Below are 72,089 nucleotides of genomic sequence, written 5' to 3'. Positions count from 1 at the left end.
ATCGTCGAGTTCATCAAGATTATTATTAAGTCAATTTTAGTTGGATATATTATGAAATGGCATGCATGTCGTCAACTTTAGATGTAATGAAAGTTTGTCTTTTAAAATCGAATGCAATGTTTGTAAAATTGTATCATATAGAGGTCAAGTACCTCGCGATGTAACCATCTATTGTGAATCATTTGTAATCGATATGGACTTCGTCCAGATGGATTAGGATGGGTCTCTACAGTTGTAGTGATGGTTTTAGCTTTCTTTGACAGTAGAAACAGATGCATATCAACAGAAGATGGGTTGCAGTAGCTGCAGTCTAACACCCATGTAGCAGCAAGTGTGTTTTTGAGTGGGTTTTGGATAGATAAAAGTTGGAATAACTCGAGCATTACTCCTTCGTTTTGGTCAGTCCTGGTTGTAGCATGTGTTTTGTGGTGACCGGTTATGATAGTAGTGTAATAGCAAGTCTTGATGATTCTTGGTGGTCATTCATAATAGAAACATAAATTAAAGCAGCAGTTAGTGGTGATCGTGAATGATTCCAATTGATGATGATGTTTGGTTGTCCGTAGGGTCTGGTGGTTGTGATCGGTGGAGATGGAGGTGATGGTTGTTTGATTTCGTTTAAGACAGAAGACACGGAATGAATAATTGAAAAAATTTGTTGAATTCACATATATGCATATGTATCCATTTAATTATAGAGATGGTGGGAAACACAAAAGCAAAAACAGTTTTATATCCGTGATTAATTATCTGTCTCTTTTCATCTTATGTGTCGACATATATCATTTATTATGATAGTGGATGGATTTAAAGTAAATTAACCTAACATTATTCAATCACGGGTAATTAACAAAAGCAACAGATTGTGATGTGAAACAAATTTGCATAATTATTTATTCTTATAATTTGTAGTTAATTAATATTAATACCTACTAAAATAATAATACTATTAATAATAAAAAAATAATGATAAAAGTAATATAAGTAATGATAACAATAATTTTAAATAAAAATGAAAATTTTTAGTGATAACAATTATAATAATCATAATAATAACTAAAATTAAGAATTTTACTAGCAACTATAATAAAAATGATATTAATAATGATAATAATAATATTAGTAATATTAATAATAATATAATAAATTAAATGTTTCAAATTATTATATATATATATATATATATATATATATATATATATATATATATATATATATATATATATATATATATATATATATATATATATATATATATATATATATATATATATAGTGGTAGGATCAAGAGGGAAGTAACCATTCGGGGGGAAGCGGGGGGAAGCAAAAACTTTTTTTTTTTTTTCATTTTTTGAAAAAACTTTGTTCACGAACATTATAGATGAGATGAAAATATGAACATTTAGTAGTGACACTTTGTGATAAATGTTTTTATTTTGGCGGGAAAACGCTCGAAGAAGTAATATATAACAATTATCGTGTTTTTCGAGCGTATTTTGAGGTTTTAGCTATTGGGGTTTAGATATTAGGGTTTAGAGGGTTTAGATATTAGGGTTTAGAAATTTAGAGTTTAGGGTTTAGATTTAGGGTTTAGATTTAGGATTTAGATTGAGTTTTTAACACGAACGGTTTAGAGTTTAGGGTTTAGGGTTTATGGTTTGGTGTTTTGGGTTTATGGAATAAACCCAAAAGACCAAACCCTAAACCCTAAACCCTAAACCCTAAACTCTAAATCGGGCTAAATTACCCAAAACACCAAACCCTAAACCCTAAACCCTAAACCCTAAACTCTAAATCGGGCTAAATTTTACTTCACAAAACATGAAAAAAACCTTCATATTCTTCACGAACAATATTATCTTGAATATTATTTTTGTCGATCGTTTTCCAGCCTAAATAATAACATTCATCACGAAGTGTCTCTTCTAAATGTTCATATTTTCGTGTGATCTTGATGCCGGAAAAAAAAAATTTCAAAAAAAACGAAAAAAAAGAAAATTTTGCTTCCCCCCGCTTCCCCCCGATTGGTTACTTCCCCATTGATCCTGCCCCTATATATATATATATATATATATATATATATATATATATATATATATATATATATATATATATATATATATATATATATATATATATATGCATCTATTTACAAATAATTGTTCGTGAATCGTCGAGAACAGCCGAAGGTCAGTTGAATATATGAAACAGTTCAAAATTTTTGAGAGTCAACCTAACAGACTTTGCTTATCGTGTCAAAAATAATAAATCGTATCGAGAGTTTGATTTAAAATTAGTCGAAATTTTACGGGTCGTCACAGTACCTACCCGTTAAAGAAATTTTATCCTAAAATTTAATCGAGATCGTCATGACTAATAATAAGAATGTTTTCCTGACGAATATGAGCTGATGAATAGAGTTTTATTACTGTTGGGTAATATGGATAAGATAAGTCGATTACTCGAAAAGTACGAGTGAAGCTATCACAAAATAGTGAAATGAGTGAAATTAAAGATTCGTCTTAACTTTTGACGTAGTCACGGTTGATTTACAGAATTCAAGGAATTTAAAGAAAATCTTTCGAAATCTATATAAGATTTGGTTATCTCGGTGAATAAGGAAATTAGGATCCTCTTTGATTAAATGCGATCATCTGCCTCGATTGCTATGCCTGATATTTTACTATAAATTCATCTCTTCCGTTCCATTAATTTTTCACCCCTTTCTTTATTTTCTTTCTCATTTCATACTTCTATAAGATCCGTTAATATGCTCAATCCTGTATTGATCTTTGCCCTCATTCTGACTATCGCAACAATCATCCTTCTTTTCCAACTCCCACCGGAGAAATCTATTAACTTCTACTATTACCTTGGGGTTATAGTATTTCTAATTCTCCCGTGTCTTTATCTTGCTTTTCGCATAGATATACACGGTTTATAATTTCTTGTTTGATGTCGCCCATATTCTTATTTATTTTTTCGAAGCTCCATGTTTTTGTTTTCTTCCCGACTTAAAGTAAAACGATTAAGACGTCTCAGATTTGTAGATATGAAGTTTCAAATGATCATAATATATTACGCAGAAAGGAAAGGTAATAGCAAGATTTGATTTGTTAAATTACCAGATTCACTAAGGATAGAACTATCAAGAATATATTTTCTTGATACGATTAGAGGTTAAGTAGAATAAAAGAGTTATGTAACATGACACATGATGATGATAAAGTCTGTGAATCATCATGTTTCATTAGAAACTCAACATGACTTACTGTAATATAATCACGTTGACCGGGCGTCATTATATTATACTAACTCATGCTTCAATTCCCAACACTTCTCTACGAATTCATTCATAGTTTAAACTCAAATTTTACAGAGGAATAGAAACTAAAACAGTTTCTTTTACGATGTAACATAGATAGGATGAGGAGATAACTAATTTCGAACAAAAAGAGTTATGAAAATATCCTCAGAAATATCAAAGATATTTATGATGATATTTTCAGAATTTCTATGATCGAAGGTTTATGAAGAAAGATTTTTCACAAGATTTAACATGGGTACGGAGCAAGATATTCTCTAAAGATTTCATTGAATACAGAATTATCTGGATTTTTGAATATAGGGTTTGGTCCTGGTATTTGTCCTCGGTCTCCTTCATGGTTTGCTCAATCCATTTTTCAGTTCCAAATCTGAGCCCTTTCAACACACCATTCTTTAGTATCAAGCTTTTGGCCATTAAGACCATCAACAGTTTTGCTGCTTCATCAGCATTCAAAGTTATCATAAATGAATCATTGATTATTAGTCAGAGGTGATTTCAAGAGAATTGTGTTTTTTTAGATGTTTAAACACTGATTGTAATCGTCAAGATACAAAGGATGTTTAAGATGAAATCAAGTGGCAACTTGAGGAAATATTTAACTGTAGTAGATGTAATTTATTAACGATATTTTAAGTCCAATTGTGTTGTAATTAATATTTCCTACTCTTTTAATACTTTTGAATTGTTCAAGGTAAGTAGTCCAATGTTAGTAGTCCAATAGTCCAATAGTCCAATATATAATCTTGGAATTTTAAATATTTAAGATTAGAAGATGATGAAGAAATTTTACATAATTAATTAATTGGTTACTAATCAATTTTATTTTATTCATTATTTTCTCCATTATGCCACTTGTCAAATCTTGACTTGGATTTTGATCGGTCAAAATCTGAATATGAAACTGAATTTGAATGAAAATAGTTATTCTTTGGTGAACGGATACGTATATATGTGGATTTGAGCAGTATTGTTAACGACTGCTGAATCTGATTTGAAGAATGTATAGTGTAACCTATTAATGTGAAAACTAAATATTCCTCTGGTATTACCTACCCGTTAAAATATTTTCACCATTAACAGTTTGTACAAAAGAATTTTTCATTACAATCTTTATGAAAATATATATACATATATATTTTCTTCAGATGTAATTCATGGATATAATGAGTTAATACAATATTAAACTCATTTGATTTACCGTTAAAACTAGAACACATAATCTCTAAAATATTAGAGATTACATAATCGTCATGAAGAACGAAGATAAATGATGTAGAATGATTTGTAGAACGAAGATAAAGTAGATAGAGCGATACGTAGAACGAACATTATGCTCGAGGTACAAAATAAGATGTAGAGGCATGGATTGTTGATGGTACTGGTGCCGTTACTGATGGTACTGTCGGTACCGGTGACGTTGCTGAAGCTGGTAAATTTTGCACCATATTCTCCAAATTTGTTACTCGAGTGCGAAGCTCGTTGACTTCTTCTATTACTCCTGGATGATTGTCGGTTGGAATGAGCGGATGAATAAGGTTTAGAATGGTAGATATTATGTAATCGTTGCGAGCTATTCGGGAAATGAGGGTGAAAATGGTGTTTCGGACTGGTTCGCCGGTAAGTGCTTCAGGTTTCTTGCCAATAGGGCAATATGGTTGGTGGAAGGGATCACCTTCTTCGCATCTTCATTGATTAAGTTTACTTCGAACCTATCCCCAATTCATCCAGAATTGATGATGGCTGTTTGGTTGATACATTCCGGTTACACTGCTTTCGGAGCTAGAGTGGAAATCTATATCGGAATAACTGTCAGAATCCGAGGAACTTGAACTGGTTGCAGAATTCATCTTGCATGATTAGATAAAGGATTTTAGACATGGAATGATTTTCGGATATCGGATGATATTCTAATTATATAGAATACCTAATACCTATATATAGTACAGAAGATCCCGTAGATTACGAAGGGAATTAAGGAAACGTGTCAAACAAGGTTTAATGTGATGGGATATAAATTTGTCTGTATACCATCTATGCAATAATTGCAATAAGATGTGTCGAGACTGAAATTGATAGGTAGATATTTTTCGACAAAGAATGGTAAGCAAAACTTTTGACATGCAGACCAGGTTCAAGTCCAGACTTATTAATGTATCCTAACAACTACTAGGTCGAAGTCCAGACTCATTAATGCATCCTATCAACTACTAGTTAGACACACTAATGCAAGACCTGGTTCGCTAAGACCACCGCTCTGATACCACATGTAGTGACCCGTCCTAATCCATAAGGACAAATACAATAACATATGGTTACATTGCATGGTATTTGACCTCTATATGATACATTTTACAAACATTGCATTCGTTTTTAAAGACAAACTTTCATTTCATCGAAAGTTGACAGGCATGCATACCACTTCATAATAACCAAACTATAAATGACCTAATCTGTCATTTACTTAGTAATAATCTTTATTGAACTCAACGACTTGAATGCAACGTATTTTGAAATATGCCATGAATGACTCCAAGTATCATCTCTAAAATGAGTAAATGCACAACGGAAGATTTCTTTCAAACCTGAGAATAAACATGCTTAAAAGTGTCAACCAAAAGGTTGGTGAGTTCATTAGTTTATCATAATCAATCATTTCCATAATTTTAATAGACCACAAGATTTCATATTTCCATTTCTCATAAACATCATGCATGCATAAAAATCATTCATGTGGATTGAACACCTGGTAACCGACATTAACAAGATGCATATAGAATATCCCCATGTAACGACCCGAAAATTTTCAAATAAATTTAAACTTGATCTTTATATGTTTCCGACACGATAAGCAAAGTCTGTAAAGTTGAGTCTCAAAAGTTTGGAACAGTTTACATGAAATCATTTGACCTCCGGCTATTTTCGACGATTCACGAACAATTAATTATAAATAGATGTGTGTGTGTGTATATATATATACAAATATATATATATATATATATATATATATATATATATATATATATATATATATATATATATATATATATATATATATATATATATATATATATATATATATATATATGCATAATTTACATTCATAGTTATTATTATATTAAAAGGTATAAATAATAAATATTCAATATATGTTAATATATAATTATTAATATTAAGTAATTAATAAATTGTAATATTAATATATGTAATTGCAGGTTAAAATTTAGTTATGTTATTAATATCACTTTCATTATCAATCTTAAAATAAATATTAATATTAATGTTAATATCATTATTATAAATATTATCATTTTAACATAATCGATAGATACAAAATTCGATACATTTAAGTTGTCATATTATTATTATTAATAATATTATTGTTATCATTATTAATATCATTATTATTATAATTAGTAGTAAAATTGTAATTTTAATTATTATTATATTTACTAAAAATTATCATTTTATTTAAGATTATTAATATCATTATTTGCATTTCTTTTTACTCTTATTATTTGGTATTACTTTGAGATTATGATTATTAATATTTTTATTATTATTTACAGTATTTTAGTATTAATATATTTATATTTACCAATTATTAATATTATTTATATATATAAAATCAAATGTATAATTGAATCTGTTATAGATCCCTTTCAACTTCATCTTCTTTACTATTCTGTACGATCGATCATATCATCACTTTCACAATCTTCTTTACTATTCTGTACGATCGATCATATCATCACTTTCACAATTTGGATTCGTGTCTGATCGAACATTCTGTCAACTTCAATTTCATTATAAAACAAATTTGGATAGAAATCAGTAACAGAAGAATTATACGAATCAGTTTCATGTATCGATCATACTGTGTTTAATTTGTTCTTGTTTCTAAAATCGTACAATTTAAAATTCAATAATAAGAAATTGAATTGAAGGTCTATTTTACTTTTCTATTTTTTTTTCTTCTGACAGAAGATATGTTGTCGAACGAATCAAAGCTACAAAACAAACTGAATCGAATCTTGTTACTGTATTACTCTCTTTTTACATTCTATAACTGATACAATTCAGGAAGAAACAAAAGAAGAAAAATCAATAAAAAAAATTAGGGAATATGTTTTACATCGATTCAATTGTCCTTCCTGTCTGATAATAGTAATTGAGTTGAATAACTTACATCTATAAGACAATTGATCAATCACATATCGTAACAAATTCAGTTGCACATCTTTATCTACTTTTCTTTTTCTTGTTTGTTCTTCCTGGCTCGAATATATCTGTCGAACTCTTCACTGCTATAAAACGGTCAATCACTCTACTCTTCTGGAAAAAACCAAACATCTTTCAATTCACCCCTCTTTCTTCGGAGTAGAAGTAGTCTACCTTTTTCCTTTTTCATAAATAAAAATAAGGAAGAAAGCAACATCTATGGCAACATGATATCTACCGATATTAAGGAACCAGAATTTGAACTGCAATCAGAATAGCAAGGTAAATACCTCACGAGTTTTCATTGATTACAACTCTTGAATTAAATTTCCTTGTTTCTATGTAAATCACTAACACGCCACCACTATGTCAACCACCACAAGCTACGACCATCAAACCCACTTCAATCCACCACCTTTTCATTTATTGTTCGAACCACAACCCAACCCATTTACCATCACCACCACAATCATCACAAGACCCACTACCATTACAAAATTCTTGCAGCCATTTATTCACGTAATTGTTTTGCTATAGACTGCTGTACGATTCTGTGATGATAATGATAATACTAGACGATCTTGGATGATGATAATGTTTTCTACAACACGTTTTCTGTTTCTTCTTATACTTCAAACACCACAAACCTCGATACCCATTTAATCACTCTATTAAACTGCTCCTACTACTTCGTTTTCTCCTACTGAGCAACTAACGAATTGAAAATTTTAAAATATGTTTACAGTTTAATGAGTTGTCAACTTAGATATAGGATACTAATTTATAGAGCACTATCTTTATCAAGTAGGACAAAATGGCAATATCATGGCCGATAAATTGGTCCTTCAATAAGGGACGTGCCAATTTCCTTTCCTTTTAGCTTAGTTACGTGGGTTTCCACTAAAAGTATATACACCGATTATGGCCAAGATCAGACAATGGACTGGACTTGTTTGTTTAATTGGGCTGTGAAGAATTATTGGGTCTTGGGCTTCCAAGAGTTCTCAAATGAATGATACACACATGCAGCACATTATTTCCCTTTTCTGTTTTAATTCATGCTGTTCGAGCAACTGCATAAGGTGCTGCAATGCTATTCTGTGTCTAATCCTATGGCAACGATATGATTACACAATAGGAATGCTGATAATGGTTGTTAAGATGATAATGATCGAAAATGTTAACGGTGAATAGGTTAGACGATGATGAAATGATTATGATCATGATGTTATGGCAATGTTAAATGATGACAAAGATGTCGTGTTATATGATGATTAGATGATTAGATTAAGATGATGATACTAGGAAGATGATAAACGATTAATATGGGTTAAATGATTAAGTGTGCGAAGTAATTCAAGAACGAAATAACCAGAGCAATGGTTTGTAGTGTGTTGGGGTAACAGGAGGTCGCGGGTTCGAGTCTAGGCTTTGGCATTATTTTTTTATGTTGTTTTAAAGGTAGTCCTCTTCTATTATTATTATTATTATTATTATTATTATTATTATTATTATTATTATTATTATTATTATTATTATTATTATTATTATTATTATTATTATTATTATTATTATTATTATTATTATTATTATTATTATTATTATTATTATTGTCAAGATTAGTATGATTATGAACATGTTAATAATATAACATAATTATTTTACGAAGTTAATAAAAGATGATATGGTTAGAATTATGGAAAAAGATTATAATTATATTAAAACATGTACGATTAAGATTATGATTATGAATTAGAATTGTGGAGTTCATAATTATAAGTTATGAATTAAACATGAAGATTATTATGACTATTAATATTATTATTAGTATTATTAAAAGTATCATTTTCATTATTATTATTATAATTAAAAACTACCATTATTATTATTAATATTATCATTATTATTTATTCATTCTTATTAAAATTATCATTTTTATTATTATTAGAATTATCATTAAAAATATTATTAATATTATTAGTATTACTATTATTATTATTTTCAAATCTAATTATTATTAGTATTATCATAATTTTATTATTATTATAATTATTATTTTTACAATATTTGTATAAAAATATATACATATCATAAGTATACTAATATTAGACTTTAATATATTAACTAATACAATTTATATTAATATAACATTTATTAAAGAATATATAACATATAAGTATTATAACAAATCATAAAGATGAATATAACTATATATAAGGATATTAATATTAATATATATATATATATATATATATATATATATATATATATATATATATATATATATATATATATATATATATATATATATATATATATATATATATATATATATATATATATATATATATATATATATATATATATATATATATATTATGAAATATATATAAGCTTAGTTGATAAATATTACAATGTGTTAATATATATATTTAATATAGGTTCATGAATCCGAGGCCAACCCTGCCTTGTTCAAAGTCGTCGTATGTATTTTCACTACAAAATACAGTATAGTGAGTTTCATTACTCCCTTTTTATATATATTTTTGGGACTGAGAATACATGCGCTGATTTTATTAATGTTTTACAAAATACACACAAGTGATCAAAAACTACATTCTACGGCTGGATTATGAATATTGAATATCACCCCTTTTTAGCTTGGTAACCTAATAATTAGGAAACGGGTATGGCCCCTAATTGACGCGAATTCTATAGATAGATCTATGGACCTCGACAAGTCCCATCCGGGGTACGGATGCTTTAGTACTTCGAGATTATTATTATACAGATGAGAGGTTCTGTTTGGGGATATTCTATGCATTAAACTTAAGTCAGTTATCAAGCGTTCACCATATGAATGATTTTAATTCGCGGGTTACGCGTGTTATTATGTACTCGGGTTACGTGTACAATTAAATATCTGAAATCTTGTGGTCTATTAAAATAATGGAAATGAATGTTTACGATAAACTAATGAACTCACTAACCTTTTGGTTGACACTTGAAAGCATGTTTATTCTCAGGTATTGAAGAAACCTTTCGTTGTGCATTTGCTCATTTTAGAGATATTATTTGGAGTCATTCATGACATATTTCAAAAGACATTGCATTCGAGTCGTTGAGTTCATCAAGATTATTATTAAGTCAAGTCAAATATAGTTGGATATATTATGAAATGGTATGCATGCCGTCAACTTTCGATGTAATGAAAGTTTGTCTTTTAAAAACGAATGCAATGTTTGTAAAATGTATCATTTAGAGGTCAAGTACCTCGCAATGAAATCAACTATTGTGAATCGTTTATAATCGGTATGAACGAGTCCTTTCACCCCATCATTCCGGGACTCCCTTCGGACATGATAAAATCGAAGTACTAAAGCAGTTCAAATTCTCTGACTGGGGCTTGTTACTGCCCATAGATCTATCTTTAGGATTCGCGTCAATTTAGGGCCAGTTCCCTAATTCTTAGGCTACCAAGCAAAAAGGGGCATATTCGATTTCGATCATTCAACCATAGAATGTAGTTTCGATTACTTGTGTCTATTTCGTCAAACATTTATAAAAGCGCATGTATTCTCAGTTCTAAAAATATATATTGCAAAATCATCTAAAAAGGGAGTAATGAAACTCACTATACGATATTTTGTAGTAAAAATATGCATACGACTGAACTGAACAATGCAGGGTTGGCCTCGGATTCACGAACCTATATCATTTATATATATATTAACACATATAATCGGAATCGAACAAAATGATATATTATATTTCCAGTTATATGTTATATATATTTATTTTGTAAACTTATTAATATTTATACGCATAGTTATATTAATCTATATATTTGTAATTGGTATTATATCAAAAATCTATAATTTGTTATATGTAATATTAATATAGTTATGTAATATGTATTTTTTAATGTACAAAATATTTATTTGTTAGAATGATAGTGTTGATAATATTGATTTACTAATAATAATAATAATAGTTTTATTAATAATGGTAATACTAATAACAAAAATAAAAGTGATAATTTTTAATAATAACGATTTTAATAATGTTATTAATACTAATAATGATAAAAAATAATAATAATACTGATACTAATATTAATATTAATACTAATACCAATGTTATTAATAATAATAACAAAAATTTTATTAATCATTTTAATACTAATGATAATAATATTAATGGTATGAATGATACTAATAATTATATTTTTAATATTTGTAATAACCTAATAGCAATAATAATTAGTAATAATAATAATAATAATAATAATAATAATAATAATAATAATAATAATAATAATAATAATAATAATAATAATAATAATAATAATAATAATAATAATAATAATAATCAAAATGAGTAATAAGTAATCTACCTCAAAGAAGTAGCCCTAAAAAACATGCCCAAGTCCGGGTTTCAACCCGCGACGTCCCGCTAACCCGATAACATCCTTAACCATTCCTTCTGTCATACATTTTTGATTTTATATGTATCCTAACTATTTTTAACCCACTTTAATTCAGTTTCAATTTCCTTCTTAAACTTAAAACCCAATCATCCTAAGTACTATCTTATACCGAATCATCAAACATCATGCATCACCATATCTTGATGCTACATCCCTCATCATCATCATCATGTCGATCATCATCATCTAACATCTCTATTCATCATCATCAATATCATGATCAATCTCATCATCATCAATATCATAATGATACTCATAATACAATTACTATCATCATCATCAACATCGTGTACATCATATCCTAACATCATATTCATCGTTTGTTAACATAACCTGATTTCATTATCATCATTTAAATCTTCACGATCACAAAAAGAATCATAATCATAATCATATCTATTCCTCATCTTTATCAACATCATCTTTATCATGATCATTCAACATCATCGTCATCTTTACTAACTATCATCCTTTACCTAATCATCTATATCGTATTACCTTAAATTGCCGAGTGGATCAGGTGTTAGAAATATTTAGCCCATTTCATATAGCTCAACCCATTAACAAAAGCCCAAAAGAGATAAAATAAACCCAATTCGTTAAAAAGACTGTCGGTGATCTAATATTGGTCATATGAACGGAATTAACAAGTTGCAGCTGTAAAGGTGCCTTTGGTTTGGTTTTTATCGAATAAATAAATAAGTAAGAAGTTGCAGGCGTTTTCAAGTTTGATTAAATAGGAGGGTTGGTATATTATAATACGGATCCACTATCACTTTCATTATTGATTAACACATCATTCCTCTTATCTACTATCATCATCAATCACTCGTGTTTTCTTTCCATCTTACACCAAATTCGACTTTCTTATCTTTTGTGAGGTCCACTTGAAAGGTATTCGGCCCAATGAATACTCTTAAACAGAAACACAACCCAAGTGGATTAACTAAGTCCCATTTGTGTTAGATTTAATATAACTTGTGAATTTTAAAAGTAGATGGAAGTTTAAAGTTCTTGTGGGGTTTGGTTTTGAAAAGGAACAACAAAATCATTCCTCATTCATAATCATCTCTTCTTTTTATCATTTTATGTACCCTTTCATTATCTTTTTCCTAATACAACATCATTATCATCGTTTCATGTTCGCCTTTATCACCATCTCCTTCATTTACATTTTATAAACGGAATATAGTAGCAGCGAGCAAAGCAGCAACAGTATGAACTGCAACAGTGGTGAGATGGTGGTTTGTGGATGGCGATGGTGGTGTTAGAAGATGGTTGTTCGTGGTGATCAAACAAGATAAGGGTGATGGGTGTTTTGTGGGTGTTCGTTCTTGGTGGTGACGGTTTTTAAGTGAAGGGTGGTTGTTGGAGATTGATCCGAAACAGAAAAGAAGTGGAAAACAATGTTGTGACAATAGTTGAAATGAATTAGATCATAATGCAAGGAAAAGAAACAAATAGATAGATAGTTCCATCATGGATTAAAACTGAAAACTGGCTGAATAAAGATGTACTTACACTGTATCATCGAGTTATTATCACTGTTATATCATCATGGTACATCATCGTTATCTTCGAGTGTTAAAAAGAAATCATGCGGTGGTTGTGTTCGGTTATAATCTGTAAAAAAGAAACAGGAAATAGATAGGAGAGATATGGAGGATGAGAGAGAGAAAGAAGGTGGCGGATATGGTGGGTTGTAGTGATGGTTTTAGCTTTCTTTGACAGTAGAAATAGATGCATATCAACAGAAGATGGGTTACAGTAGCTGCAGTCTAACACCCATGTAGCAGCAGGTGTGTTTTTGAGTGGGTTTTGGATAGATAAAAGTTGGAATAACTCGAGCAGTACTCCTTCGTTTTGGTCAGTCCTGGTAGTAGCATGTGTTTTGTGGTGACTGATTATGATAGTAGTGTAATAGCAAGTCTTGATGATTCTTGGTGGTCATTCATAATAGAAACAGAAATTAAAGCAGTAGTTAGTGGTGATCGTGAATGATTCCAATTGATGATGATGTTTAGTTTTCCGTAGGGTCTGGTGGTTGTGATCGGTGGAGATGGAGGTGATGGTTGTTTGATTTCGTTTGAGACAGAAGACACGTACTGAATGATTGAAAAAATTTGTTGAATTCACATATATGCATATGTATCTATTTAATTATAGAGATGGTGGGAAACACAAAAGCAAAAACAGTTTTATATCCGTGATTAATTATCTGTCTCTTTTCATCCTATGTGTCGACATATATCATTTATTATGATAGTGGATGGATTTAAAGTAAATTAATCCAACATTATTCAATCACGGGTAATTAACAAAAGCAACAGATTGCGATGTGAAACAAATTTGCATAATTATTTATTCTTATAATTTGTAGTTAACTAATAATAATAAAAAAATAATGATAAAAGTAATGATAACAATAATTTTAAATAAAAATGAAAATTTTTAGTGATAACAATTATAATAATCATAATAATAACTAAAATTAAGAATTTTACTAGCAACTATAATAAAAATGATATTAATAATGATAACAATAATATTAGTAATATTAATAATAATATTACAAATTAAATGTTTCAAATTATTTTATATATATATACATATATATACATAATATATACATAATATATATATATATATATATATATATATATATATATATATATATATATATATATATATATATATATATATATATATATATTATGTATATATATATTATGTATATATATGCATCTATTTACAAATAATTGTTCGTGAATCGTCGAGAACAGCCGAAGGTCAGTTGAATATATGAAACAGTTCAAAATTTTTGAGAGTCAACCTAACAGTCTTTGCTTATCGTGTCAAAAATAATAAATCGTATCGAGAGTTTGATTTAAAATTAGTCAAAATTTTACGGGTCGTCACATCTGTTAGGTTGAGTCTCAAAAATTTTGAACTGTTTCATATATTCAATTGACCTTCGATCATTCTCGATGATTCACGAACAACTATTTGTAAATAGATATGTACATATTTAATATATATATATATATATATATATATATATATATATATATATATATACATTAATTTGAAATGTTATATGATTCAATTATTAGAATTTAATAGGTAAATAAATAAAATATGATATTATAATAATTATTATTTAAAAACATAACTATGTATAAATAAAGTATATTAAAAATAAATATTAAATGATTGTAATTCTCGTTGAACGTTTCGATTATTATTTAGGGAAGTTTAATTCGAACTTATGTGATTTTAAAATAAACGGTGATCTGAAAATGAGTTATATAAATTATAGGCTTATTAAATATATGTTTAGGAGCTTTTTGTTAAATTTTAATACTAACTATAAATTGCTTGGGGTTGAGAGTGAATAGTAAGTTAATTTTTATTTAATAGTTAATGACCGAATTTTATACCATAATGACTGAAATAGTAAATATAATTAAGATAAAAATTTAGAATTTTTTTTATGGAAACTTTTATCCACCACTAATTATCAACGGAGCACAATATATTACCCGAATTAAAACGTCGGTAGTTTGAGACAAGGGGAGGCTGCTTTCTAATTTATATCACACATTTAAAATATCAATTATTATTATATTATAATTACTATTCCAATTACTGTGTTTGATTGATACTATTATTAATCACGGGACTTTAAATGATTGGTACTATCTTATTGTTTTTAAAATCTCATTCCATTCTCCCATGAAAGTTTCGTTATTAATTATAACTGTACGTGTTACTTTCTGTTTCATGTCTCTGTCTGACTTTCAACTCAACATCACCTATTGAAATGTCCCGTTCATATCGATTAGAAACGATTCATATTAATTGATTTCATTGGGTTTTGACCTCATATGAGACATTTTTCAAAGACTGCATTCGATTTTTAAAACAACAATAACCTTTATTTTATCTATAAAGGTTTTAAAAGCATTATGAAGATTATCAAATAATGATAATCTAAAATCTAGCGTTTACTCACGACCATTACATAATGGTTTACAATAATATTATACAACAATTTAAGTTCTTCGAATGCAGTTTTTAAACAATATAATACAAGCATGCTGACTCCATTTCTTGTCTTTAATTAGCATGCAACAGCGGAAGCTCTTAATAATCTCCTGAGAATAAACATGCTTTAAACGTCAACAAAAATGTTGGTGAGTTATAGGTTTAACATATATATCAAATTGTATTAATAGACCACAAGATTTCATTTCCATTTTTCATAAACATCATGCATGCATATAGTAATCTGCATAAAATCATTCATATGTTGAACACCTGGTAACCGACATTAACAAAATGCATATAGAATATCCCCAAAATAGAAATCCATCTGTACTAATTACTCGAAGTACTAAAGCATACCATTTTCCAGTATGGGGGAGTTAGTGCTCGTAGATCTACCTTTAGGATTCGCATCAATTAGGGTGTCTGTTCTCTAATTCTTAGGCCACCAAGCTAAAAGGGTGATATTCGGTATTCATAATCCAACATTGAATGTAATTTCAAGTACTTGTGTCTATTTTGTAAAACATTTACAAAACTGCATGTATTCTCATCCCAAAAATATTAGATAGTAAAAATGGGACTATAACTCACTTTTACAGATTTTCCCTTCGTCGAAAAATTAACACTTGGCCACTGGTCGATTCACGAACCTATAACAAATATATACATACATATCAAAGTATGATCGAAATATGTTCACAATATTTTTTTATTACGTTTTGATGATTTAAATTGTTAAGTTAGCAGTCCAACGTTAGTATTTCACAATTAATTGTCCATAGTTAGTAGTACAGAAATAAATCAATATAATTTCTCGAATCAATCCACGACCCAGTGTATACAAGTCTCAGACTCGATCACAACTCAAAGTATATATATTATTTTGGAATCAACCTCAACTCTGTATTGCTAACTCGATCATTACCGCATATAGAGTGTCTATGGTTGTTCCAAATAATATATATAGATGACGTCGATATGATATGTCAAAACATTGTATACGTGTCTATGGTCTATCAAGATTACATAATATATGTTAGAATACATGTATAATACAATATAAGTTAGTTAAGTTATGGTTAGTATAGATTTATTACAAATTTTACGTAACTACAACAAGCAAATTTATCCATTTTTGTTTTACCCATAACTTCTTCGTTTTAAATTCATTTTGAGTGAATCAAGTTGCTATGGTTTCATAACGAACTGAAATTTATGAAACTAAACAGAAAAGTATAGTTTTATAGTCAGAAATACAAGTTACAAGTCTTTTTTGTAAGAGGTAGTCATTTCAGTCGAAAGAACGACGTCTAGATGACCATTTTGAAAAACATACTTCCACTTTGAGTTTAACCATGATTTTTGGATATAGTTTCATGTTCATAAGAAAAATCAGTTTCCCAGAAGAACAACTTTTAAATCAAAGTTTATCATAGTTTTTAATTATCTAACCCAAAACAGCCCCGGTTTCACTACGACGGCGTATGTCAGGTTTTACGATGTCCTTCGTGTTTCCAGGTTTTAAATCATTAAGTTAGCATATCATATAGATATAGAACATGTGTTTAGTTGATTTTAAAAGTTAAGTTAGAAGGATTAACTTTGTTTGTGAACAAGTTTAGAATTAACTAAACTATGTTCTAGTGATTATAAGTTTAAATCTTCGAATAAGATAGTTATATATATATGAATTGAATGATGTTATGAACATTATTACTACCTCAAGTTTAGTAAGTAAACCTACTGGAAGTAACAAGAAATGATCTAGCTTCAAAGGATCTTGGATGGCTTGAAAGTTCTTGAAGTAGAATCATGACACGAAAACAAGTTCAAGTAAGATTACTACTTGAATTAAGATAGTTATGTTTATAGAAATTGAACCAACACTTGAATATGATTCTTACCTTTGATTTAGAATGAAAATCTACTGAGATTAACAAAAGTTTCTTGATCTTGGATGATTACTTGGAATGGATTTGAAAGCTTGGAAGTAATCTAGCAAGTTTGAAAGATTTCTTGAAGTGTTTTTGAATGGTTGTTTTTATGATGATTAAAGCTTGTAATTGTAGTGACCCGTCCTAATCCATCTGGATGAAGTCTTCAACAGCTGGTCCATTACGAGGTACAGAACTCTATATGCCATGAATGACTCCAAGTAATATCTCTAAAATGAGCAAATGCACAGCGGAAGATTTCTTTTAGACCTGAGAATAAACATGCTTAAAAGTGTCAACCAAAAGGTTGGTGAGTTCATAGGTTTATCATAAATAATAAAATTCATCATTTTGATAGACCACAAGATTTAAATACAGAACACCTATCTCGTGTACAAAACCATTTATCATAATGCTTAGCAGAGTAGGTTCGTATCCTTGTCTCCCCCGTAGGTTGCCTCGCTATTTTTAAATAATCGTACACATATCTCGTGCACAAAAATAATACACATAACCTGTGTATAAAAATCATTCTCTCGATACATAACATTCAATTTTATTTCATTGCTCAACATGGTAACCGACCTTAATATATAATGCGCATCAATAATATCCCCAAAACAGAACATCTCGTCTGTATAATATATAAACTTCAAAGTACTAAACACCACGCCCACTAGCTCTCCCGTCTAGTGAACATTCTGGGTGGGGGTGTTAAACCCAGTAGCTACCTTTAGGATTCACGTGAATTAGGGACATACCCATTTTCTAATTCTTAGGTTACCAAGCAATAATAATCAAGGGGAAATATTCACAACAATTAGTGGCAATTATCACGTCCAACTAATTTAATAATAATCCACAGAACTTCTATCTACATAATAATTCATTCGAGGAATGTTTTGCTTGTGTCTATCTCATCAAACATTTATAAAAGCATCTCATGTATTCCAAAAATATAGATTGTAAAAGCATTGAATAAAACAGTTGTAAATCAGTTATAAAGCAGAGCATGTATTCTCAGTCCCAAAAATGTAAAGAGTAAAAGGGAGCAAATGAACTCACGATACGATATTTTGTAGTAAAAATATGCATACGATGGAACTGAACAATGCAAGGTTGGCCTCGGATTCACGAACCTATATCATTTATATATATGTTAACACATATAATCGTAATCGAACAAGTTTAGATATTATTATTAATTGTTATTTTAGTAATTTGTATGTTTCATTGGTAATTATATTAACTATATTTATTTTATTTACTTTGAATATATAATCAGTATTTATTATGAAAATATTAAGGTTGGTATGCGATATGTTTTAAATATATTCTTATATAGCTATTTATCTGGTATAATAATATCAATAATAATAAATAAAATTTTGTATCTTTTAATGATGATGATGATGATGATGATGATGATGATAATAATAATAATAATAATAATAATAATAATAATAATAATAATAATAATAATAATAATAATAATACTAAAAGTAATTAGATTTAATAATGATACTGCTATTAATAGTTTTGATAATAATACTTATAATAAAAGTAATGTTAGTAATAATAATAATTTTTAATAAAAAGATGATAATGATAAGATAAAAAATTAGTTTTCATAAAAATGATATTTTAAATAATAATGGTACTTTTAATAAAAATTATGATCCTAATAGAAATTTTAATAGTCATATTAATAATAATACTATATATTTGATATTTCAATAATAATAATGATAATAATATTAATTATACTAATAATCTTATTTCTAATATTGGTAACAATAATAATTACATAATAACAGTCAATAATAAATAATAATAATAATAATAATAATAATAATAATAATAATAACAATAAAAAAATAATAATAAAAATAATAAGAGTATTAGTAATAACTACCTCAAAGGAGTAGCCCTAAAAAAAAATGCCTGAGCCCAGGCTCGAACTCAAGACCTCACGCTAAACACCCAACACCTAAACCATCTGCTCTGCCCACTTCTTTTTCTAATATTAAGGATTGAAATACTTTTAACCCGTTTTCTGTTTTCCCCTTCTTCTTCAAATGAAACCGGGCTTGCTCCGGCCCAATAGAAGATTAGCAACCCAGTTTAAAAAAATGAATAAGCAGTCCAATAAGAGCCCATCAAATTAAATGTTGGATTTTTAGGTTTCGGTTGTTAAGGGAAACCATAACCGATAGTTTTTGTTATTCAAATAGCAACACACACCGCAGTCAGGAGCGAATTAAACGTGTAGCAATAGCAGTTCCTCGATCGTTCTCTCTTTTCTTTTCCTTAGAACAACATTTATCAGTTAAAGGGTTTGTCGATGGTGATGATGTAGGGTGAAGGTGATGGTGTGATTAGTGAAGATGATGATAACGATGGATCAAAAGAAAGAAAAATTAAAAGATGATGATAGTGTTGGATTGGCTTTCCAACATAAATAGGAAACATGAATGAAAATAGTAAGTGATGGTAGTTTTTGTGACTCGTTCTAGCAGTAAACAGGCAATACATTTCAGTGAAACAGAAACACTAATAATAGCCATCTTTTGGGTTGAGGATCGAACAGAAACATAAAAATTTGCAGGTGGTTCAATTGAAACAAGACTGTTCATCATCATCCTTCTTTTTCATCATTTAAATCACGTTTCATCGTCTTCACGTTTTCTCCATAATAATTTATCGAAAGTATTTTTAGCTGTGAACATGACTGCTTGGTTTGTATCGTTGTGCATCACAGTTGGTGCAGCTCCAGCCCTAAGATCAAGTAGACCTTCTTCACGGATAATTAAACGAGCACAATGGATTGGACCCTTGTAAGCACCCATTCGATCCAGTTGTAAATGGGTCTTCATGACATCGATGGGTTGGAGACAAGGCGCTTCTATAATTCCCCCAAGTGAGCCCAATATCACGTTTACATAAGCGGGGATTACTTTGAGTATTCGAATGTGAAATAGAGAGTAAAGAAACAGGAAAAGAACCGAAGATGGCGGTTTAAGTGGGTTTGGTTTTAACATAAACGGAATAGCGACAGTTACAGTTTTGATTATGGTTTGATGATGGTAACGTTGGTTTGTTGATTTTCCTTCTTTGCTACTCGTACAGCTAGATACATATACATATATGTATAATTGTAAAGATCAAGAGAGGTTTGTTGTGTTTACGGGGAAAGAGAGGGAAGAAGAGAGAGATATATAAAAATACCATTTGTTCTCCGAATTCATATTGCAAGTCGTTTACTGTTTCTTCATTGGAATACTAAATGCCAACGTAGCCAAATCCTTACAAGATAGTCGTGTACTTGAATCTTGTAACGGATCAAATGCGAAGGTGGTTTAGGGTGGTGAGGGTAACCGGTGTTTATGAGGTTGTAGTTTAATCGAGCAAGGTGATCCGTTATATAACTAATCATATATGTATATATGTAAATAAAGAAATGGGTGTGTTGATGTTTGTTTATCAAACAACATAGAAATAATTGGAGCAAATGTTATAGGTAGGGTATAGTAGAATAGAAAATAGAAAGAAAGATGGTTGTTTTCGTAATGGTGAAGAGGGTTGATGGGTTACATGTTTTTCTATGCATTTGTTGCATTTGTAGGTGTGTATGTATATAGATATATAGACTATATTAGATAGTGGAGAAAATAGGAAGACAAACATAGTACACAAGTTGATATATATGTATCTATATAATATTATTGTTAGTAAACAAGTGAATCAAAAATTAAAACGTGCAAGTGGATTGAAAAAGAAACAGAAATCATTATTTAATTAAAAGGAAATAATATAGCAGCCTTCATTTTGTTTCTTGCTACCGACAGTTTTAATAGGAATAGGATTTCGTACTCCGTTGTTGATCAGTGGCGGATAAAAGTGTTCAGAAAAACCCCAAATTTTTACATTAATTATATTTAATTATTCTAGTCATTATGGTATAAGATTTGGTTATTAACTACTAAATAAAAATTACATCACTGTCCGCGCTCGATCCCAAGTAAAATATTAAAAGTGTTAAAATTTATAATTTAGCTTCTAAATATATTGTTAATAGACCTATGATTCATATAACTTATTTTCGGATCACCGTTTATTTTAAAATTATATAAGTTTGAATTTAGACTTGTCTAATATCAATCGGAACATCAAACGAGTATTACAATTATTTAATATTTATTTTTAATATACTTTTATGTATATATAGATATGTTTTAAATAATAATTATTATAATATCATATTTTATTACAACAACATTTAATATTTCAAATTATACTTCCAATTGTTATTTATATATATACACACATATTTATTTACAAATAGTTGTTCGTGAATCGTCAGGAATGGTCGAAAGTCAAATGAATATATGAAACAGTTTGAAATTTTTCAGACTCAACCTAACGGACTTTTTTTATCGTGTCAAAAATACAAAATCGTATCTAGAGTTTGATTTAAAATTAGTCAAAATTTTCTGGGTCGCTACAGTACCTACCCGTTAAAGAAATTTTGTCCCGAAATTTGATCGAGGTCGTCATGGCTAATACTAAAAATGTTTTCATGACGAATATGAGTTGATAAATAGAGTTTTATCACCATTGAGTAATATGGATAAAACAATTCGATTACTTGAAGAGTATGAGTGAAGCTATCGCATAATAGTGAAATGAGTGAAACAAAGGTTCGCCGTAACCTTTGACGTAGTCACGTTTGAATTCCGGAATTCAAGGGATTTTAAAGAAAATCTTTGAAATCTATAAGATATGATTCTTCGGGATTTAAGGAAATTAATATCTCTTTAATTAAATGCGATGATTTGCCTCGATTGCTCTGTTTGATAATTTCATTATAAATTGACCTTTTTCGGTTCATTATTCTCACCATTCCTATACTTTCTTCTTTAATCAATACTTCTAAAGATTGTAAAAATGCTTAATCCAGTTCTGATCCTTGTCCTTTTCTGACAATCGCAACAATCATCCTTCTATTCCAACTCCTGCCAGAGGAATCTGTTTACTTCTACTTCGCTCTTGGGACTGTTGTATTTATAATTATCCCGTGTCTTTATATTGCTATACACATTGATATACACGGTTTGTAATTTCTGTGTTGTTGTTGGGCTTTATATTTTCTCTTATATTTTGGAGTTCCGTGATTTTGTTTTCTCTTCCCAACTTCAAGTCAAGCGAATAATTATCTAGATTTAGTAGGTGTGACGTTTCGAATGAATCATAATATATAATGATACGCATAATGATCCGTCTCAAAATAGGCAAGCATCTTGGAAAAACTACGCCCGGCACTACGCATCTCGGAATGCCAACTCCTTTTCTCATCATCTGACGTCTTCCCAGATATTCCATCATGACGGACAAATGGCAAAGCTAAGAACCTGGATGACATACATGCAAGCGGTATCATACAGCCGGTCATTACAATCATAATCAAGCGTCGCGAAACCAGTCATCATAATCAAGCGTCCACCCGGCTAGACTGAGAGCACCGTGATGCCCTAACTGGAATCAACATGCCGTCAGTACCGTCACGGCATTCCAACCAGACACGAAGATATTCTCCCGGGACAAGCACTCTGTCCCGGAGAAAGTTCACTATCCTGGAGAAGGTGCACTACCCCGGAAAAGACGCTATGTCTCGGAATGATCACCTGATAACGGAACAAGCATGCAAGCAAGTTGCATGCCACGTCAGCCCGCAAATCTAGGGAAGTTTGTTAGGATCTGTTATTCCCCATGAAAGGGACAGGTGCACGTCACCCCTCGGGATCGACCAAGTTTGTTATAACCATGAAAGGGACATGTGCCACGTCATCATTCCCTCCATAACATCTATAATACACAAGTGAAATCCTTCATTTGGGGAACACTGGATGCATAAACGTTACTATGCCAAAATCAATGGCGACAACGTCACTCCAGTCGTCAACTTAATTCCGATCGGTGCTCCGACCACCATCCGAGTTAATCCATGCTAAGATATTAACTTATTTGATTCCGATCAAATAAGGTTAATTCAATTGGTTGTTTTACGCCCTTGGAATCCAGATTTCAAATCAGGGTTTACACAATTATTGGAGTTAAAACAATCAACCTACTCTTTTTCCCAAATTAAGCAATCAAACCCGAAATCCATTAACACATAACGATTTTGGTTTGATCAAATGGCGCCACCTAAAGGTACAAACAACACACTGAAACCAAGTAGCGAAACGGCAAGCAAGAAAGGTACGAACGACGATGTTCAGCCACCTTTGAACAAGGGAAGCTCACCACTGGTGGAACCTCCTCAACCTCAAAAGCAGTCAATCGCTCACATTCATTCTGGAGACGCGTTTGGAGACGAGATGAATGTATCGAATGACGATAAGGATACACACGAGGGATCACCGCTCGGTGGAGATAGAATGAAACTCGGCACGCTTGGTCTCAAAACTGGTAGATCAAGTGGCATCGGATCATCCCAAAACGACACCGACATGATCACCAAAATGATCTCAGCTGACGTCGAGAAACAAGTAATCGAGAAGCTAAAATCCATGCTGAGTGACAACAGTCTAGCAGAGAAGCAACAATCGCAATCTCTAGACGTTCTGAAGACCAGCCCATTGCTAAAAATCGACGCATGTATATATATATATATATATATATATATATATATATATATATATATATATATATATATATATATATATATATATATATATATATATATATATATATATTCTTATTAAAAATATAATTTTGTACATCTTATATATAATTAAAATATCTATTTAATAATATAACGTTTAGTTTTTTTCAAAGTTCATTTTAAAAATCGTTTAAGTAATCGAAAATATTATGTCGTATCACGCTTACGTTTTCGAAACAATATATATATATATATATATATATATATATATATATATATATATATATATATATATATATATATGTGTATAAAATTTATAATTCAAATCTTTAATTAAGTTCTTTAAAACTTATGAGCAAATTATCTTATAAAACGTTTTAATAATAAAGTTCTTTTTAAACAAAAAAAAAATGTTTTTGTACGTCTAAAACAATATTAAATAAATATAAAAACTTTGTTTACCAAAACTAAATATATTTAAGAATCATTTTACTAAAAAGGTTATAATAGTAGAAGTTGTTATATCGTAAAACGTTTTAGAAAAATAAGATTAAATATACTCTTAATAGGTTTCAAGTTTTTAAATTACCGTTTGATGACGAGGCGTGGGATAAAGTCTAAAGGTTAGATAAACATATGAAATCATCTTAATGTAAAATGACGATATTCGACGTCTAAGTTATTTACATTACACGTTCCATCTTTAAGATGAAAGTTAAAATAGTTATCTTATAAAAATCACGAGGAAAATGTTGTAAAGCATGAATTGAAAATTAAATAGGAATCTCCACTAACTTTTATCTAATTCTTGTTAAGTGACACTTTGTTCTTACTTGTAATCACTTTACCATTTATTCCGAATACCGTTAAAAGAAAATGTTTCCTAATTCAAAGTGGACCTCTCAATAGAGACATGTAAATCGTATCATAATGAATCTTGATAACTCAATCATTTGATATTATCTTATAATTCCATCGATAAACATATTGAAGCAGATACGTTCATTGTAAAGTATTATACGTTTAAATACCTTGTTAATATTCTCAAGTTATAATATATATATATATATATATATATATATATATATATATATATATATATATATATATATATATATATATATATATATATATATATATATATATATATATAGTGGTTCGTGAATCGTCGGAATTTGGTCGAGGTTAAAAGAATGTATGAACATAGTTTAAAATCCTTGAGATTCAATTTAACAAGCTTTGCTTGTCGTGTCAGAATAAGGTAAAGATAAAGTTTAAATTTGGTCGGAAATTTTCGGGTTGTCACGATCTAATCATGCACGAGGCCAACAAAGGCGCCTTCCAAATGGCACCGCCACGTACACACAATGCATCCATTAAGTGACACTCCCCACATCCCAACGCACTGTGTGACCGCCGAAGAGTGAATAACACTCGCCACACAACACACATGAAAAAGTGGCCGACAAAAGCGAATCCTTACGGATAACACTTGTCACTTTGCACCAAGTGGCCAACAAAGAGTGAACCTTCACAACCGAATGTCACTCACCACATATCATGTATCCAATGAAGAGTGAATTATTTCGCCTAGTGTCACTCGCCACTTCACCTATAAGAAAACAACTGATATACATGCACATGTAAATACTTCACTCACCTTGGATCCCACGCGAATCACATATATGTGCAAACACCACCATCACGACCAATCAAGAAACCACCTATATTACACATAGGCACAATATACACATAAATATCAATTCTCTAAAATAGAATCTGACACACATCCTTTAGCAGAGGGATCACACCTTGCTCGTCAAACCCGCCCATTTAAAACCTTATGAGCATAAGCCAATTATCACTTCGTGTGGTAATTCGACCCACACCACACAGTACAATTTAGCCCAAGTTGTACACGACTTCAAAATCGACCAAACCTAGGTCCCGACTCATATTCACTAACTTAGCCAAAACAAGCACAACCCATTATCACTATGAGTGATAATTTAACCCAAACTAGCAAGCACACTAGTTGGACACCAAGACACCCCAAATAACCCTTAAGTGCAAAAGCGACCCATTTGCACCTAATGACGCAAAATCGAGCCAAAACAACCCATAATCACTAATGACTAGTGATTAGGCACCAATTTACCAATTTACAACATAAACCAAGTACTTAAGTACTTAATCCACCAACAATGTGTTAAACACTAGTTTTGACCCAAATCAAAGTCAACACCAAATTTTGACTCACAAACATGTTGTTATGAACATCCCAAACATTCACCAACAAGTTAACTAGTGATTACTTCCCAAAATCATGACTAATTCTCCCAAAATTCATCATCCAAACCCTAGGTAACAACACTAGGGTTTACACACCCAGACTTACGCCAAAACCCCCAAATTCAAAAGGAATTAGGGTTTATAAGTCATTACTAACACAATCTCAACACCAACCCTAAATTAAACAATAAATTTGAAATAAGGCTTACCACAAGAACCAAAGAGAAGTCTAGTGTCTAGACACACCAAGATGATCTCCAATTTGAGCATGCATCACCATCTTCTTCACTATTTTGAGCTTTCTCTCTCTAGCTCTTCTTCTTATCTCTCTCTCTAAGTGAGTTGCGCGGGTGAGGATGAGGATGAATCTGCCCAAAAATCAGTCTTGGGTGTTAAAAACCCATCATGTGCATAATTGCATATAAGTCCCCGAAATAAAATAATTTGTAGAACAACACAGTTCTGCCCGCGCTATGGTCGTGACACGACAAGCACTCGTCGCGACGCAACGCTTGCCAAATTCAGAATTCGGGGTGTTATAATTTCCCCTGTTTTTGAGTTTATTTGTTCGTTGACATTTTTGTAATTGCGCATTTCTAACAATATTTACCTGGTGAACACCTTTAAAAAAAAAAAAAAAAAAAAAAGACAAATAAAAACTCAATTTTTAAATAGTCCATGAATGGACTCCCTTTTTGAGGCATATACACAAAGTAAAGGCGAGCATAATATTAAAAAGGAAAGGGGCCAAATGAGTCATGGTGACAAACGGTTCAAACAGTTACTGCGGGTCAAAATACACAATAACTATAATCAAAAGGAAATAGACCACGTAAGTGTAAAACTTTTCACGTGATTAGTTACATGTATTACAAATTTGATTATTCATTTGCAAATACTTGTAGGTTATTGCATATAAATTAGATCTGAACAAACTATTGAGAAAATGTTCTATCTAATTCCCAACACACGACTAATGAAAAGCAGTAAAGAAATAAATACACAAGAATTTAACGTGGAAAATTCCAAAATCGAAGAAATAGCACGGGCTCTCAAAGAGAAGTTCACGATATCACAAATAGTTACAATGACACATACGACTCTCTTAAGCCAACTACATTCTCCAAAATATTTGACTAATTCAACTCTCAAACAAGTGTAAGAAAGAAATAAATAATCAAATATTTACGAGTATTAATTGGTGCAAGTTGGAAGTATGTCCATGACATCCTCTTATAACCAGGAGGTGATATTTCCACTTCCCATTTTATTTCATCCACCATTATTTTCATTATTTCATGTCTTTTCCCAATAATATCCTTCAATAAATTATGATAAGAAATTTAACTAATACATCATATAAGGATAACTTAAGTAATTTAGATGGAACTATCATAAATGTTGTTGGATATATCAATTCCCTTTATAATCAAGTAAGTCACCCACACTTTCTTCCTTCTACCAATGTGGGATAAACTCATTTTATACCCAAAGAGTTGATGTAACAACCCTACTTATTCCTTTATATTTTCCGTTAATTATTTGACGATCGATAGTTATTGGTTTATTCTGCTAAACACCGTTACATATATATATACATACACATATATATATACATATATATATATTCTTCCGACGATTATAAATAACATTCTTATGTATTTATCAATAAATGATATTTGTAATATTTACGTGATAACCTTGGTGGTAAGAAATTCTATTCTTAATTTTACAATGAAACTTAATGAACGTTAACCAACTTTTGAGTCATGCTTGGAGGTAATAACATTCCTATGTTACTGTTCATTACTAAATATTATTTTTCATATTTATTTTAGCTTATGTTATTTTAAAAATTCCTATTCCTAATATGTTCGATTAGAACCTGACGGTCGTTAAAGACCGTTAGATACTACCGAGTGTGAACCGTTTAGTTGCTAGACTTGTAGGGACTTAGTCCATACAATTTAACTAGCCAAATTAAAAGTCCAAAACTCCTTTTTCCTTGATAAAATCAGCCTAGCCCATCTCTAAACCCCTTGGCCCAAGTTTCAAGCCAAATTAGCCTTAATTGCAGCATATGATGAGGCGCATGAGTACTATAACACCCTACCAAATTCCCATTTGATGGCGTGTTAATTATAGGTCCCACAGTAACAGTTACGCACTCTAAATGAGACGTTTCAAAAGCATTCGCATTTAATTTTATTAAAAACAGATGACTTTAAAACATAAGTCATTAACCAAAATGAAATACTTATGTGATCGTAACCACAAGCCAACAGTATTTAACAAGTGTAAAAGTTTAAATGTGAAAATAATTACTGTCTTTAAATAAATCATGCTGACTCCACAGCCAGACCATGCACCAAGAAAACAACGGAAGCTAGTACCTCTTATGGACCTGAGAACAAACACGCAAAAACAGGTCAACAAATATGTTGGTGAATCTACAGGTTTAAGTAATATAAAATAGTATTTGAAAAATAGTATTCAGAAAATAGTTCATTTGCATTTGACCACGAGATTTCAATAAGCACAACCCAAGCGTTGCAAAAATGTACATACATCTGTGAGAACTTGAGTACTAGCTAAAGACCTGCGTATAGTATGTTACTACACTTATCCTTTACCCCGTATATCGTATACACTTGTTCGAGTGTACATAAAGTTCAAAGTAAATGCACCACAATTATAGTAGGGTGAGGTTTGTCTAACCTAACGGATCCGTCCATCTAAATTGTGCTTACCCGAAGGTAATTAAAGTATTTAAGCTAGGAGCTTCATGAACAATAACTCAACATGTATAATAGTACTCGTGTCAAAAGTAAAAGCATTTGTAAAGATGTAAATGTAACCAGCATTTATTCTCATCCCAGAAAATATGTAAAAAGCGGGACTGTACACTCACCTTTGAAAATCTCTGTAAAAAAAGTAAGCAAAACCAGCTTGTATGGTTTATGGCCGAGTAATGCAACCTAGATATATGTATTTAGGTTGGTCAATAGTTGTATCTTATACAATAGTTATTTCATAGAGTAAGTTGTCCTATTGCTCAGACCGACGCATTTCAATGTAAAAGTCAACACATAATCAACTAGTTCATGCAAGTCAAACAAAGTCAACCAAGGTCAAACAAAAGTCAAACTTGGTCAAAGTGGTCAACCAAAGTCAACACACAAGTAGTTTCATGTCAATGTTGGTCAAATAGTCAAACTTGGTTCATATCGTTCATTTCAGTTTCAGTTTCAAGTTTTATCGATTTCTGATTTCGTTGTCATACCGCATGTTAAGTAGTGTGCAACTAAGACACAAATGAGCATATGACAATCAAGTTTCACTTATGACATGTTAATGATCAGTATACAACCTACATCCATTCACAAGTTCAAAGTTATGTCCTTAGCACGAAGCACATAATCGCATTAACAATACACATTGCACGAAATCCGTTTTAAAATGAGTATAACTGGAGCTAGGAGCATGCAAATTGTTGGTACGATTTTCAGTATAGTGGCTGTAAGGTACCAGTACAAGACAATAGCTGCTCAGCGTGTGGCGTATACTGTTGATTGTTGTTTGCCCTCGAGAAATAATCTCTGCAGACCCGGAACACAGATGTAATATCTGTGGGGTGGCCTCAATCAATCTGTAATGATCCGTCAAGCGTACTTATGCTAAGCGGCTAATGTTATTTTAGAGTGAGAAAGAACTGTGTGAGAGAGAAAGTGTACTTCTCTCTGACTAAAGTTCAGATCAGAATGAATGATCAAATGTGGTGACTCAAGGGGTCTATTTATAGGCACAGAATGTTCAAAATTCACGGGATACACCTGTCAATCACTGAATGGTTCTGTTACGTGAAGTATCCGGAATATCGGTGGCGTGTGCTGACGTGGCTGCGTGCCGTTCACGCGCTGAGTTAAAGTGCTTATGCATAGAAGCTGCCTGCAGGGCTTACGCTTGGCGCTGGGTGGCCTGCTGTACGCTGGGCGGTAAATACTGAACACCGCTAAATTTAATTATCTTTTGTGCTATATGATCAATTTTTCTGTATGAAAATGGTGTTTTATGCGTGTATCCCCTAGGATACACCATTAAGTCCCCTCAGTTTAATGTCTTTATTTTTGTAAAAAATAAAGTCATTAAACTAAAAATAAGTAATGCCTTTTTCCTCGGGAACAAGAACCTGCTGCAGCCGAACTTTTTCTGCCATGTCAATAATTTTTTAATCATTGTCTGCAAATAGTTCCGCTTTTTTTACTTTGAATTTCATTTTCCAATGTTTTTTTCTTTTCCCGCATATTTACTCAATGAACACGTGGCATCATATCATCCATACGATTAACCTCCAACTATTCATCTTCCACTTTGCTATTTAAAACCCGAATTTTTCTGCTTTGCATTTACTTCATCTCGAATTTACTTCTCTTCATGTACCTTAAAATATTTATTAAGAATTCTGTTTTTAACGAACCATCAACGGCTATCCATAATGTTGAAGATATTCCAAGCAGAATCTCCTCAATCTATCTTGATCGCGTCAGAATTGCATTCCCCAAATTTTTTGAGGCCGATGCTGTTATTCCAGGTCCACATGATCGTGCCTCTCGTCCTCCTTCTGGAAAGGTTGCCATTTATATTCGATCTCTATATTTTTCTCATCTGCGAATTCCTTTTACAAAATTCTTCTTAGACGTCTGTTGCTTCTATGGTGTTAGTGTTGGGCAATTTGAGCCTATGTCCATTCGTAAAATCATGCTGTTTGAGATGTACTGCAGGGCTCGAGATATTACCCCTTCTGTGCGTCTTTTTTCTAATTTTGCAACCATAAAACCTTTTGATAAAGGATGGTTTTGTCTTACTTTGGATGGATTTTTGCTTAATTCTGGTGATACCAATGAAAATTGGCAGAGTACTTTTTTCTTTGTTAACAGCGAAGTTATTCCCAATGATTGCTTGAAAGCTCGTTATTGGCGTACCGCACTTGATCCTCCTAAAGTTATGCATCCGAGGATAACTCCTGATGAACGAAAATTGTTAAATACCATTAAAAAAGAGAAGATTTCAAATCGTCAATATCCAGAACATATGCTCTCTTTATGTTCCCTCAACGCTGAATGGGATGCAGAAACACGTGGCTGTGCCATTGTTATGATGAAAAACAAAGGTATAATATGATTAGAATTTGGTTATCTATTGTTATTATATGTATAATAATTACTGTATACTTATACTTTTTAGTGATTACTCCGCTCGCCGCCCTGTGTTACACCAGATTTAATGAACTGCAATTTAGATCTGAAAAATTGGTTGATGAGATGGTCGAGAATAGTTTGTGTGAAAATGAGCTTGAGGATGATGATGATGTTCCTTTAAATCGATCAAATTCGAGGAAACGTCGTGTTGCTGGTAACCTCTCTTTTGAATCAATAGCAGAAGAAAAACTTTATTGCTTTTTGCATATGCCCAGCAATGGTGGCTATTATAATGTTGATCCTGATAAATATGCAATATTGAATTGTGAATCTTCTTTTCTGGATTGGAAAAACTTCTTAAATAACAACTGTTATTTTAATTCAACCTTGGCAGTGAAGGAAGAAGCACAGAAGAAACTTACTCTTCCGCCTCCCGCTCAGCGTAACAGAATAGGGGAGAGCAGTTCTCAAATTAGTATTCCTAATTTAGATACTGCTGGGTTGACATCCCTATTAGCTGGTCCCCCTAGTAGCTATGAGGAATTTATGAAGTATCTCGAAGCCATGCTGTCTCCTTCACTTATTAACTTTTTTGAGGGTTTATCTGATGGTGACGCCCGAAAATGTAAAGCACAAGGCATTATCTGGAATATTGCATCTGAATTCAATAATCTGAGGCGTTTAGAGCGTTCTGACCAAGTGCATTGTGAGAAGTCTAAAAAAATTTAGAAAAACACAGAGGCCCTGAAAGCTACAGAGCTTGAGTTAGATGCTGCTATTGCTGCAAAGAATGTTGCTGAGGCTCGGTATGTTGAATTGGCCACAAAAGAAAAATGGTATCTTCACAAGCTTGGAACATTAACTCAATCTGAATCATCATTAAGAGAACAATTGGGATCAAGCCAGAATGAAACTAGGCATCTGATTGAAGGTGTTCCGAAAATTGTGAAGAGTGCCTTTACTTCTGAGAAGTTAACTAAGCCGTTCAATGAATTTATAACTGTTGCGCTGGACGCTGACCGGATACGGTTTCTTGAGAGGTTTAAAAATGATATAGCTGACTTTCCAAAGTCTTTGCCAGAGTCTCTTATATCTCAGTTGAAGCCAGATGCAGAAGATAGACTTAAAGTGCTTGGTGATGAAATAGAACATCTGTCTTTTCCTGAATGAGAGAATTTGTGTAGTAATGCTGCTACATCGGTAGACGATGTTTTAAATTTGAAGTTGTAATCTGTATTGCTTGTGTTATCTGTTAATTATGTAATGTATATAAAGTTTTTTACTTTGCTGATGATTTTTTCAAAGCTTTATATGTTTGATTTGAACAATCAAAATTATGACTAGTCATATACTATGTGATGCCCCGTACAAAACCATCATGTACGAATCATCAACAACAGGATCATTACAAGGTTAAGTACTATATGCTGTAATTAAAGAAGTTGCATTCATGATAAAAAGGTGATGTCATAACCGACATCAAATGTACATTTCAAAAGCATGCTTCACTAAGTAGAAGCAAATGATAGGTGTATGTGACCACAATGGTCGTTACAAGTCATAGTTCAAAAGTACGAATGTTTGAATGCAAAATAAAGTAGTTCATGCGATGACAACTCTAAGCAGCGGGTGTCTACATCACGACTAGTACACAGCGGAAGCTAACCTCAAGCACCTGAGAAAAACATGCTTAAAAACGTCAACACAAAGGTTGGTAAGCTATAGTTTAAGTATAACAGTATGTAAGGTAGGCCACGAGATTTCAGTGCTACAAAGAGCGTTTCAAAACAGTATGATAAAGTATATGTTAACCGTGGGCACTTGGTAACTAACTTAACGTTTATACCCCCTGAAAGTACACTTGGCAAGTGCGTATGTTTACGAAGTATTAAACACTCGTTAAATGCTAGTGCTACTAGCCCGAGTGGGGATGTCAAACCCTATGGATCCATATCTAAGATTCGCGTTCACGGTTCAAAAACCAATGATTAAACGTTACCGAGCTAAAGGGAATGTTTATGCCATTGTATAACCCACACATATATAAGTTTAAGTACTCGTGCCTAGTATGTAAAACATAAAATCCGCATGTATTCTCAGTTCCCAAAATAAGTTAAAGTAAAAAGGGAATGCTATAACTCACAATGATAATGTAGTCGTAAAGTCCGTTCGGAAAAGGTGTGCTAGTAATCGGTCCGAAGGTCCCCAACCTAAGGCAAATAGTACTAAGTCAGTAAATCGTCTTAATAGGTTTAAAAGTATGTAATTAAGGTCTTAAGGGTCATCATCATTCATCATTAAACAAAAGGCGTAAAGTAAGTTTCGTTTATGAAAGTAGTTTACAACAAAGTCTGACTTCAGTCAGTCACCACGGCCTCTACCCTTACTGAATTAAGGTGAGGCCAGTGGCCATGGCTCCGTCTATGAGTCCCTTATGTGTGGTAAAAATTCCAGAGGCAAAATCGTCTTCGTTTGACCGTGGCGATGGTCTAAGTGCGAGTATGTCAGAAATTTCTGCACAACGTTAAAGGACATAGTGACGATCGGAGGGCCATAAATCCTAAACCGTAACTCGGATGAAGACGAGTCTTATATGAAAAATTATCTAATCGAAAAGTTCTATCTAAAAATAAAGGTTAGAACAGCCCAGGTCTACTGGTATGTTCCAGAAGCATCAGGTCAGAAAGTTTTGGACAGAAACAGTAAGTTTAAAAGGGTTCCGGTGGTCTTGGTGTTTGATGTTCATCATGGTTCTTATCCTTGATGCATATAGCTTCAAGTGTACAACTCATGGGTGTGTTTACATCATCTTAACCAAGTCTTGACCATCATAACACTAGTGCAAGTCTAAGATATGAAGCACAACTCACTTAAGAGTTGCATGTAGTTTGATGAACCAAAGTTACATCAAAGTCTTAGGTTTGACACTTACATGAACTATAATAGAAATATTGAACTCTAAACTTGAAAATAAACTAACTAATCAAGATCTTAAGATGTAGAACATAGTTCTTTAGTTAGAGCTTGAAGATCCAAGACCCAAAAGTCTAGATCAAGCATAAGTATACAAAGTTGTTTTTAAAGAAAACTTATTTGTGTGTTCTTGAACTTTCAAAGTTAACTTTTAGTTCAAGATTAATGAGATCAAAGTTAACTAGTAACATTTGACCAATAATAACATAAATCATGAAATTAAAGTGCAAGTAAATGAAGTAAATAGCTAAGTAAACAAGTAATTAAGTTCATGGTTTGCATACTTTAAAGATTTAGAAAGTAAACCTTAAGTTCACTTCATGTACTTCAAGCATGAGTTACTACACAAGAACTTTAAATCTTTTGACATAATGTATGTAGAACATAACTAGGTAGTTAGTTCTTGTATGTTCTTGAAAATACAAGATTAATATGAAGAATCAAACTAGAAAGTTTATTCTTGTAACATGAAAGTAAGTAACAACAATTACTAGTAACTACAAGTAATCAAACATTAAACAAGAATAAGTAATAACAAGTAAATGATGATGATTGAAGGGTGCTTTGGTTCGTTTTAACAAGAAAAAGAAGGGAGAAAGAAGCTTGAAAGGAACTCACACTTGAGAGAAAAGTTGAAAGGAAAGTTTGAGAGAAAAGTGTAGTAAGTTGTGAGTGTTTGAATGAGAGAAAACAAGTGAAAGATGTAACACAAAAATGAAACCAAAAACTCTCCTTGTGCACTAGTAGGCCGACGGCCAAAATGGGGTCAAGGGGGAGTCAATTGTCGACTAGATTATTACATGTAAAGCCTTAAAAGTGTGGTTAATGGATGGTCATGCATGGGGATAACAAGCTAACTAGATTCTTTCAAGTATTAACTAACAAGTTCCATTCAAATTAATACTTACAAGTGTAACATAGGCTAGTTTATCCATTAACATAAGTAGGGTGGGCTTGGAAGCCCAAGTTCAAGAGTCCATAACACTAATAAAGCCCAAGTACAATTAATAACAAGTTAAGCCAATTAAAGCCCAAGTAACTAACTAATAGTCTTAGTTAATTAAAATGATTAATAAATTTAATCATGAATGTAAATAATACTTGAAAATATTATTCGTGAAAGTTCCGGGTGTCACAAAGACGTTTCGGGCACTTAAAAGTCAAGTACAGGCAATCATGGTAACATGTAAATGTAATAACATACATTCGTTTAATCACACGTATTAATAATAATAATTATTAATAAATTAACGTTGGAAATTCCAGGGTCGTTACATTACCCACCTGTTAAAGAAAATTTCGTCCCGAAATTTAAGCTGAGGTAGATGGAGGAGTCGGGAAAAGGTGAGCATACTTTCGCATCATTTGCTCCTCTCGCTCCCAGGTAAACTCAGGTCCTCGTTTGGCATTCCATTGTACTCGGACGATTGGAATCTTGTTGCGTTTCAAAGTTTTGATCTCACAATCCATAATTTCAACAGGTTCCTCCACAAAGTGGAGTTTGTCATCAATTGTAAGTTCTTCCAGTGGTATGATAAGTTCAGGTGCAGCAAGACACTTATTCAAGTTTGACACATGGAAGGTAGGATGAACTGAGCTCAATTGTGCTGGTAGATCCAAACGGTAAGCAACGGGTCCAACACGTTCCAAGATTTCGAAAGGACCAATGTATCGTGGGTTTAACTTTCCACGTTTTCCAAAATGGATCACACCCTTCCAAGGTGCAACCTTCAACATAACACGGTCTCCAACGTTGAATTCAAAGTCCTTATGTTTAAGATCGGCATAACTCTTTTGGCGATTACGGGCAGTCTTAAGTCTAGCTTGAATCTGAGCAATCTTCTCCGTGGTTTCGTGGACTACCTCGGGTCTGGTGATTTGCTTTTCGCCTACTTCGGCCCAACAAATAGGAGATTGGCACTTACGGCCATACAATTCTTCAAAAGGTGCAGCATTAATGCTAGAGTGATAACTGTTGTTGTACGAGAATTCGGCGAGTGGCAAATGTCTTTCCCAGGCCTTTCCAAAATCAATGACACATGCACGCAGCATGTCCTCCAAGGTCTGAATCGTTCGTTCACTTTGCCCGTCAGTCTGAGGATGATAAGCGGTACTCATGTCGAGACGAGTTCCCATGGATTCTTGCAAAGAACGCCAAAATCTAGAAGCAAAACGGGGATCGTGATCGGAGATGATCGATAAAGGTACACCATGACGAGATACAACCTCCTTAATGTATAATTGAGCAAGTCTTTCCATTGTATCAGTTTCCTTCATCGCTAGGAAGTGTGCAGATTTGGTGAGGCGGTCAACAATAACCCAAATGGTATCGTATCCGCCCATCGTCTTTGGCAGCTTGGTGATAAAATCCATTGTGATCCTTTCCCACTTCCATTGTGGGATCTCCGGTTGCTGAAGTAATCCAGAAGGTCTCTGATGTTCGGCCTTAGCTTTCGAACAAGTCAAACACTTCCCAACATAAGTTGCAACGTCCTTCTTGAGATTCGGCCACCAATACTGTTCTTTAAGGTCGTGGTACATCTTGCCCGCACCGGGGTGAATCGAATATCTCGATTTGTGTGCTTCATCAAGTATCAGGTTTCGTAGATCTCCATAATAAGGTACCCAAATTCTTCCGGCATAACATCGGAGTCTAGACTCCCTAACCTCGAATCGAGAGACAAGTATGTTCAAATGTTCATGGGATATATTCTCCTCCTTGAGAGCCTCAACTTGGGCTACTCTGATCTGGCTGTTGAGGTTCGAATGGATGGTGATGTTCAGAGCCCTAACACGAAGAGGTGTCGTCCTCTCCTTTCGGCTTAAAGCGTCAGCTACAACATTGGCCTTGCCAGGGTGATAACGGAGTTCACAATCGTAGTCGTTGAGCGTCTCGATCCATCGACGCTATCTCATATTCAGTTGCTTTTGATCGAAGATGTGCTGGAGACTCTTGTGATCGGTGAATATAGTGCTCTTAGTTCCATACAAATAATGTCTCCACAATTTGAGCGCAAAGACAACGGCTCCAAGTTCAAGATCATGCGTAGTGTAGTTCAGCTCGTGAATCTTCAATTGGCGGGAGGCATAGGCAATAACCTTTGATCGTTGCATCAGTACACAACCAAAACCACTCTTCGATGCATCACAATAAACAACGAAATCGTCACTACCTTCGGGAAGCGATAGAATAGGTGCGGAGGTTAACTTCTTCAAAGTTTGAAATGCTGATTCGTGTGTGGGTTCCCAAATGAACTTCTTGCCCTCGTGAGTTAGCGCGGTCAAAGGACGCGCAATCAGAGTGAAACCTTCGATAAACCTTCGGTAATAACCGGCGAGACCTAGGAATTGGCGAATATGCGTTGGAGTAGTGGGGGTCTCCCACTTGCTGTTGGCTTCAATCTTGGCGGGATCAACTTTGATACCCTGGTCGCTTACAACATGACCCAAAAATTGTACTTCCTTCAACCAAAATTCACACTTGGAGAATTTGGCATAAAGTTGATCTTGTCTTAAGAGTTCAAGTACTAATCGGAGGTGTTGCTCATGTTCTTCTTCGCTCTTAGAGTAGATGAGGATATCATCTATGAAGACGATAACAAACTTGTCCAAGTAAGGCTTGCAGACATGATTCATGAGGTCCATGAACATGGCAGGTGCATTTGTCAAACCGAATGGCATCACGAGAAACTCATAATGACCATAACGGGTCCTGAATGCAGTTTTCATCACGTCACTTTCCTTCACCCTCAGCTGGTGATATCCGGATCGCAAATCGATCTTTGAATAAACGCTCGATCCTTGTATTTGATCAAAAAGATCGTCAATTCGTGGAAGAGGATACCGATTCTTGATTGTCAATTTGTTGAGTTCACGGTAGTCGATACACATACGGAAGGATCCATCCTTCTTCTTCACAAACAACACAGGTGCGCCCCAAGGCGAGAAACTTGGTTGGATAAATCCTCGGTCAAGTAGCTCTTGTAGTTGACTCTGTAATTCTTGCATCTCGGAAGGTGCGAGTCTATAAGGTGCGCGAGCTACAGGTGCAGCTCCTGGCACTAAGTCAATCTAAAACTCTACTGCTCTCTGCAGCGGTAATCCAGGCAATTCCTCTGGGAAGACATCGGAAAATTCGTTCACAATTCGAACGTCGTTCACGCTCTTCACCTCAGTTTCTACCGCTTTCACATGCGCTAGGACAGCAAAGCGTCCCTTCTTCATAATCTTTTGCGCTTTCACGCAACTAATGAGGTTCAACTTCGAGGTACATCTCTCTCCATAGATAACCAGTGGTTCACCATCTCCCTGTGGTATGCGAAGTGCTTTATCTCCACAGATAATATCGGCCTTTATCTTGCTCAACCAATCCATACCGACGATCACGTCAAAACTTCCCAGTTTGATAGGTATCAAGTCAATTTCGAAATCTGCACCAGCTATGTTAATAACAACTCCACGACTAATATGGTCAACCTTTTCAAGTTTTCCATTTGCGACCTCGACAAGCATACTTTCCTTTAACGGGACTAATGACCAATTAATCTTATTGCAAAAATGTCTACATACATAACTTCTATCCGCACTAGTATCAAACAAGACAGAAGCTAAAAGATTGTTGATTGTGAATATACCTGTCACCAAGTCGGGGTTATCGCGTGCATCCCTTGCATTAACATTAAAAGCTCTACCTCGCGGTGGTCCTCCGTCTTTTCGCTTGTTTGGGCACGCATTTCTGAAATGGCCCATCTGCCCGCATTCGTAGCACTTCTTTGGTCCATTGGTGTTCGGTTTCCCATTCAAAGTGGTGACCTTGCAGTCCTTCCCGATGTGCCCAGCCCGTTGGCACTTCTCACAGACAACATTGCAATACCCAGTGTGGTGTTTGTAGCATCGCTTGCATTGTGGTAAGGTTCCTTTGTAGTTCGGGTTGGTGTTGGTGTTGTTGTTGGGATTAGGGTTTCCACCATTGTTGTGCCTCTTGGCGGGGGTTTGATCGTAGTTTCTCCCCCTGTTGTTGTTGTTATTGTGGTTGTTGTGGTTGTTGTCCCATTTTCTCTTTTCGCTACTACCAGCTTCAAACTTAGCTTTCTACGGCTCATCAATAAGAATCTGATTCATGAGAGTATGCGCCATGCGCATTGCTTCGGGAACATTCGGTGGTTTAGATGAGGTGACATTTCCTTTGATGGACTTAGGGAGTCCCGAGAAGTATTTCTCCATGCGCTTGAATTCGGAGGTAACCATGGTCGGACACATTAGTGCTAACTCCAAAAACCTACGATTGTAACTGTTAAGGTCGTTCCCTACGGCCTTCAACTGCATGAATTCAATTTCCATCTTCTGAATTTTGGTTCTCGGACAATACTCATCAATCATAGCCGCCTTGAATTCCTCCCATGGCATAGCATACACCTCATCGATACCTTTCGCTTGAGCTAATGTGTTCCACCACGTTAGCGCGCCGTCAGATAGCGTGCAAGATGCAAACTTGGTCTTATTGTCCTCCGAATAGTTGCTAACTCGGAATACTGATTTAAGTTTCTCGAACCATCTGGTGAGACCAACTGGTCCCTCGGTGCCGCTGAAGTTATGCGGTTTGCAGCTCTGGAATTCCTTGTATGTACACCCATTTCGAACGGGTGGAATAACCGGTGGTGGTGGCGGTGGAGCTTCAAGATTTCTTTCTGCTAGGGCTGCAGTGACCCGTTCGTTGATCATGTCCTCAATCTGGGCGGCGGTAGGTGTGGATCTTCCGTTAGCCATGGTATTCTAAACAAAATTTTTGACTGAAGTCAAAATCCAGTATGCAAGTAGTAATAATACAGTATATAGTGACCAACATTGAATCAAAACATCACATGTTACTAAATAATGCATCTAGGTACAAATACCACAGAATCATCGTACAGCAATGTAAATAGAACATCGTGCAAGAATTAAATAACGCAAAGTTCCATTCATTAATAATAATAAGTTTCATACATCTGAATAAGTTCGTACAATACATATGAAATACATGAAACTATATCTAGATTACATCATGAAATCTAAATACAAAGTCCTACGGTGAAGGCGGGTGAACTGCTCCTCGAGCTAAATGCTCCTTGAGCTCAGTGACTCGAGCTCGGAGGATCTCAACCTCCCTCATCAGCTCCTCGTTAGAGGGAGCTGGTGGGGCAGGCGGTGCAGGTGGGGCGGGTGGTACCGGTGGTGCTGATGTAGATGGTCCGGCTCCGGATGTAGACGGTACGTCCCTAGATGTAAGTGGTCCGTATCTAAATCTAGGTGGTACGGTTCCAGGAATAGTCAATACGTAACGGGGAACGTTACGTATCTGTGGGTCGGCAGGGTATGGCACAAATCGTTTACGAGCAGTAACCCTACGACGATGGCCAAAAGCGTTAGTAAAAGCACGACCTCCATTCACCCCTGGAATGACGGTGCCGTCGAAACGATACCGCTTCTTCGGTGGGGTGGAGGGTGCCTGAATAGGTCTATCAGCAGGATCCTCATCATCGCTGGAGTCGTCTGATGATGAAGAATCGGCGGATGATGAGTCATCCGAATCGTGTGGTGGTGACACTGGTGGCTGAGCTGGTAATCCGAAGCGTCCGAAGGCGGCCAACATCTGTATGTGTCTGCCTGGCGGAATCACGACTAAACATCCGTCGGGAGTGCGTCGGCAAGGTGTGCGCATGTGGTTACGAAACGGCCCTTCCCCGAACTCCGCGGGGATCTCAATACCACCAATGTGGGGCTGTGACCTCGAGGGTCCGGGAGCAGACACTGGGGCAGGTGCACTAGTACCAGCTCCGGAAGTAGAAGCGCCGGGATCACTAGTGGGTGTCGGGGCCGGTGTATCGGCAGTAGCAGCAGCAGGTGTAGCAGTAGGTAGGGCGACGGGGTCTGAGTCTGTACTGCCCGAAATGCCAACAGGTGGAACATCCGACATCTGAACAAGGAAAAATAAATTTTCCATGTCAGTATGTCATAAAGCAAGCAAATAATAGGCCAACAGTTTAAATCATGTATAACGGTAACTAGCATGGCAATAACAGTAATTCGTATGAAAGTAGCATGCAATTGAAAGCAAGTAGCATCATGCAGTAGTGAAATCATGTAGTAGCATACGGCATATAGCGGAAAAAGTAAGCAGTAGCATGCAGTAAATTCAGCGGAAACAAGTAAACTAGCAAGTTGTAGATTAGTCCTATTAGTGAATCCTACTCGGGTCGGTCTTAGACTCACTAATGCAACCTAATTCCCTACAACCAATGCTCTGATACCAAATGTGATGCCCCGTACAAAACCATCGTGTACGAATCATCAACAACAGGATCATTACAAGGTTAAGTACTATATGCTGTAATTAAAGAAGTTGCATTCACGATAAAAAGGTGATGTCATAACCGACATCAAATGTTTTACATTTCAAAAGTATGCTTCACTAAGTAGAAGCAAATAATAGGTGTATGTGACCACAATGGTCGTTACAAGTCATAGTTCAAAAGTACAAATGTTTGAATGCAACATAAAGTAGTTCGTGCGATGACAACTCTAAGCAGCGGGTGTCTACAGCACGACTAGTACACAACGGAAGCTAACCTCAAGCACCTGAGAAAAACATGCTTAAAAATGTCAACACAAAGGTTGGTGAGCTATAGTTTAAGTATAACAGTATGTAAGGTAGGCCACGAGATTTCAGTGCTACAAAGAGCGTTTCAAAACAGTATGATAAAGTATATGTTAACCGTGGGCACTTGGTAACTAACTTAACGTTTATACCCCCTGAAAGTACACTTGGCAAGTGCAAATGTTTACGAAGTATTAAACACTCGTTAAATGCTAGCGCTACTAGCCCGAGTGGGGATGTCAAACCCTATGGATCCATATCTAAGATTCGCGTTCACGGTTCAAAAACCAATGATTAAACGTTACCGAGCTAAAGGGAATGTTTATGCCGTTGTATAACCCACACATATATAAGTTTAAGTAATCGTGCCTAGTATGTAAAACATAAAATCCGCATGTATTCTCAGTTCCCAAAATAAGTTAAAGTAAAAAGGGAATGCTATAACTCACAATGATAATGTAGTCGTAAAGTCGGTTCAGAAAAGGTGTGCAAGTAATCGGTCCGAAGGTCCTCAACCTAAGGCAAATAGTACTAAGTCAGTAAATCGTCTTAATAGGTTTAAAAGTATGTAATTAAGGTCTTAAGGGTCATCATCATTCATCATTAAACAAAAGGCGTAAAGTAAGTTTCGTTTATGAAAGTAGTTTACAACAAAGTCTGAATTCAGTCAGTCACCACGGCCTCTACCCTTACTGAATTAAGGTGAGGCCAGTGGCCATGGCTCCGTATATGAGTCCCTTAATGTGGTAAAAATTCTAGAAGCAAACTCGTCTTCGTTTGACCGTGGCGACGGTCTAAGTGCGAGTAGGTCAGAAATTTCTGCACAACGTTAAAGGACATAGTGACGATCGGAGGGCCATAAATCCTAAACCGTAACTCGGATGAAGACGAGTCTTATATGAAAAATTATCTAATCGAAAAGTTCTATCTAAAAATCAAGGTTAGAACAGCCCAGGTCTACGGGTCTGTTCCAGAAGAATCAGGTCAGAAAGTTTTGGACAGAAACAGTAAGTTTAAAAGGGTTCCGGTGGTCTTGGTGTTTGATGTTCATCATGGTTCTCATCCTTGATGCATATAGCTTCAAGTGTATAACTCATGGGTGTGTTTACGTCATCTTAACCAAGTCTTGACCATCATAACACTAGTTCAAGTCTAAGACATGAAGCACAACTCACTTAAGAGTTGCATGTAGTTTGATGAACAAAAGTTACATCAAAGTCTTAGGTTTGACACGTACATGAACTATAATAGAAATATTGAACTCTAAAATTGAAAATAAACTAACTAATCAAGAACTTAAGATGTAGAACATAGTTCTTTAGTTAGTTCTTGAAGATCCAAGACCCAAAAGTCTAGATCAAGCATAAGTATACAAAGTTGTTTTTAAAGAAAACTTATTTGTTTGTTCTTGAACTTTCAAAGTTAACTTTTAGTTCAAGATTAATGAGATCAAAGTTAACTAGTAACATTTGACCAATAATAACATAAATCATGAAATTAAGGTGCAAGTAAATGAAGTAAATAGCTAAGTAAACAAGTAATTAAGTTCATGGTTTTGCATACTTTAAAGATTTAGAAAGTAAACCTTAAGTTCACTTCATGTACTTCAAGCATGAGTTACAACACAAGAACTTTAAATCTTTTGACATAATGTATGTAGAACATAACTAGGTAGTTAGTTCTTGTATGTTCTTGAAAATACAAGATTAATATGAAGAATCAAACTAGAAAGTTTATTCTTGTAACATGAAAGTAAGTAACAACAATTACTAGTAACTACAAGTAATCAAACATTAAACAAGAATAAGTAATAACAAGTAAATGATGATGATCGAAGGGTGCTTTGGTTCGGTTTTAATAAGAAAAAGAAGGGAGAAAGAAGCTTGAAAGGAACTCACACTTGAGAGAAAAGTTGAAAGGAAAGTTTGAGAGAAAAGTGTAGTAAGTTGTGAGTGTTTGAATGAGAGAAAACAAGTGAAAGATGTAACACAAAAATGAAACCAAAAACTCTCCTTGTGCACTAGTAGGCTGACGGCCAAAATGGGGTCAAGGGGGAGTCAATTGTCTACTAGATTATTACATGTAAAGCCTTAAAAGTGTGGTTAATGGATGGTCATGCATGGGGATAACAAGCTAACTAGATTCTTTCAAGTATTAACTAACAAGTTCCATTCAAATTAATACTTACAAGTGTAACATGGGCTAGTTTATCCATTAACATAAGTAGGGTGGGCTTGGAAGCCCAAGTTCAAGAGTCCATAACACTAATAAAGCCCAAGTACAAATAATAACAAGTTAAGCCAATTAAATCCCAAGTAACTAACTAATAGTCTTAGTTAATTAAAATGATTAATAAATTTAATCATGAATGTAAATAATACTTGAAAATATTATTCGTGAAAGTTCCGGGTGTCACAAAGACGTTTCGGGCACTTAAAAGTCAAGTACGGGCAATCATGGTAACATGTAAATGTAATAACATACATTCGTTTAATCACACGTATTAATAATAATAATTATTAATAAATTAACGTTGGAAATTCCAGGGTCGTTACATACTATTTGTATAATTTTTACGTCATGACGGTCGTAGATACATTCTATTGCCTGGATGTTCAGCGGATTTCTACGTTACCCGCTGCCATTCCAATCTTTTGTTTATGATTGAACTTCTGCCACCGAGGAAAAAACTTCTCTTTTGTGGGCAGGGATGACACACAGCTTTGTGACATCTGATTAAAATCATTGGCCGGATAAAAATTATGAATAATATGCCATAAGAAATTTTTTTGAATTCTTATTTCTTTAAAGAAATTTTTACATTTATGATTGCATCTCATGCTCTAAATAGTTGATCAATCTAATTGAACATGCAATACTACGCATAAAATTTCTTTAAACTCATTGCATTCCATGGTCCTAATTTCCCATGTTTTTCCTGCCTACTTGCCTTATTATCTGTTAACACTAAATCCCCTTCCTTGAATTGCACATATCTGACTCGTTTATTATAATATTTTGCCATTTTCTGTTTTGCATCCACTTGACGGATGGTAGTCATGATTCGCATTTCTTCTAACAAATTCAAGTTTTCACGTAAGATGGATGAATTATTTTCTGTATCAAATGCCAAAATCCTTTGTGTTGGAACACGAATTTCAGCTGGTATCCCTGCCTCGGTGCCATATACCAAACTGAATGGTGTTTCACCCGTGCTCTGTTTTGGCATTGTGCGGTGAGCCCACAATACATATGGCACTTCATCTACCCACTTAGTCTGACTCAAACCCAACTTAGCCTTTATGCTGGCTACAATTTCTTTGTTTGTTACCTCAACTTGGCCATTGGCTTGTGGGTGAGCAACTGAGGTAAATGTTTGCTTGATGTTTAGCTCTTCACACCAACTTCTGAAGGGGTTATCTGCAAACTGTTTACCGTTGTTACTGACAATTTCATTTGGTAATCCATATCTGCACACAATATCGTTCCACACGAATTTCTTTATATTCTCACTAGTTATTTTTGCCAATACTTTCGCTTCAACCCACTTACTGAAGAAATCAATTGCAACAACCAAGAATTTTGCATTTCCTACACTTCTTGGGAATGGGCCCACTATGTCAATTTCCCATTTACAAAATGGACATGCCGATGATATTGAAATTAAATCATACTTGGGTAAGCGTTGTACGGTTCCATGCCGCTGGCAGGCATCACATGTCTTAATTACATCTGCTGTATCTTTGTTAATTGACTGTCAATAATACCCTTGTCACATAATCCGTCCAACCACAGTTCTATAACCAGAATGATGTGCACATAATCCTTCATGCATTTCCTTGACTACATCAATTGCTTGTTGTGGTGTTAAACACCTTAAATTTGGTCCACTGAAGGATTTTCTATAAAGTATTCCATTTTCCAAAACGTAAAGTGGGGCACTAACTCTTATCCATCTTGCTTCCATGGCATCTGTTGGCAGTGTTCCGTCCTGCAAATATTTCACATAGGGGGTTATCCAACATGGTTCCCTTTCTTCAACCGTTGCAACCACTACCTTTTCATCAACCGATTTATCTTTTAAGACCTCCACCAAAACTTTCTTATGCAAATGATCAAATGCTAATGTTGCTAATTTGCTCAAAACATCTGCCTTCTTGTTTTTATTTCTTGATATTTGCACAACCTCTAAGGACTCAAAATTTTTTGAGATTTTCTCAACTAATTGCAAATACTGTTTCATAGAGACATCTTTTGCTTCAAACCCTCCATTAACCTATTGTGCTATAATTTGAGAATCAACATATGCACGCAAATGTTTTATTCCCATTTCTGACGCTATGTGGAGGCCGGAAAGTAATGCTTCATATTCTGCTTCATTGTTAGATGCATAGAAACAAAACCCCAATGCATACGTATGCTCTTCACCTTCTGGACTAGTAAGTACTAACCCTGCACCAACACCTTCCTCACTTGATGCACCATCAGTGTGTAATTCCCAAACATGATTGCTAGCTTTAACGTTTTGCGGATGATCGACCTTTTCTATTGTTTCTAATAAAAAATTTGCCAAAATTTGACCTTTAACTGCATGTCGAGGCGAAAAATTTATTTCATATTCTTCCAATTCAATTGCCCATTTTGTTAGTCATCCTGATGACTCTGGATTTCTCAAAATATGTTTTATCGGCTGGTCTGTCATTACCAGGATTGAATGTGCTTGAAAATAACGTCTGAGTCGTCTAGCTGTGTGTGTTAAAGCATACACCAATTTTTCAATTGGTGGATAGTTAACTTCACTTTGCTGCAATATTTTACTAACGAAATATATAGGCATTTGTACTCCCTTCCGTTCTGTGATTAAAACTGAACTGATGGCCTCTGCGGAAGCAGCCAAATACAAAATTAATGTTTCTCCTTATATTGGTGCAGTTAAAGTAGGTAAATTTTTTAAGAGCTGCTTAATATCCTGAAAAGCTTTTTCTGCTTCTTCTGTCCATTTAAAATCTTTTTTGTTCAAACAACTCTTTTAAACCTTCATAAATGATAGTGATCGATATGCTGCTCTTGATAAAAACCTTGTCAAAGCTGCCAATATTCCATTCAAGCTTTGAACTTCTTTCTTTGTTTTAGGAGATACCATATCTTCAATTGCTTGAATCTTTTTCGGATTAGCCTTAATTCCTCTTTCTGTAACAATATATCCTAAAAATTTTCCTTCTTCTACACCGAAAGTGCATTTTTTAGGATTTAGCTTCATGTTAACTCTTCTTAATGATTCGAATGTTTCAAGAGTATCCCTGAGCATGTTGTCTTCTGTATGACTCTTGATAACAATATCATCAACATAGGCCTCTACATTTCTGCCTATTTGATTCTTAAATGCTTTATCAATCACACGTTGATAAGTTGCTCCTGCATTCTTTAACCCAAAAGGCATCATGATGTAGCAAAAAATTCCATCTGGTGTATGAAATGCTATTTTATCCTGATCTCGAATTGCCATGGGGATTTGATGGTATCCCTTGAATGCATCCAAAAAAGATTTAAACTGATACCCACTTATAGACTCCACTTTCCAATCAATTTCTAGTAAAGGATAATTGTCTTTTGGACATGCTTTATTTAAATCTGTGAAGTCTACACACATCCTCCATGAATTATCTGGCTTTTTTACCATAACCGGGTTTGCTACCCATGTCTGGTATTTTACTTCCCTCAATATTCCAGCATCCACCAAATTTTTAACTTCTTCTCTGAGAAATTTTGTTCGATCTGGAGCCATGCCTCTTTTCTTTTGACACACTGGTGGGATATTAGGATTCACACCAAGCTTATGTTCAGCTACATGACGTGGTACTTGTGACGACCCGTCCTAATCTATAAGGACGAATACAATAACATATGATTACATCGCGAGGTATTTGACCTCTATATGATACATTTTACAAACATTGCATTCGTTTTCAAAAGACATCCTTTCATTACATCGAAAGTTGACAGGTATGCATACCATTTCATAATATATCCAAACTATAGATGACTTAATCTGTCATTTACTTAATAATGATCTTTATTGAACTCAAGGACTTGAATGCAATGTCTTTTGAAATATGTCATGAATGACTCCAAATAATATCTTTAAAATGAGCTAATGTACATCAGAAGATTTCTTTAATACCTGAGAATATACATGCTTTCAAGTGTCAACCAAAAGGTTGGTGAGTTCATTAGTTTATCATAAACAATCATTTCCATTAATTTAATAGACCACAAGATTTTCATTTTCATTTTTCATAAACATCATCTCATATCCGTAATTTCGCACAAACTACATAGAGATAAAAATCATTCATATGGTGAACACCTGGTAATCGACATTAACAAAACGTGTCTAGAATATCCCCATCATTCCGGGACTCTCATCGGACATGATAAAATCGAAGTACTAAAGCATCCGTAACCCGGATGGGGTTTGTTAGGCCCAATAGATCTATCTTTAGGATTCGCGTCAATTAGGGTGTCTGTTCCCTAATTCTTAGATTACCAGACTAAAAAGGGTGATATTCGATTCGATAATCCAACCATAGAATGTAGTTTCGATTACTTGTGTCTATTTCGTAAAATATTTATAAAAGCAGCGCATGTATTCTCAGTCCCAAAAATATATATTGCAAAAGCATTTAGAAATGGAGTAAATGAAACTCACGATACTGCATTTTGTAGTAAAAAAAACATATGACAACATTGAACAAGTGTAGGTTTGGCCTCGGATTCACGAACCTATATCATTCATATATATATATTAAAACATATACTTAAAATTGAATAAATATATATTTTATTATTAGTGATATAATTTTTATATCAATAACTTATATATATCATTATTTGATTAACTATATTTATTTTATATATTTTAATAAATAAGGTATTAATATAGTTTAATTACATGTATTAAATATATTTTTATATAAAATGATAATTTTAATAATACTTATAAATATTAATAATAATGATACTACTAATATTATTATTAATGATTATACTAATTTTTAATAAATTGATATATTTAATAGTAATGATACTTTTAGTGTTACTAATAACAATAATAATACTAATACTTAATAATAATAATAGTTATAACAATCTTATTACTAATGGTAATCTTAATAATAATACTCTTGTTAATAATAATAATAATAATAATAATAATAATAATAATAATAATAATAATAATAATAATAATAATAATAATAAGTCTAAAATGATATTAATACTTAATGATGTTACTTAATAACAAAATGATAATAATATTAATCATAGTATTTATGTTTACATAATAATAATAATAATAATAATAATAATAATAATAATAATAATAATAATAATAATAATAATAATAATAATAATAATAATACATATATTAGTCGTTAATTAATATGATAATAATAATAATTATAATTCTAACAATATTCTTAATTGTAACTGTAATCATAATAATAATAATAATAATAATGATAACTAATACTTAAATGACAAAATTTATAATAATAATTACATTAATAATGTTAATAATAATAATAATAATAATAATAATAATAATAATAATAATAATAATAATAATAATAATAATAATAATAATAATAATAATAATAATAATAATAATAATAATAATAATGGTTATGTTACTTTTAATCATGGTAATAATAATAATAATTATAATACTAATAACAATTAGTAACAATAACATTTAACATTAATAAATAATAACAACAATAATAATAACAATATTAATAATAATAAGAATTTTTAGTTTCAAAAACTACCTCCCAAAAGCCTTTCTAAAAAAAATGCCCCGAACCGGGCTTGAACCCGAGACCTCTCGTATAACCACAAACACCCTCAACAACGCTTATGTCCCAGCTTTTCTGATTTATACCATAATTATATTTATTTAACCTATAACGAATCTGTGTTATCTTCATCATCCAACTCAACTTGCCCAGATCACTTAATTAAACAATATTATAAATTACAAATTCGAATTAAGTCTTAAAATTAAATTATAAATGACTTGTTGTGGGGTTTTTTAAATTAGCAGCTAATAAAAAAAATAGCTGTCGTGAAGAACACAACACAACTCAACTCATACTTTGATTTTAAATTTAAGGATGTTTCAGACAATGATTACAACATGAAATAGGTTTGAAATCGTTCACACAAACTTCTTGAATCATCAATTGTTCCAGAAACATCAACAGAAACTCGAATTTTATAAGAACAAATTAGTTGACTTTTTGAATTTGAACTTTGACCTCAAAATTCGTACTCAACATGAAGAATTGGACCTTGAAACTTTGTATACAGCTAAAATGAAAGATTTTGCATTGATATATTTTTAAATAAAACTCGAATTCGAAGTTTGACAAAAAAAATGAAGAACAGAGGTTATCGTGACTGTTTTCTTGAATTACAATTTGATTTTTCTGATTTTGATCGAATTGTAATTGCAGAGTATTATATAGAAGTTAATAGATGCAATCACAGTAAAATGGACTCAATTAACGTTTGTTTGGTAGTTTGATTGGTACAACTAAAATTAATTAATCAGAAGAAAATAAAAGAAAACAATTGACCCTAACAGAATTTGTCTGTTAATATGACTAATTGGAATGATTCGTACCAGGTTGTAGTTATAAAAACAATTTACAAAATAGATTGATAAAGATGGGAAACTAAATTCGTAAATTTCTATATATATATATATATATATATATATATATATATATATATATACATATATATGTATATATATATATATATATGTATATAATCGAAATTTTATGTATTTATGTATATAGTTGTATGTATTTATATATATATCAGTATTTTATACAGGTATATGTATCTGATTATAATTTGTATATATACATATACTAATAATAATATTAATACTAGTAATAATTACATAAATAATAATAAGATTTATAATATTGATAATAATATCAATAATACTAATATAAATAATGATAATTATAATAATTATAAAAATGATAATGATCATATTATTAATGATAAAAATAAAAATAATGATTTTTAATGTCAATACTTAATATTACTACTAATCATAACAAATTACATGTTTCATTTTTTCACATTTATATAGTATATATTATAATAATATTAATAATTCAAATAATAATATAAATTTTAATATTATTAATAATAATGAGAGTAATAATATTAATTTTGATATATCACTATATCTAAACTTGTAATTATATTTAATATATTAATATTACATATGTCATTTAATATATATATATATATATACATATATATATATATATATATATATATATATATATATATATATATATATATATATATATATATATATATATATATATATATATATATAATCACATATTCAGAATATCTAATATTTATACATTTTATATATATGATAATATACATACAACATTAATTATGTATAAAACCATAAATATATATATATATATATATATATATATATATATATATATATTTTAATAGTAACTCTATTATTTTTTATACTACTTTACATATTCAAATCAAATAACTAAATTGTATTTTATTGTTTCAAAATATTATATATACCTATATTTATATTTATAATTATATATATTTTACATATTTATGTATACACAATTGTTCGTGAATCGTCGGGTAAGGTTCAATGGATAGTTAAGTGTATGAAATTATTTTAATATAAAACGTCGATTTACTTAACTTGTCGATATCCATCTTTTAAGTTATCTACATTTCATAATTTCACCTTTACATTAAATAATATGAAAGTTAAATAGTTACCTTATCAAAAGTAACGAGTAAATTATTGTAAAGCATATATCAAAAATCAAACAAGAATCTCCAATAACATTTGTCTAGTTATCGTTAATTGATACTTTTGTTCTTACATGTAGATTTCATTACCATTTATTCCGAATGCTGTTAAAAAGGAAAAATTTCTCAAATCAATGTGGACCTCACAACAGAGACTTATAATAATATCACAATACCTATGGGATTGATAATTGCTAACAAAAATATCTGTTAATTAAATCATTTAATATTATCTTTTCATTTTGTCGATAAATATATTAAACATATATTGAAACAAATATGTTTATATAAAGTATTATTCATCAAATACTTTGCTAACATTTTCAATTAATATGAATATATATTATATATACATATTTAAATACACATAAATGTTCGTGAATCGTTGAGCACAATCAAAGGGTAATTGATTACATGAATATAGTTCTAAAACTTTCGAGACTCAACATTACAGACTTTGCTTATCGTGTTGGAAACATATAAAGATCAAGTTTAAGTTTGGTCAGAAATTTCCGAGTTGTCACAGTACCTACCCGTTAAAGAAATTTCGTCCCGAAATTTGATTGGAATAATCATGGCTGACAATAAGTATGTTTTCATGACGTATACGATCTGAAAATTAGAGTTTTATCATCAGCGAGTAATTTGGGTAAAACAACTCGATTAGGTCAAGAGTACGAGTGAAGCTATCACAAAAAATGAAATGAGAAAAGTAAGTTTCGTCATATCTTTTAACGTAGATAGGATTGATTTCCAGAGTTCAAGGGATTTGGAGAAAATCTTCATAATAAGATTATTCTTCGGTAATCAAGGAAATTTGGATTCGCTTTAAATGCGATCATCTGTTTTTATTGCTCTGTCGGATATTTTACTATAAATCCACCCCCTTCATTTTCTTATTTCCACAACTTACACCTTCTATTCTTTCTCCCTCAATTCATACTTTAATGCATTCATCAATATGCTTAATCCAGTTCTACTTCTTGATATATTCCTAACTTTCATATCTGTCATTCTTCTTTTTCAACTACCGCCGGAGGATTTTATTTATTTTTACTATTACCTCGGGGTTATAGTGTTTTTAATTCTCTCGTGTCTTTACGCGGCAACACGTATTGATATACACGGTTTGTAATTTATGTGTTGCTGTCGAGCTTTCTATCTTTCCTTATTTTTCAGAGTTCCTGCTTCTGTCTTCTATAATCCTTGTCATCCACAGTTAATGCTCTCTCCTTATTTGCTGTGATTTATACTCCAATTTCTATTTCGGAGCTTCATTCTTTTGTTTTCTCTTCTTACCATTAAGCACCACATGTAATGGTCCAGGATTCGTAGATATGAATTTCAGAATGAACATAGTTAATGTTCTAAGAAGAAAATTGTAATGGCACGATCTTTATTTGTCAAATTACCAGAATATCCCGGAAAAGACCGAATCATCAAGAAAATATTTTCTTGATATTTTTAGAGATTAAATAGAATACAAGAGTCATGTAACATGACACATGATGATGGTATGGTCTGTGAATCGTCATGTCTTATTAGAAACTCAGCATGACTTACTGTAATATAATCACGTTGATCAAGTGTCATTATATTATACTAACTCATGCTTCAGTTCCCAACATTACTTCAAAAACATTTATATTTTAAACTCGAAGGTTTCAGAATTTAGAAACTAAAATGGTTTCTTTTATAATGTAACACAGATAGCACGAAGAGATAAAAGATTTCAGATAAGAATAGTTATGAAAATATCTTCAGAAATATGGAGGATATTTATAATGAAAGATACGATGATATCTTATAATATTTAAGATCAGAGGATGATGAAGAATATTGTCCTCAAGGGTTTAGAGTAAGGAGCAAGGTATTTGCTAAGGATTTCAGTAGACCCTGAATCATTTGGATTCTTTAAAGGTAGATTTAGTCTTTGTGATTTTTCCACAGCCTCCTTCATGGTTTGCTCAATCCGTTTTCCAGTTCCAAATCTTCTCTTTTTCCGAGCTTTGTCAACGCACTATTCTTTATCATCAAACTTTTAGCTGTTAAGGTCGTTTACAGTTTTTGCTGCTTCATCAGCATTTTTCAAAATTTGGAGAACTAGTTCGCAGTTTAGGGTGTTTTTCAGGAACTTCACATTCAAAGTATGTAAGTCTGGGAGATAAACGTTATATGTATATATATATAACTGTTGACATAGAATTGCTGCGAAATTCGTGAATAATGATTCAAGCTTTTTAGTATGGCAACTATCGTTACAGGATGTAGGTAAGTACATGATGGGGTTTCATGAATAATATAAATATTTTTCAGAAATACTAAAGCCGAATTTGCTGGTACATCTGCTGATAATGTGGTGAAATATAAAAGGTTTCCCGATAGCGATGGCGAAAGGGCAACGTATATATTGATGTTATAATAAGGCTAGTCCGACTGAAAAGTCAAAGTTGACTTGCTGAAGCTGTGATAGAATTTACTACTTTGAAAAGGAATCGTAAAGTTATTTTTTTTTTGCTAATAAATGCCAAAGGATCTGACGCGGGTACGTGTTAAACTATGACTTTGGTTTCGAGAGTTTTTCAGGTGCATGACTGTGGGTAACATGTGGTTGGATCATTATCTCGATTGTTCATTATTTGAAGTGTCTTCAGGAATTTCGAGGGGTTTGATCATAGATTGCAATCGTTAATATTCATATGATGTTCTAGGATTTTGAATGATACAAATACTTTTCTGGGTTCTATGAATAGAAATGATGTTCTAGTACAGTTTTGAAGTCAAAGTATAGCTTTGAAAGATGTAGGGATCTAAGAGTGATATCTTCTGCTAAATCTTGACTTGGATTTCTGATCTGTTCAAAATCAAGATATGTAATTTATGAAAATGGTTGTCCTGATTTTATGAAAGGATGTGTATCGCTGTAAAAGTAGTGAATATAGTTGATGACTTTTGATTTAGAATTGAAGAACGTTCAGTGCATCATATTAATTGTGAATTTATATATTTCTCGGGCATTACCTACCCGTTAAAAGTTTCACAATTAATATTTTGTACAAGAGAATTTCTATTACAATCTTTATGAAAATATATGTATATTTTCTTCAGATGTACTATAGATTTAATTAATTAATATTAAATTAAACTCGATTGATTTACGGTTGGAACTAGAATTGAATAATTCCTAAAACTTTAGGATTTACGTAATCTTCACGAATTATTTCTTCAACGTAAATGAAATCATGAATCAATACTTCATTATTCATTTTTATTGATATTTCTTCGGTGAATGATGTTGGTGCTTGCGTAATTCTTGCGAACTTCGCAAAATACGAATGATGTTGTCTACAAAGTTTCGAGTATATCGAAGGTGTAAAATCAAATATGTAATTGAGTAATACACTTAGTTTATTATGAAACGGAATTCATTGAAACAAATATTGTAGTTAATGATGGTTAAGTTTCTAATGAAGGATGTACATTATAGCATATTAGTCATATGAATATGAATTTACCGAGTAGTATCTACCCCGTTTTCAATTCATACATAATAGCTTAGTACGAAAAGATATATTATGTTTCCAAAATTTATATAATATATAAATTCTTTGGAAATAATGAGTTAACGAAGGTGATTGTGGTGTTGATATCGTTTGTGGTAATGTAACTGGTGGAGCTTGTGATGTTATAGGTGTTGTTGGCACTGACGCTGCTGGTGATGCTGACGATACTGTTGATGCTGTTGGTAAAACAAATCTAGCTTATAATTCGTGCACCATTCCTTGTCAGGGTTTTTACTCTCCCTTTTTATTATCTCGGTTCACACATTTGATATCTGGTTAAGGCTAGAATAGATAATCTCTAAGACTTTAGAGATTACATAATCACTGCAGAATGTTTCTTCAATGAAATTATGAATCAATACGTCATCAGTTATTGTTGTTGGTACTCCTTGGTATCTATGGTGCGTATGACATTGATGCTCGAGGTACAGATTGTGATGTTGAGGTGTGGGATGCGGATGTTGTTGGTGGTGGTGATAATGATACTGTTGGTGTTGATAATGGTGGTACTGTTGACGCCGGTGATACTTCTTGTGCTTGTGGTATTGAGGCTTAGATATGGATGTTGTTGGAGGTACTGGTGTTGTTGATGGTGCTTGTAATCTTTGCACCATATTCTCCAAAGCCAATACCCGAGCGGAAGTTCGTTAACTTCTTCTATTACACCTGGATGATTGGCGTTTCGGACGAGCAGATGAATTAGATTTAGAATTTGAGATAATATATAGTCGTGACGAGATACTCTGGAAATGAGAGAAAAATGGTGTCTCGGACAGGTTCTCCGGTAAGTGCTTCAGGTTCTTCACCAAGAGGGCAATGTGGTGGATGGAAGGGATCGCCTTCTTTTTGTCTCCAATGATTAAGTAGACTACCAACCCATCCCCAATTCATCCAGAATGGATGATGGCTAAATGGTTGATCCATTCCGGTCACACTGCTTTCGGAGCTCGAGTGAAACTCCATATCAGAATAGTTGTCGGAATCCGGGGAACTGGAACTGGTTGCAGGATCCATCTCGTACAGAGTAGGGAAATGATTTTTCGATATGAGGAAGATTATAAGACTTAGATTTGGCTTTCTTTAATACATAAATTACATATGTATATATAATACCAAAATTCCATAAATTACGGAGGAATCCTTGAAATATGTCAGGAAAAGTTTACAGTAACAGATACGTTAAGATATGCATTAGCAGATACGCTAAGATATGAATTTTGTCTATACACTATTTATGCAATCAATGCAGTAAGATGTGTCTAGACTAAGAATGATGAGCATGTAATTTTCGACAAGAATGATAAGCAAAACTTTTTGACATGCAGACACGGTCGAAGTCCAGACTCACTAATGCATCCTAACAACTATCAGTTAGACACACTAATGCAAGAACTGGTTCGCTAAGATCACCTCTCTGATACCACATGTGACGACCTGTCCTAATCTATAAGGACGAATACAATAAAATATGATTACATCGCTAGGTATTTGACCTCTATATGATACATTTTACAAACATTGCGTTCGTTTTCAAAAGACAGCCTTTCATTACATCGAAAGTTGACAGGTATGCATACCATTTCATAATATATCCAAACTATAGATGACTTAATCTATCATTTACTTAATAATGATCTTTATTGAACTGAAGGACTTGAATGCAACGTCTTTTGAAATATGTCATGAATGACTCCAAGTAATATCTTTAAAATGAGCTAATGCACAGCGGAAGATTTCTTTAATACCTGAGAATAAATATGCTTTCAAGTGTCAACCAAAAGGTTGGTGAGTTCATTAGTTTATCATAAACAATCATTTCCATTAATTTAATAGACCACAAGATTTTCATTTTCATTTTTCATAAACATCATCTCATATCAGGCATTTTGTACAAACTACATAGAGATAAAAATCATTCATATGGTGAACACCTGGTAATCGACATTAACAAAACGCGTCTAAAATATCCCCATTATTCCGGGACTCTCATCGGACATGATAAAATCGAAGTAATAAAGCATCCGTAACCCGGATGGGGTTTGTTTGGCCCAATAGATCTATCTTTAGGATTCGCGTTAATTAAGGTGTCTGTTCCCTAATTCTTAGATTACCAGACTAAAAAGTGTGACGACCCGGAAATTTCTGACCAAATTTAAACTTGATCTTTATATGTTTCCGACACTATAAGAAAAGTCTATAATGTTGAGTCTCGAAAATTTTAAACTATTTCATATATTCATTTGACTTTCGACCATTCTCGACGATTCACGGACAACTATTTGTAAATAAATATGCGTGTATATATATAAATAATAATTGAAAGTATAAGTTGAAATATTGAATGTTGTTGTTATGAAATATGATATTATAATTATTATTATTTAAAACATATCTATATATACATAAAAATATATTAAAAATAAATATTAAATAATTGTAATATTCGTTTTATGTTTTGATTAATATTAGACAAGTCTAAATTAAAAGTTATATAATTTTAAAATAAATGGTGACCCGAAAATGAGTTATATGAATCGTAGCCCTATTAAATTAAAAATATATTTAAGAGCTAATTGTTAAATTTAAACACTTTTCATATTTTACCTGGAATCGGGAGTGGACAGTGATGTAATTTTTATTTAGTAGTTAATAATCAAATTTTACACCATAATGACTGAAATAAATAAATATAGTTAATTTAAAATTTTGGGATTTTATTAAAGACTTTTATCCGCCACTCTTTTACAACGGGCACGATATCGCAATCCGTGAATGAAATAGTAGACGATGGCTAACTAAATGCACGTTTAATTTCTTTTATTATATTATAATTATTATTATATTTAATATTACTGTGTATGATTGAATTATAATTGAATTTACTATTTCAAATTGAATTATGATTGATGGTTTATTATAATGTGTTTGTTTTGAGAATATCAATTACATTACACGATTTAATTAGAAAATTTATTATATAATATTTAATTGGTTAGTGTGTTCCTACTACAACTTTATATATGGACATATGTTATGATAAGGGATGCATCATAAATTCATTTTATCTCACTTATCTTCTTGCTCCCTCTCTTAATCCTTGTAACCGAAGACACCATCGAATTCCTTCAGTTCTATCACCCAAAATCACCATCACACACCTTGAAACTATTGTATCGAAGGGGAACTGTTTAGGTTATGGGTTCTTTTCAACATCAACTCTATCACTCACTCACACACTCATGTTTTTGTTCATGTTCAGAACGAGAGGTTACTGCAACAGCTGTAGTTTTTGTAGCCAAGAATCACCCCCTTAGCCGACACCTTTTACCCCTACACCATAATAGACCCAGTTACTAAACTAGCTTGCTTGTCTCTTGACTACTGCAGCTCGACAAAACACATAACAGACCCATTTGCTGCCTGTCCCTTGCGGCAACCGAAGATCACCAACAAACCACCATCATTTTCTGTTTTGATCAAGCACAAACCACACAAATAAAACCTATGAATCTGCTGCTATTCATCTATCAAAACAGGCTACTATTGCAGCTGAAAAACCGCCACGTACTACAGCAATTGAAGCTGCTAAGAACCTGTCTTCTGTTTCACGCTCACTAAACCCACCTGAAATCACAATTCACTGCTATAACACTTGTTTCCTTTTCTTTCGTTCACTGTTTCTGTTCCAGCGACCGAAAAACCCCCATCCTCCACCTTAACAATCACTATCTCTTTCTTTTTAATTTCAAACATTAAATCAAAACCCACCATGAAATCCATTGTGAGCTTCAGCTTCGGTTTGCTGCAACTGCTATTATATCTCAGATAAACATCAAGACAACTATCGAACATCCATTTACTTGCTGCAACTGTTTTTCCCCATCAAAACAACCCAAAATAAGCCAAAACAACTACCTTGTTAACTAATTCATGAACTACGGCTGTTATTGTGTTAGAACACTTTAATAATTCGAACTCTACTTGTTTCCTATTTCGGATCAATGAAACACCAGCACCACTTCTGACAAACGAGCAAAACCCAACAAAGACCTGCAAATTTCGTTGCTTTTAACCTTTTCTGTTGGAAAGAAAAAGGAAGCGAGATTTTTTTTATTTGTTGATTAAAATAAGGGCGTCGATTAAACTGTGGTAGGTTTGAACTACTAGCAGGCTCTTTATGAATTCAATTGGGCTTATATCGTGAACTAGTTTTATTGGGCTTCTTTTGGGCAACCCATGTTGCGTACTTGGTTTAACTCACCAACGAAACTAGATAATATTGTTTGTGATGGTGTACATTGATGACTTTAAGGATAGCAATATGACGATTAGTGATGATGATGACAAAGTTGATTAGGATAAACGTACGATGGTAGTTATGATCATGATGAAATAATATAAAGAAGAAGGAGAAATTAGAAACAGAAAATAACGAATTAAATGTATTTGAATCATGAAATAAATCAGAAAAACAAAAATGGCGGAATGGTTAATGCGTTTTCGGGTTAGCGAGGGGTCTCAGGTTCGAGCCCGGTCTCTGGCATTTTCTGTTTGGAAAAGCGTTTAAAGGTAGAACATTTATTATTTTTATTATCATTATTAGTGTTATAACTATTATTATTATTATTATTATTATTATTATTATTATTATTATTATTATTATTATTATTATTATTATTATTATTACTAATATTAAAAATATAATTATTAGTATCATTAATCATTAATATAATTAATATTATTATCATTATTGTAGTATTAGTAATACCATTGTTTTCATTTTAATTATTATTATTATTATTATTATTATTATTATTATTATTATTATTATTATTATTATTATTATTATTATTATTATTATTATTATTATTATTATTATTATTATTATTATTATTATTATTATTACTACTACTATTAGTACTATGAATATTATTATCATTAGTATTAAAATGATTAATAAAATTGTTGTTATTATTATTATTACTAACCTTAGTATTAGAATTAACATTATTATTATCATTAATATTAGTATTATTATCATTATTAACATACATATAATTATCACTATTAGTATTGTTATTATTAAAAATTATTATTATTATTATTATTTTTACAAAAATTATTATTTTATTATCATTAAAACTATCATTATTATTATTATTAGAATTATTATTATTTTTATCATTATTATTTTTATTATCATTATTATTATTATTTTTAACATTAATATTATTATTTTTAACATTATTGTTATTATTATCATTTTTACAACTACTATTATTATTGTTATTATTATTATTACAACAAACATTCTTTATATAAAATATAATTATTACATGTAACATAAATATACTTAATATTACAAACTACAATGTTTTAATATATTAACTAATATATTATTATTATAACATTAATTAAATTATATATATCATATATATAATATGATATAACATATTATAAGTATTAATATAATTATTATAAGGATATTAATCATAATACATTATAAAATTCATAAACTTAGTAGATTAATATTATATGTGTTAATATATATATATAAATGATATAGGTTCGTGAATCCGAGGCCAACTTGCATTGTTTAGTTCCGTCGTATGCATATTTTACCACAAAATATCGTATCGTGAGTTTCATTTGCTCCATTTTTAAATGCTTTTGCAATATATATTTTTGGGACTGAGAATACATGCGCTGCTTTTATAAATGCTTTACGAAATAGACACAAGTAATCGAAACTACATTATATGGTTGAATGATCGAATTCGAATATGCCCCTTTTAGTCTGGTAATCTAAGAATTAGGAAACAGACACCCTAATTGACGCAAATCCTAAAAATAGATCTATCGGGCCCAACGAGCCCCATCCATGTCGCGGATGCTTTAGTAGTTCGAATTTATCATGTCCGAAGTTGTCCCGGAATGATGGGGATATTCTATATGCATCTTGTTAAGGTCGATTACCAGGTGTTCACCATATGAATGATTTTTATCTCTATGCAGTTTACGAAATGCCTGATATGAGAATGATGTTTATGAAAAATGAAATCTTGTGGTCTATAATATTATTGGAAATGATTGATTATGATAAACTAATGAACTCACCAACCTTTTGGTTGACACTTGAAAGCATGTTTATTCTCAGGTATGAAAGAAATCTTCCGCTGTGCATTTGCTCATTTTAAAGATATTACTTGGAGTCATTCATGACATATTTCAAAAGACGTTGCATTCGAGTCGTTGAGTTCAACAAGATTATTATTAAGTCAATTATAGTTGGATATATTATGAAATGGTATGCAGGCCGTCTACTTTTGATGTAATAAAAGTTTATCTTTTAAAAAAACAAATGCAATATTTGTAAAATGTATCATATAGAGGTCAAGTACCTCGTGATGTAACCAAATGTAATGTATTCGTCCAGATAGATTAAGACGGGTCGTTAAAGTTGGTATCAGAGCGGTGGTCTTAGCGAACCAGGTCTTGCATTAGTGTGTCTAACTGATAGTTGTTTAGATTCATTAGTGAGTCTGGACTTCGACCGTGTCTGCATGTCAAAAGTTTTGCTTATTATTTCTTGTCGGAAATTACATGCTTATCATTCTTAATCTAGACACATCTTACTGCAATGATTGCATAAATAGTGCATAGACAAAATTCATATCTTAGCGTATCTGCTAATTCATATCTTAGCGTATCTATTACTGTAAAATTTGCCTGACATATTCCGTAAATTCCTCCGTAATCTACGAAATCTTTTGTTCTATATATATATATATATATATATATATATATATATATATATATATATATATATATATATATATATATATATATATATATATATATATATATATATATATATATATATATATATATATTCTAGGTAATTATAATACCATCCGATAGCCGAAAATCATTTCATAACGAAAAATCCTTTATTCAATCGTACGAAATGGAACTCGCCACTAGTTCAAGTCCCTCGGATTCTGATATGGAATTCCACTCAAGCTCCGAAAGCAGTGTCACTGGAATGGATCAACCAATTAGTCATCATCTATTCTGGATGAATTGGAGATGAGTTCGTAGTCGACTTAACCAATGGAAACTAGAAGAAGGCGATACTTTCCATCAACCAAATTTCTTTCTTGGCGATGAACCTGATGCACTCACCAGCGAACCAATCCAAAACACCATTTTCACCCTCATTTACCGAATATCTCGCCACGATTATATTCTATCTAAAATTCTAAACCTTATTCATCCGCTCGTTCACCGACAATCATCCCGTAATAATAGAAGAAGTCAACGAACTTCGCGCTCGAGTAATCAATTTGGAGAATATGGGGCAAAATTTACCAGCTTCAACAACATCACCGGCACCAACAGTACCATCAACAATCCATGCCTCAACATCTCATTCTGTACCTCGAGTATAATCATCGTTCTACGTATCATTCTACATCAATTATCTTCGTCCTTCATGGCGATTATGTAATCTCTAATGTTTTAGAGATTATGTATTCTAGTTCTAACGGTAATACAAATGAGATTAATATCATATTAACTCATTAAATCCATGATTACATCTGAAGAAAATATATATGTATATATGTTTTCATAAAGATTGTAATTAAAAATTCTTTTGTACAAACTGTTAATGGTGAAAATATTTTAACGGGTAGGTAATACCCTAGAAATATTTAGATTTTACATTAATAAGTTACACTGTACATTCTTCCAATTTGATTCAACAGTCATTTACTATCCTACTTACATCCACAGATATACGTATCCGTTCACCGCAGAATAACCATTTTCTTTCAATTTCATATTTGGATTTTGACATATCAGAATCCAACAAGTGGCATACTGAAGAAAACATTGGACAAAAATAAAATTTGTTAGAAACAAACAAATTAACTATGAGAAATTTTGTTAAGAATCCACGCTAACAAAATTCTAGCTAGATGTTCCTAGTTAACTGTTAATTCCTTATTACATTTTATTTATCGCAATTTATTTATCGCAATTTATTTATCGCAATTTTAATTCTCATAATTTTATTAATCGTCATTTAATTTCTGTTATTTATTTTACGCACTTTATTTATCGTCATTTAAATACTGTTATTTACGTATTTTAAATATCGGGACACGTATACAATGTTTTGACATATCATATTCACGTTATCTATATATATTATTTGGAATAACCATAGACACTCTATATGCAGTAATGTTCGAGTTAGCTATACAGGGTTGAGGTTGATTCTCAAATAATATATATACTTTGAGTTGTGATCGAGTCTGAGACATGTATATAATGGGTCACGACACGTATTAATTAATTCGAATATTATATATTAAACTATATATGAATTGTTGAACTACTAATGTGGACTACTAATTGTAGACTAATAACATTGGACAATTAAAATGAATTAAAATATTGATTATAACATATGAAACTAAACATTTCTTCAAGTTTGCCACTTGATTTCATCTTAAACCTCATTTGTGTCTTGACGCTTACAAACTGCGTTCAAACCTTTCATGATTCTTGAAAACACCTCAATTGAGAGGATGAACCAACCGCACTTCATCTACGGAAGGAAAGATTTATGCATATAGTTATGCACCTGAAAAACTCTCAGAAACTAAGTAAACTTTTAACATGTATCTGTGCGAGCTCCTTTGGCGTTGTTATTACCAAAAATAACTTTACAATCCCTCTCCAAATTAGCCAATTTTGTCACAGCTCCAGCAATTCAACTTCGACTTTCAACTGACTAAGGCTTGTTATAACTTTGATATATAAGTTTACCATTCGTCATCATTACTGGAAAACCATTTATATTCCACGACATTAGCAGTAAACTTATCAGCAACTTCATTTCTCATTGGCTTAAGTCTTTCCGAAAAACCATTATATTTGTTCATTAAAACCATATCATATACTCACCCGCATCTTGTAACGAGAACTGCCATACCAATTACCGGGAACCAGCAATCAGTATTTTGAAATCTCGCAGCATGTTTACATTAACAGTTATATGTATACATATAACCTTTATCTCTTAGGATTATGATCTTCCATTCTGAAATTCTGAAAAGCACCCAGTCTACGAATCAATACTCTGAATTTTGAGAAAGCTGAATGAAGCAACAGAAACTATAGACAAATCACAAGGACTAAACCTGTCTTCAAAGAATCCAAATGATTCAGTGTCTGCTGAAGTTATTAACGAATACCTTGCTCCTGACTCTACACTTTTACGGAAAAACCTTCATCATCATCCATCGATATTAGAAACTCTAAGATATCACCGTATCTTTCATTATAAATATCCTCGATATTTCTGAAAATATTTTCAAAACTATTCTTATATGAAATCATTTATCTCTTTGCGATATCAGTGTTACATCAGAACGGAAACTATTTAGTTTCTAAATTCTAAAAAATTCGAATTTAAAATATGAATGATTTTGAAGCAGTGTTGGGAATTGATGCATGAGTTAGTATAATATAATGACACTTGATCAACGTGATTATATTACAGTAAGTCATGCTGAGTTTCTAATGGAACATGATGATTCACAGACCATAACGTCATTGTGTGCCATGTTACACGGCCCTTACATTCTATCTAATCTATAAACACATCAAGAACATATTTTCTTGACAGTCCTATCTTTTCCCTTGAATTCTGGTAATTTGACAAGTCGGATTGTACTATTAGTGTTTCTTTCTTAGAACATTAGTCATGTTCATTCGAAACTTCATACCTACGAATTTGGACCATTATTCGCTTGATTTAAAGTCGGAAAGAGAAAACAAAAGGGTGAAACTCCAAAATATAAAGGAAATGAAGAGGGTGAATTTGTAGTGAAATATCCGACATAGCAATCGAGATAGATGATCGCATTTAATTAAAGAAAATCCTAATTTCCTTAAATTTTGAAGAATCAGATTTTATAGATTTCCAAGAATTTCTTCTAAATTCTTTAAATTCCAGAAATCAACCGTGGTTAAGTCAAATCCTCATTTACTCATTTTCACTCTTTTGTGATAGCTTCATTCGTACTCTTCGAATATTGAATTATTTCATCCTTATTACTCAATGGTAATAAAACTCTATTTATCAGCTTATATGAGTCATGAAAACATTTTTATTGTTAGCCATGATGACTCACTCAAATTTTGGGGACGAAATTTCTTTAACGGGTAGGTACTGTGATGACCCGGAAATTTCTGATCAAATTTAAACTTGATCTTTATATGTTTCCGACACTAAAAGCAAAGTCTAAAATGTTGAGTCTCGAAAATTTTGAACTGTTTCATATATTCATTTGACTTTAGACCATTCCCGACGATTCACGAACAACTATTTGTAAATAAATATGTGTGTATATATAAATAATAATTGAAAGTATAATTTGAAATATTGAATGTTGTTGTTATGAAATATGATATTATAATAATTATTATTTAAAACATATCTATATATACATAAAAGTATATTAAAAATAAATATTAAATAATTGTAATACTCGTTTTATGTTCCGATTAATATTAGACAAGTCTAAATTCAAACTTATATAATTTTAAAATAAACGGTGACCCGAAAATGAGTTATATGAATCGTAGGCCTATTAAAAATATATTTAGGAGCTAATTGTTAAATTTGAACATTTTTCATATTTTACCTGGAATCGGGCGCGGACAGTGATGTAATTTTTATTTAGTAGTTAATAATCAAATTTTACACCATAATGGCTGAAATAAATAAATATAGTTAATTTAAAAATTTGGGATTTTATTAAAGACTTTTATCCACCACTGTTTTACAATGGGCACGATATCACAATCCGTGAATGAAATAGTAGATGACAGCTAACTAAATGCACGTTTAATTTCTTTTATTATATTATAATTATTATTATATTTAATATTACTGTGTATGATTGAATTATAATTGAATTTACTATTTCAAATTGAATTATGATTGATGGTTTGTTATACTGTGTTTGTTTTGAGAATATCAATTACATTACACGATTTAATTAGAAAATTTATTATATGGACATATGTTATGATAAGGGTTGCATCATAAATTCATTTTATCTCACTTATCTTCTTGCTCCCTCTCTTAATCCTTGTAACCGAAGACACCATCGGCTTCCTTCAGTTCTATCACCCAAAATCACCATCAAACACCTTGAAACTATTGTATCGAAGGGCTACTGTTTCAGTTATGGGTTCTTTTCAACATCAACTCCATCACTCACACACACACTCATGTTTTTGTTCATGTTCAGAACGAGAGGTCACTGCAACAGCTGTAGTTTTTGTAGCTAAGAATCACCCCCTTAACCAACACCTTTTACCCCAACACCATAATAGACCCAGTTACTAAACTAGCTTGCTTGTCTCTTAACTACTGCAGCTCGACAAAACACATAACAGACCCATTTGCTGCCTGTCCCTTGCGGCAGCCGAAGATCACCAACAAACCACCATCATTTTCTGTTTTGATCAAGCACAAACCACACAAATAAAACCCATGAACCTACTGCTATTCATCTATCAAAACAGGCTGCTATTGAAGCTGCTAAGAACCTGTCTTCTGTTTCACGCTCACTAAACCCACCTGAAATCACAATTTACTGCTACATCACTTGTTTCCTTTTCTTTCATTCACTGTTTCTGTTCCAGCCACCGGAAAACCCCCATCCTTTTAACGACCCGTCCTAATCTATTTGGAAGAATACATTACATTTGGTTACATCGCGAGGTACTTGACCTCTATATGATACATTTTACAAACATTGCATTCGTTTTTAAAAAGACAAACTTTCATTACATTGAAAGTTGACGGCATGCATACCATTTCATAATATATCCAACTATAATTGACTTAATAATAATCTTGATGAACTCAATGACTCGAATGCAACGTCTTTTGAAATATGCCCTGAATGACTCCAAGTAATATCTCTAAAATGAGCAAATGCACAGCGGAAGATTTCTTTTATACCTGAGAATAAACATGCTTTAAAGTGTCAACCAAAAGGTTGGCGAGTTCATTAGTTTATCATAATCAATCATTTCCATAGTGTTAATAGACCACAAGATTTTTATTTTATAAACATAATTCCAATAGCAGAATCCTCTCGTCTGCATAAAGGTAAAATCATTCATTTGGTGAACACCTGGTAACCGACCTTAACAAGATGCATATAGAATATCCCCAAAACAGAATCCTCTCGTCTGTATAATAATAAGCCGAAGTACTAAAGCATTCGTACCTCGGATGGGGTTTGTTAGGCCCATAGATCTATCTTTAGGATTCGCGTCAATTAGGGGTACTGTTCCCTAATTCTTAGGTTACCAAGCTAAAGGAGTGATATTCGATTTCGATAATCCAACAATTGAATGTAGTTTTGAGTACTTGTGTCTATTTCGTCAAACATTTATAAAAACAGCGCATGTATTCTCAGTCCTAAAAATATATATTGCAAAAGTATTTAGAAAGGGAGCAAATGAAACTCACGATACTGTATTTTGTAGGAAAAATACATATGACGAAACTGAACAATGCATGGTTGGTCTTGGATTCACGAACCTATATCATTCATATTCATATATATATTAAAACATATACTTGCAATCAAACAAATATATATATTATTATGAGTGATGTAATTTAGTTATATATTTAATAATTTATAAGTTTCATTATTTATTTATATATTTTCATTTTTATGTATACAAATATTAATATAGTTAAGTTATGTGTACTAAATATATTTTTATATATATTCTTCATTTTTATGCTTATAATCTTAACAACGTCGTTAAAACTTTTATTTTCATAGTTATAATTATTTTTAATAATAATACTTTCAATAATCTAGTTAATATTAATAACAATGATAAGAATATTAATAATAATACATAATACATAATGATAATACTAATAGTTATAGCATGATACCAATACTAATATTTATAAAAATAATAATAATTTGTATTATTTTCATAATGATAATAATAATAATAATCATAATCATAATAATGATAATAATACTAAAATGACACAATTTATAATAATCTTACTTATAAAAATATATTAATGATAAATAATGTTCCTAATACTTATAGCTATAAATATGATATTTGTAACAATTATAATACTAACAATATCAATAATAATAATAATAATAATAATAATAATAATAATAATAATAATAATAATAATAATAATAATAATAATCCTAATTGCAATTATGATACTTATACTAATGATAACGATAATGATAATACTCTTAATCTGATTAATAATAATGATATTTCTAAATATAAGGAGTAATAACGATTATCATTATCATAGTAATGATAACAATGATGATAATAATAATATTAGTTATGTTAATGATAATAATACTCATAACATTAATATTAGTGATAATAATAATTAACACCATAATAATAACGTAATTAATAATAATAATAATAATAATAATAGTAATAATAATAATAATAATAATAATAATAATAATAATAATAATAATAATAATAATCAAAAATTAAAAAAATAAAACTACCTCAAAAGAAACTGATTTAAAAAAATAGCACCAGCAGGGCTCGAACCTGAGACCTCTCGCTCACCCATCAAACAACGAAACCAACACGCCATATAAGTTTTTCTGATTATTATCCAAACGAAATATTTATAACCTATATTTAATCTGATTCCAATCCTTCTTCTTCTCCACATCAATTAAACTGACCAGGGAATAATTTAATCACAACGAATTGGTTTTAGAATTTAATTGCAAAACAAAAACGTTTGTAATTCCAATTAATAAACGCGAGAGAGAAAAAAAATTAAACAGCAAGAACAGCTGCTGCTGTCCGATGCAAAAAGAAAAAAAAACTTGATTTTGAATTTTCGAACATTTTAACTCAAGAATCCTTCATGAAATAGGTTGAAAATATTTTATAGAAACTCTCTGAATCATCAATTGATCCATAAACTTAAAAATGAATTCGAATTTTTTCCAAGAACAAATTCTTTGACTTTTTATTTTGGAACTTTGACCTCAAAATTCGTTCTTGATTTTGAAAATTAATACGTGAAACTTTGTAGATAGATTGTATAAACGATTCCTAATAACTATGCATTTAAAATTTTTGAAATTTCATTCAAAATCGAGCTGTTAAATTTTCTTTTTAAAACAGAGGTTCTTGATAGTTTAATTTTTTTTTTGGTTAAATTAACAATTATAATCTGTTTAAAATGATTGTAATTGATAATGAGAGTGTAAGGATGAGTGAATTCGTTTAGAACAATTGTTTGCTTTATAGTCGATTGGTTGTTCGACAGAATAATTCAAAACAGACATATTATACAGAAAATTAAAAAGGAAGAAAGGAATGGCTAACAGAAATTCTACAATTAACTTTTTTTGATTGTTGACAAAATCAGATAAGAATCAAAATCTAATCAGTGTTGAAAGTAACGTGAAACAGGCTTTATTCTTAATTTTATAAAAAAATTAATTTTAATAATAATAATTCTATTAATAATAAATAATAAAAATACTGAATTTTATAATAATAAATAATAATAATAATAATAATTCTATTAATAATAATTATCCTAATAACAATTTTTAGAATAATAAAACTAATAGTTATATTAATGTTCATAATAATATTAATAATAATAATTGTATTATGTTTATGATAATACTAATAATAATTATATTAGTATATGATAATAATGATTCTTGATAATTTATATGATAATATTAATAATTTTAGTGATGTTAAAGTTAGTAATAATACTGATGACATAATAAGTTACATGTTTCTATAGTAATATTAATATTACTTGTATATATCAAATTTCATGTATTTATATATATATATATATATATATATATATATATATATATATATATATATATATATATATATATATATATATATATATATATATATATATATATCAAAAAATATAGTACAAATATTAATGTTAATATTAATAGTTATAATGAAAGTAATAATAACATTGTTAGTATAACATTTATGTTTTAACTTGTAATTACACTTAATATTACAATTTATTAATTATGTAATCATACAATTAATATTTAATATTTATAAATTTTAATATATTACAATATACATATAATCATCAATTATGTATTGTAATCATATATATATATATATATATATATATATATATATATATATATATATATATATATATATATATATATATATATATATATATATATATATATATATATATATATATGGGCAGGATCAATGGGGAAGTAACCAATCGGGGGGAAGCGGGGGGAAGCAAAAAAAAAAATTTCATTTTTTTTTTGAATTTTTTTTTCCCGGCATCAAGATCACACGAAAATATGAACATTTAGAAGAGACACTTCGTGATGAATGTTATTATTTAGGCGGGAAAACGATCGACAAAAATAACATTCAAGATAATATTGTTCGTGAAGAATATGAACGTTTTTTTCTTCATGTTTTATGAAGTAAGATTTAGCCCGATTTAGAGTTTAGGGTTTAGGGTTTGGTGTTTTGGGTTTATTCCATAAACCCAAAACACCAAACCCTAAACCCTAAACTCTAAACCGTTCGTGTTAAAAACTCAATCTAAATCCTAAATCTAAACCCTAAATTTCTAAACCCTAATATCTAAACCCTATAAACCCTAATATCTAAACCCCAATAGCTAAAACCTCAAAATACGCTCGAAAAACACGATAATTATTATATATTACTTCTTCAAGCGTTTTCCCGT

The sequence above is a fragment of the Rutidosis leptorrhynchoides genome, chromosome 7 (genome assembly GCF_046630445.1).
Source record: "Rutidosis leptorrhynchoides isolate AG116_Rl617_1_P2 chromosome 7, CSIRO_AGI_Rlap_v1, whole genome shotgun sequence".
Classification (NCBI taxonomy): Eukaryota; Viridiplantae; Streptophyta; class Magnoliopsida; order Asterales; family Asteraceae; genus Rutidosis; species Rutidosis leptorrhynchoides.
Note: the sequence above shows the minus strand (reverse complement) of the source record.